General features: G+C 38.3%; 1 pseudogene; it reads left to right on the top strand.

Moving 5' to 3' along the window:
* The first annotated feature begins 20,928 nt into the window (after positions 1-20,928).
* On the top strand, positions 20,929-32,376 carry Ppid-ps3 (peptidylprolyl isomerase D, pseudogene 3; annotated as a pseudogene).
* The last annotated feature ends 39,713 nt before the right edge of the window (positions 32,377-72,089 follow it).

Raw genomic sequence — 72,089 nt, forward strand, 5'->3', positions numbered from 1 at the left:
GAAAGGGAACTGATGCTTATAATTGGTGAGCCTTCTCTTCAGCCACAGTTCTGTCCTTTCAAAATGATTAAATAAATCCTATCATTTGAATCTAGTTCTAATCATATATATACATATATATATATATGTATACATATACATATATATATGTATTAAAGACATAGTATTTTAGGCCTATCCTATCACTATTTCAGTAGTATGTCACCTTTTAATTTAAAAACATAGATTCTTGGGCTCATGTGGGTAGACCATGCCTGAGATACACACCTTACACACACCTAGTGCCATGCAGCCTGGGTAGGGAGCAAGCCTGAGACAACCCTTGCCTTTTGCCACATGGCACAGTTGGGGAATAGCATTCCTGAGACAACCTCAGACACCCAGAGGACCCAGATGGCACTAAGATGAGCAAGCAAGTGGTATAGAGGTGGAAGATAGAGAGAAATAGAAGGATGGGCACAGTGAAGAGAGGCAGAACTGGAGACTTAAGGGTAGTGAGAAACGTCCTGATATGAGCAGCTGGTGATACCTCCCAAGGCCGTGGTGAAGTCTAGGCCTGTGCTGCCACTGAGAGTCCTGTCTGGGTCAGTGGTCCTGCAGCACTGTGGATAGTTGTGGAGGGGGACATCTGTTATCACCAAAAGTCACACAGATATCTCTTTTCTGGGCTGCCACCTGGGGCCATATTGATGTCTTTGGGCTGGTATCTTGGGATAACTGGCCCAACCATATGAGAGGAGGAGAGGTGTCCCTACCCCTCATCAGCTTCAGCACTTGAGAAAGTGGCCTATACCTCACCTAGGAAGCACAGTATAGCTGGCCCTTGTGGTGGGAGTTGTGGGTAGGTGGACACTGAGGATGTGAGCATGGGAAAGCTGGCCCTGCTACTGGTCTGCTAGGTGGTAGCATGAATAAGGGAAAGATGACTAATGCCCCCCCAAACCTACCCCTCTGCACCTGATGTAAGTGTGAGAGCCGGCCATGGTCATGAGAGCAGGAGAGCTCACCTTTCCCCCTCCCCAGCTGCAGGGTTCAAGAGAGCTGGCCCTGTAACTCACCTGGGCAGCACAATAGAGCTAGCCCTGCTTTCATGGACTTGGGTAAGCCAGCCACAACACGAAAGCAAGAGAGCTGGCTCTGCCCCTTGCTGGAGGTAGCATTGGATGAGCTAGCTGGGAGAGTTCTGGAGATCTATCACTAGTGATTTGGTCTCAAGAGCTGTAGGGCTGAACAAATCAGTTACCACCCACACTCAGTTCTAGGGTTTTGAGTTAGCCCACCCCAACATTAACCCCATAGATGAACTGCTAGAACTCATGGAGGGGCCAGTCCTACAGATCCAAAGCTGCAGGATCACCATGACACAGGGCAGCAAGAGGATATCAGAAAGGAGTCCCAGTGAGGTTCTAGTACTGACAGTGTAGCCAAAGCCAGAGACCTCAAACCAGACCAATGATTCATTGCAGTGAATATTTGCAAGCAAAGCAGTGTGGACAGAAGGGTACACTGTGGACAGAAGGGTATACTACGTGACACACTGACATACTACAGCTTCCTTGATGAGGTTTTGTTTTATTTCTTTGGAGAGATTGCAAAGGAGGTGGGTGGGTGTGAGGGGGCAGGAAGATGCGTGGAATTGGTGTACAAAATGTAAAGTTCACGAAGAATCAATAAAAACTCAAATAAAAAGTAACCGTTCTCTTTGACATCCATTTTCTATCATAGTTCTTGACATAGTTTAGATAACAACAAACATTTGAGCAATGGCTGAATGTTTGAAAGAAATTGTTAGATGATAATTGATAGATATCTATTTAGAGGGATAGAGAAGGAAATATTCAAAAGAGAAAAAAACTGAATTCATTTCTATCCCAAAAAATGAGTAAGCAATATGTACATGGATGACAGAGGAGAAACAAGTTTAATCTTTTTTAAAAGTTTTATTAATCCAGAAAGAAACATTGAGTTTAGATGAGGTGTTTATTCTGTCATCTAGAATAATATTAAATGGGAGTATCTTCATATCTAAATCATAACACAGGGACAGTAAGTAAGGCAATCTGAAGTGTCTTAAAGGGCAAGTCTTGAAATTTTGTGCTGATGGAATGCTTATTCCCATTCCCCAAGGCAAAGGCAAATTGCTCTTTATCTCACCAGAGATTAAAGCTGAGCTTCTATTGAGGTAATTTAGCTCTGCCCAGTGAATAGAATGTACTCTCCCTAAGGCAATCTCAACCAATCTGTTCTCTGTTCAGAGTGAACAGCAGCTAGCCTGAAGCCAATCCCCTGAAGCTCATTCTAGAACACAGTGCCACGTGCATCCTGATTCATAAATTGCTTGCTAGGCATTTTTAAGACTGGGAGCCACCCAGAACTGTGCTTCAGATCCAGAGCTTTCTGAGTCCTCTTCTCAGAGTGTCTCCACTACTACCTGTCGATCCCTGTCACCACTATTATCCATCAGCCTGGCTTTGCCCACTCTAGACCTACTAGAGGGAAACAAGACATCTTTGCACTGGTGGTGGTGAAGTCCTAATGGCCTTTCTGCATGAAACAGCTCCCATGTCCTTAAATTAAGGGCACTGACAGAATCATGTTGTATGTAACTCCTGGATTCTGATGAGAAGAGGTACTGATATTAACTGGTTAAGTCCTGACTCAGAAAACCCAGCCCTCACTGTAAACCATTGCAGTCCCACTGCCACAGTTTTCTGTGCAGCAGAGCTCTCTAGGTCTGTATTGACAGAGGATGCATGGCCCCTCAGAATGTAGGTCCTCCATCCCTACCTCTCCTATCAAAGCTCAGCTTGTCTGGGGTGGGGAGGGTCTTACATATGTGTTTCTATTCATATAAACAGATCTGATGTTAACATTAAACCAGGGTCACTATAATGTTTTATGCGGTTTCAATGGGTGGATTCAAGCCTAGAGGAGCTGTGTTTTATAGCAGGAAAGCTATAAAACTTTCAAAAATACTGCATAGATATCTTCTTATGTTTCTTCCTGGAAGATTTGGTCCTGACTCAAAGGTAATCTTGTTATGGCTTACCTATTGCAATGCTTTAAAAAGTTTTCTCGAAATCCATGTCTCCTAACTGTGACATTTGTTGTTGTTGTTGTTATTATTCCTCCTCCTCCTCCTCCTCCTCTTCTTCTTCTACTTCCTGTTTGATTAATTCCATATAAAACTACCCAATAATATTACAAAGAATTAGGAGCATTGCTACAATGAAGAAGTAGAAGGCTGATCTAGCAGGGTAAGTGCCATGCCAAAAATAAAAAATAAATAAATAAATAAATAAAATGCCAAACTGATGAAGAAAATGTATGATAACATCAGGAGAAGGAGATTTCAATAGGACATTTGCTCAGCTCCATCAATTAGATCATTTATTTTCAGATTAAAACAGCCTCTTGGGAATGGGCTTGAAGTAATGCGTTTCAATCATTTACTTAGGAAACACATAAACAGACCCAGAGGGTCACAGGGGAGTAGAGTAAGAATGTCAGACTTTACAGTTCTTGGTGTAACTAAGTGTTTTATGCTGATTCTAAAGGAATACATAATATCCCCCAAATTTCACAATTCAATGTTGTTCTTCAGTTGTCTCTCCTAGCTGTTCTGGGAGATTAAAAAAAAAATCCCACTCTTCCTCTGTCAAGGCACCAGTGGACAGGCCGGCCTGGCCTGTTCTCAGCCTAGAAGACTCTCTGACCTGGAGCTCTGAAATCTCTTTGCCTGGCTATTAAGTTCTCATGGCGCCAGCCCCATGCTTCCAAATTTACACGGCTAGCTAGGGTAAACTTTTCGCAAACCCATGCTGAAAAATTTATTTAGCATACAGAATATGTACAGATTTTCATTCATTCGCCTTATTATAGGGGAATTTGCAATGAGATGAACAATAGATTCCATCTTGGATTTTTGTCCCTGAATACTTCCTAGAAATCTACATAATATGGTACCACATTTGCTACGTAATTTGCTACCATAGCTGTTTCTCTGAAACCAAGCTGAATCACCGTGTGAAGGAAAACATCATACAATCTTAGTTTGAAACCAACAGGTAACACAATTGCTGGGAGAAGCAACTAGCATCCTAATTTGTAAGCCATTCTAAGTTAAATCCTCCAGTAGCAGTCCTCCCCTACCTACATTTTGGCCTTCATGCTGTCTCCAGTCCAAAAGCCAGTCACCTTTTCCTGCCTCTTCTCTTCACCTCTTTGACCTGGAAGCTCCAACTACTCCTTGCCTAGTGATTGCTTCCTAGAAATCTTTATTCATTAGAGGAAGGTTCTCATGAAGTCACCTGAGTAAGTCCCAGGCTGCCCCTCTTGGGGAAGTGGAATTAGCAACAAAATACAAACAGCACCAGGGCTATCCACAATACCTAGCTAGAGGATTGATAAAGACTTAGCCAGGTGTATGAACCCTCTCAAGGCCCATCTGTAAAACTCTTGGTAACGTACGAGCAAAGAAACCTTCTGAGTCAGATTCAGAAGAACTATATATTCTGGTATTCACCAGATTCCTCATCCTACAGCTGGTGTCTGTCTCCCACCTGTATCCACCCAAAGGCCTGCTGGTCATTTAACCAGCACCTCCCTTTCTACTGAGGTTGACTCATAGTGAGCGTGTACCTGCTGACACTTATCCTACCCTCCAGCTGTAAGATCTACGTAGAGGATTTTTAATCCAGAAACATGGCTACTCCAGCAAAAGGTTACATCCAAAGACCTTCTGGGTCTATGTGATCCAGCTGGAATGCAGACATGCTCTGGATTACAGTATGATCTAGATGGAATATAGATGCATCCCAAATAGTAAAGGTAATATTAGTTTGTAGAAGGAAGCAGGCGTGTTTGAAAGTGATGTCTAATTGAAGGACTGACAGAGTGGCAGATCAGAGATTTGACAAAGATTTTTCACAGACAGGATGCACCTGACTCACATAAGAACAGCACGGGAAAGACAGGCTACTTTAGAGGAGTGTGGAAAAAGAGGTATGTTAGTGGGACAGGTTACAAAGACAGGTGGCAGAGAGAATAAGCTAGACATAGGTAAAGACAGAATGAGCCAGAGAATGAGAATGGTCCAGAAGATTAGAACAAAGTTAGTATGAGGCCAGGCAAAGCGATGCAGTGAGAATCCAAGAGAAGCCAGATTGAATCAGTCAGCTTGAAAGATTAGATTGTATGGAGGCTAGAAGCTTCTGGGCCTAGGCCTAGAGATAGTTAGAACAAAGAAAGAAATGCTCTGGGCTCAGCCCAATCTGTGCATTCACCACAACTTGGGTTCAGCTTGCACCTCATTCCTTCATCTGAGAAAAGAAAAGAAAAATTCGCAGCTCTATCTTCCCCCATGCTGTAGTTTGGGTTTAACCTAACCCCTCTCCTCTAGTGCAGAACTCTTTTTGTCCCACCTGGGTTAACTTACACATATGCATTCCACTTCATAGAAACAGATCTGATTTTAAAATGAAACCAAGGGATGTGCGAGAGAGAGAGAGAGAGAGAGAGAGAGAGAGAGAGAGAGAGAGAGAGTGTGTCTATTATAACATTCTCTGAGACATGCTATTTCAACAAGTGCCTTAACTCATGCCTAGAAGAGCTAGGTTTTATACTAAAAAAGTGTTTGTTGCCCCTCCAACAATACCATATGGATATTAAACTACTTTTCCCTCTAGAAATGCTGGCCCCTATACTTGTTCTTGGTTCTTACTCTGCTTTGACAAGTATTCCTGAATAATCTATTTAGCATATAGAATATGTACAGATTTTCATTCATTAGCCTTATTATAGGGGAATTTGAAATGAGATGAACATTAGGTTCCATTTTGGATTTTTGTCCCTGAATACTTCCTAGAAATCTCCTTTGAGAATCTAAGACAGGTTCCAGAGCAATTAAAAAAAAAGTCTGACCCAAAGAATAGTTGTATATTTTTGATAATCACAGAACTTCAAGGGAGAAAAGTCCTTTGCCTAGGGCAAATTATCCTTTATGTTGAACACTATACAGCAAGAATGTTCTGTAAAGAAAGCCAGTATTTATCAGGGACATTTTACATTAGATACAATATCTATGAAGCCATTAGCTGTGTTTGCAAACGTTCATATCTTAAGTTTTAAGTCATTCAAACTGGTAAGATGTTATGTATTTTCTCTCTAAATAACCATGAACTTGGAAAAATACTACATCAAGATAATATAAGTTAAAATAAATACTGTTTCCAAATTCATGTTCTTTGACCGTTTTCCTGGAATTTTTCTTATGAACAGTACTTTAATTGCTGTGTTCAAGAGATACATTTAAACTCAGTCACTCCCCCTTCTCCAGTCTGTTGTTCAGTAATTTCCATTGGATATATCTCCCATAAATATGCATCTTTCTTAACAGTACCTAAAATGTATATTCTCTCCATGTACAGTTGATTTTATGTGAATATATTTTCCTTATTCTTCCTTCTCTTTAATTGAGAAATTGATATGTAAGCCTGAGTATCCTAACAGACACAACAGTACTCTTTCAGATTTTTTTTTCTTTAGCAGCTGGTATCTATAGCCATCAGCAAATGTTTACAATTATTTTTGATTTGGAAGAATAACATGGTTTTAGATTTTTGATCACAATGACAAAATTTTAAAGCAACTAGTTCCAGAAAATCTTCAATTTATGTTTATGTTCAATGACCATTTTAGTACATTTTCAATTTTGGTCCTATCCTTTTATAAGAAAAGCAATACTTATGTTACTGCTCTATTGTGTAGGTCAATTCAATATTCTTATCAGCTGGGCTTGGTGTGACGTAACACTTCCACAGCCATGCTGCATCCTGGAAACCTCAACTCTCTTTAGCTTGTTCTTCAACTATACAATAAAACATTAAGTCCTGAGTGTTGTTCCACTTAAAATTGCCAAAGAATTTTTGACTAGGCTCTGCATAGATAAATGGTACTAAAAAATGTAAAAGAACATTGTTAACATTTGTCTGATTACATAAAGCCATTGACTGAAGCAGTTTTTTGATATAAGAAATGTTCTTGGAAAAATCACTTTGGTGTGGTGTATGTGAATAAGTGATTTGAACAGAGATTTCCGCAGGCATTCCTCTGGGAAAGCCAGCTAATATCAAAGATCTTCAGCTATTATAAGAGCTGACAGGAGCTTTGGATTTAATCCCATAGCTAAGAGGCTGGTGGAGATCACAGGACATTCCAACAAAGCAGTAAATTAGTCACACAATCCTCTTCGTATGTCACAATAAGCCATGGATTCTTTAGAGTACTTCCATGAGACCATTGAAAATCAAGATGTGCAAAGTACTATCTAGTAAAGACAAAGAATGTCTAATTTGTACAGAATAGACTTGACAAGAGCAATGGTCGTTTGTGCTTCTTTTTCCAGAGCTATGGTCAAAGCCACTTTGATCCAGGGTTAGGTAGAATAGGCATATACAAACAAAGGAGTAAATTATTTCCCCCATAGAAATTCTCTCAAATATTTAAGACATTTTCCAGCCCCACCCTCAAGCTGAAGTGTTCATTTGGAATATGGATATCAACATCCTATTATGAAGAATATTCAGCCAATTTTGAATTCACCCAGAAATAATCTTGCTTACTTGTGGAGGTTTGAGCTGGGTTTAGTCACACACTGAATGGTCAATGTTTATAAGCAGTGTGGTTTTAAGTCTTTGATCCCCACAGTTTGTATGGCCATTGGAGAGCATGGACTCTGTTCCTGCCATTATTTCTAATGACCCATGCCAAGCTTTAACTAAACAAATGCATTTCTGTTTAAAAGTTTTGTAAGTTTTGTAAGTTTTCCCCTTACACCTAAGATGAGAAACAGAATGTACTATGCTGTCCTGTACTTTGCAACCTAATTTTAACATGATGTCTCCAGCAGAAGGGCAGTCTGTGACTTCCTTGATTAGTCAAAGCACACCTCAGGCAACATCCACAAAACTGTAGAGTGGCACTATCAGTCATTGTGAGGATCCTATTGTGGGGATCCCATTGTGAGGATGAGAATCAGAGCCAGCCTAGACAGGTAGGAATCATCTGTATGTGGCTGTAACATGAGAAGGAAACCAAGTTCTTTTCACTCCTGAAATGCATGATATGAAGGAATTCCAAATGCTGCACACTGTAGAAACATTTCCTTTGAGAGCCATATTTGTTAGCTAAAACAGTGGCGAACTGTTGCATTATCTGCTGCTTTCCGTACCATTGTCATATGCTCTCATGTTTATGTAGTGACAGTGATATCACTTACAGCACATCAAAAGGCCTTCTATGTGCCCCACATCAGTTGCTTTTCCCACCAATAGTTTCTTTGAAAGCATCCTTGCCATTCAGTCAGCATAGCCCCCCATTGCCAAGATGCCAGTCTTTGTACAAAGTCCTGACCCCACACTTATCTTGGAAATATTACTCAAAGCCCAGTTACAAAGGTAAAGTGTTTGTATTGGCTAAGAGAAATATACTGTACAAGGCATCATAAGAAAGGATTAAGGAACTATGACATATACTCCAGGCCAAGTGCTTCTTTCTGTTTACAGTTGTTAACATGTTTCAGATATAACTCTGCCTAAATTCCTGTCAGACTTCATAGGTACTAAAGCTTTGAGCCATAAGACATTTATGTCCTTCGCATGTTTTTTATCTAATACAAAAACCCTGAGTGCATTATTTATTCTTAAACTGCCATTAAGATTTCAGCATCCCTATTTCATTGTCGATAAATAATTCATTAGGAAGCAAAACACCTCATTCTAGTAAATAAGCGATGCACTTACCATCTTCTTGTAACTATGCACATATGTAAAATATATGAAAAGAATGAAGACTTATTTGGTCCTTTCAGAGGTTTGAGCCCTTAAACACTTGGGCTGATTGCGCTTCGTCTATGGTGGCACAGCATATGCTATGAGAACATGATAAAGCAAAACTATTCATTGCACACAATGCAGAAAGCAGAGGGAGAAAAAGAAGATGAGGGTGCCAATGTTCCTGGCGTACTGTGTCTCCCATGGCCCTAACAGCATGAACTAGGCTCCACCGCTAAGTAATGCCACCAACTATGACAAGTCTTTTTAACTCGTAGACCTGGGAACACTCAAGATCATATAAGATCATAAGCACCAAACAAATGAAAGCCAAGATATCATTTATGTACTTTTATAATGATTATAAATATGTTATTTTCATTGATACTATTTAATCAAGACATCTGAGAATCATATGGCATTTCTTGAGATAAACACTAGAAAATAGTCTTTTGTGTCTTCCTTTGTATCTATCCATTAGGGACAGAGAAGTTGACCATATGTCCCAGTAAGCCTTCAAATATTCTTTTCTTCCCAACAAAGTCCTGATATAGATGGTAAGAAATAATAATGGCAAATATCCTAGAACTAAACAAAATACTGAGAATTAGTGTAATTGTGGGCATTTGAAATTGCTATCAAACCACATATTTTTAGGGATTACTCATGCTCCTCTTGGTGTATGCTTGCTCTGAACATAGAATTCAAGGAAAAGCCCATAAGTAGGCACTGCCCTATTGTCATTAGAAAGGGCTCTGTGTTATAAGAAAGTGGTCTCCTGAGAGGAGAGGATAAGGACTTGGCGGTAGATTACATCAGATCAGTTTAGCTAAAGACTTACACAAAGAAATCCCATTCCACCAGACCCGGTGAGAGAGAAACCCAACCGCCTGGTCAGGTGGGCAATCCTGAGGCTGCAGAGCGGAAGAGACCACAAACACTGCTCACCCCTGCCCACATCCCTGGCCCAAGAGGAAACTGTATAAGGCCTCTGGGCTCCCGTGGGGGAGGACCCAGGAGCGGCAGGACCCCGCCGGACCCTGAAGGAAACAGACCGGATAAACAGTTCTCTGCACCCAAATCCCGTGGGAGGGAGAGCTAAACCTTCAGAGAGGCGGACAAGCCTGGGAAACCAGAAGAGACTGCTCCCTGCACACACATCTAGGACGCCAGAGGAAAAAGCCAAAGACCATCTGGAACCCTGGTGCACTGAAGCTCCCGGAAGGGGCGGCACAGGTCTTCCTGGTTGCTGCCGCTGCAGAGAGCCCGTGGGCAGCACCCCACGAGCGAACTTGAGCCTCGGGACCACAGGTAAGACCAACTTTTCTGCTGCAAGAAAGCTGCCTGGTGAACTCAAGACAAAGGCCCACAGGAACAGCTGAAGACCTGTAGAGAGGAAAAACCACACGCCCGAAAGCAGAACACTCTGTCCCCATAACTGACTGAAAGAGAGGAAAACAGGTCTACAGCACTCCTGACACACAGGCTTATAGGACAGTCTAGCCACTGTCAGAAACAGCAGAACAAAGTAACACTAGAGATAATCTGATGGCGAGAGGCAAGCGCAGGAACCCAAGCAACAGAAACCAAGACTACATGCCATCATCGGAGCCCAATTCTCCCACCAAAACAAACATGGAATATCCAAACACACCAGAAAAGCAAGATCTAGTTTCAAAATCATATTTGATCATGATGCTGGAGGACTTCAAGAAAGACATGAACACACTTAGGGAAGCACAGGAAAACATTAATAAACAAGTAAAAGCCTACAGAGAGGAATCGCAAAAATCCCTGAAAGAATTCCAGGAAAACACAATCAAACAGTTGAAGGAATTAAAAATGGAAATAGAAGCAATCAAGAAAGAACACATGGAAACAACCCTGGATATAGAAAACCAAAAGAAGAGACAAGGAGCTGTAGATACAAGCTTCACCAACAGAATACAAGAGATGGAAGAGAGAATCTCAGGAGCAGAAGATTCCATAGAAATCATTGACTCAACTGTCAAAGATAATGTAAAGCGGAAAAAGCTACTGGTCCAAAACATACAGGAAATCCAGGACTCAATGAGAAGATCAAACCTAAGGATAATAGGTATAGAAGAGAGTGAAGACTCCCAGCTCAAAGGACCAGTAAATATCTTCAACAAAATCATAGAAGAAAACTTCCCTAACCTAAAAAAAGAGATACCCATAGACATACAGGAAGCCTACAGAACTCCAAATAGATTGGACCAGAAAAGAAACACCTCCCGTCACATAATTGTCAAAACACCAAACGCACAAAATAAAGAAAGAATATTAAAAGCAGTAAGGGAAAAAGGTCAAGTAACATATAAAGGGAGACCTATCAGAATCACACCAGACTTCTCGCCAGAAACTATGAAGGCCAGAAGATCCTGGACTGATGTCATACAGACCCTAAGAGAACACAAATGCCAGCCCAGGTTACTGTATCCAGCAAAACTCTCAATTAACATTGATGGAGAAACCAAGATATTCCATGACAAAACCAAATTTACACAATATCTTTCTACAAATCCAGCACTACAAAGGATAATAAATGGTAAAGCCCAACATAAGGAGGCAAGCTATACCCTAGAAGAAGCAAGAAACTAATCGTCTTGGCAACAAAACAAAGAGAATGAAAGCACACAAACATAACCTCACATCCAAATACGAATATAAAGGGAAACAATAATCACTATTCCTTAATATCTCTCAATATCAATGGCCTCAACTCCCCAATAAAAAGACATAGATTAACAAACTGGATACGCAACGAGGACCCTGCATTCTGCTGCCTACAGGAAACACACCTCAGAGACAAAGACAGACACTACCTCAGAGTGAAAGGCTGGAAAACAACTTTCCAAGCAAATGGTCAGAAGAAGCAAGCTGGAGTAGCCATTCTAATATCAAATAAAATCAATTTCCAACTAAAAGTAATCAAAAAAGATAAGGAAGGACACTTCATATTCATCAAAGGAAAAATCAACCAAGATGAACTCTCAATCCTAAATATCTATGCCCCAAATACAAGGGCACCTACATACGTAAAAGAAACCTTACTAAAGCTCAAAACACACATTGCACCTCACACAATAATAGTGGGAGATTTCAACACCCCACTCTCATCAATGGACAGATCATGGAAACAGAAATTAAACAGTGATGTAGACAGACTAAGAGAAGTCATGAGCCAAATGGACTTAACGGATATTTATAGAACATTCTATCCTAAAGCAAAAGGATATACCTTCTTCTCAGCTCCTCATGGTACTTTCTCCAAAATTGACCATATAATTGGTCAAAAAACGGGCCTCAACAGGTATAGAAAGATAGAAATAATCCCATGCGTGCTATCGGACCACCACGGCCTAAAACTGGTCTTCAATAACAATAAGGGAAGAATGCCCACATATACGTGGAAATTGAACAATGCTCTACTCAATGATAACCTGGTCAAGGAAGAAATAAAGAAAGAAATTAAAAACTTTTTAGAATTTAATGAAAATGAAGATACAACATACTCAAACTTATGGGACACAATGAAAGCTGTGCTAAGAGGAAAACTCATAGCGCTGAGTGCCTGCAGAAAGAAACAGGAAAGAGCATATGTCAGCAGCTTGACAGCACACCTAAAAGCTCTAGAACAAAAAGAAGCAAATACACCCAGGAGGAGTAGAAGGCAGGAAATAATCAAACTCAGAGCTGAAATCAACCAAGTAGAAACAAAAAGGACCATAGAAAGAATCAACAGAACCAAAAGTTGGTTCTTTGAGAAAATCAACAAGATAGATAAACCCTTAGCCAGACTAACGAGAGGACACAGAGAGTGTGTCCAAATTAACAAAATCAGAAATGAAAAGGGAGACATAACTACAGATTCGGAGGAAATTCAAAAAATCATCAGATCTTACTATAAAAACCTATATTCAACAAAATTTGAAAATCTTCAGGAAATGGACAATTTCCTAGACAGATACCAGGTATCGAAGTTAAATCAGGAACAGATAAACCAGTTAAACAACCCCATAACTCCTAAGGAAATAGAAGCAGTCATTAAAGGTCTCCCAACCAAAAAGAGCCCAGGTCCAGACGGGTTTAGTGCAGAATTCTATCAAACCTTCATAGAAGACCTCATACCAATATTATCCAAACTATTCCACAAAATTGAAACAGATGGAGCCCTACCAAATTCCTTCTACGAAGCCACAATTACTCTTATACCTAAACCACACAAAGACACAACAAAGAAAGAGAACTTCAGACCAATTTCCCTTATGAATATCGACGCAAAAATACTCAATAAAATTCTGGCAAACCGAATTCAAGAGCACATCAAAACAATCATCCATCATGATCAAGTAGGCTTCATCCCAGGCATGCAGGGATGGTTTAATATACGGAAAACCATCAACGTGATCCATTATATAAACAAACTGAAAGAACAGAACCACATGATCATTTCATTAGATGCTGAGAAAGCATTTGACAAAATTCAACACCCCTTCATGATAAAAGTCCTGGAAAGAATAGGAATTCAAGGCCCATACCTAAACATAGTAAAAGCCATATACAGCAAACCAGTTGCTAACATTAAACTAAATGGAGAGAAACTTGAAGCAATCCCACTAAAATCAGGGACTAGACAAGGCTGCCCACTCTCTCCCTACTTATTCAATATAGTTCTTGAAGTTCTAGCCAGAGCAATCAGACAACAAAAGGAGATCAAAGGGATACAGATCGGAAAAGAAGAAGTCAAAATATCACTATTTGCAGATGACATGATAGTATATTTAAGTGATCCCAAAAGTTCCACCAGAGAACTACTAAAGCTGATAAACAACTTCAGCAAAGTGGCTGGGTATAAAATTAACTCAAATAAATCAGTTGCCTTCCTCTATACAAAAGAGAAACAAGCCGAGAAAGAAATTAGGGAAACGACACCCTTCATAATAGACCTAAATAATATAAAGTACCTCGGTGTGACTTTAACCAAGCAAGTAAAAGATCTGTACAATAAGAACTTCAAGACACTGAGGAAAGAAATTGAAGAAGACCTCAGAAGATGGAAAGATCTCCCATGCTCATGGATTGGCAGGATTAATATGGTAAAAATGGCCATTTTACCAAAAGCAATCTACAGATTCAATGCAATCCCCATCAAAATACCAATCCAATTCTTCAAAGAGTTAGACAGAACAATTTGCAAATTCATCTGGAATAACAAAAAACCCAGGATAGCTAAAGCTATCCTCAACAATAAAAGGACTTCAGGGGGAATCACTATCCCTGAACTCAAGCAGTATTACAGAGCAATAGTGATAAAAACTGCATGGTATTGGTACAGAGACAGACAGATAGACCAATGGAATAGAATTGAAGACCCAGAAATGAACCCACACACCTATGGTCACTTGATTTTTGACAAAGGAGCCAAAACCATCCAATGGAAAAAAGATAGCATTTTCAGCAAATGGTGCTGGTTCAACTGGAGGGCAACATGTAGAAGAATGCAGATCGATCCATGCTTATCACCCTGTACAAAGCTTAAGTCCAAGTGGATCAAGGACCTCCACATCAAACCAGACACACTCAAACTAATAGAAGAAAAACTAGGGAAGCATCTGGAACACATGGGCACTGGAAAAAATTTCCTGAACAAAACACCAATGGCTTATGCTCTAAGATCAAGAATCGACAAATGGGATCTCATAAAACTGCAAAGCTTCTGTAAGGCAAAGGACACTGTGGTTAGGACAAAACGGCAACCAACAGATTGGGAAAAGATCTTTACCAATCCTACAACAGATAGAGGCCTTATATCCAAAATATACAAAGAACTCAAGAAGTTAGACCGCAGGGAAACAAATAACCCTATTAAAAAATGGGGTTCAGAGCTAAACAAAGAATTCACAGCTGAGGAATGCCGAATGGCTGAGAAACACCTAAAGAAATGTTCAACATCTTTAGTCATAAGGGAAATGCAAATCAAAACAACCCTGAGATTTCACCTCACACCAGTGCGATTGGCTAAGATCAAAAACTCAGGTGACAGCAGATGCTGGCGAGGATGTTGAGAAAGAGGAACACTCCTCCATTGTTGGTGGGATTGCAGACTGGTAAAACCATTCTGGAAATCAGTCTGGAGGTTCCTCAGAAAATTGGACATTGAACTGCCTGAGGATCCAGCTATACCTCTCTTGGGCATATACCCAAAAGATGCCTCAACATATAAAAGAGACACGTGCTCCACTATGTTCATCGCAGCCTTATTTATAATAGCCAGAAAATGGAAAGAACCCAGATGCCCTTCAACAGAGGAATGGATACAGAAAATGTGGTACATCTACACAATGGAATATTACTCAGCTATCAAAAACAACGAGTTTATGAAATTCGTAGGCAAATGGTTGGAACTGGAAAATATCATCCTGAGTGAGCTAACCCAATCACAGAAAGACATACATGGTATGCACTCATTGATAAGTGGCTATTAGCCCAAATGCTTGAATTACCCTAGATCCCTAGAACAAACGAAACTCAAGACGGATGATCAAAATGTGAATGCTTCACTCCTTCTTTAAATGAGGAAAAAGAATACCCTTGGCAGGGAAGGGAGAGGCAAAGATTAAAACAGAGACTGAAGGAACACCCATTCAGAGCCTGCCCCACATGTGGCCCATACATATACAGCCACCCAATTAGACAAGATGGATGAAGCAAAGAAGTGCAGACCGACAGGAGCCGGATGTAGATCGCTCCTGAGAGACACAGCCAGAATACAGCAAATATAGAGGCGAATGCCAGCAGCAAACCACTGAACTGAGAATAGGTCCCCTATTGAAGGAATCAGAGAAAGAACTGGAAGAGCTTGAAGGGACTCGAGACCCCAAAAGTACAAAAATGCCAACCAACCAGAGCTTCCAGGGACTAAGCCACTACCTAAAGACTATACATGGACTGACCCTGGACTCTGACCCCATAGGTAGCAATGAATATCCTAGTAAGAGCACCAGTGGAAGGGGAAGCCCTGGGTCCTGCTAAGACTGAACCCCCAGTGAACTAGTCTATGGGGGGAGGGCGGCAATGGGGGGAGGGTTGGGAGGGGAACACCCATAAGGAAGGGGAGGGGGGAGGGGGATGTTTGCCCGGAAACCGGGAAAGGGAATAACACTCGAAATGTGTATAAGAAATACTCAAGTTAATAAAAAAAATAAATAAAAAAAAAAAAAAAAAGAAATCCCATTCCAGACTTGGCAAAGCTCCACAGAGAAAGGCAACACTTTTTCAGTGTTCTGCTATGTTGAGTGTCTGGTTTTTCTCAAGCTACAAAATCAGCAAAACCAACCATCAGTGCATTTCTAAAGGAAATAGCCTACACACTGACAACATGGGCATTGTCTGAGCCCAAAGTTCATTTCAAATAAATACATGTGGTCAAACAGAATGATCTGACTTGAGCCAACAGACTGATAAGTTGTTCCACAAGAAAGTGAGAAGAAAGCACCAGTGAGTGGAAAGCCATGGCCTGAATTTTGCTAAGAGGGGTCCCTGTGCCAGCACACACAGACCCTATATGAGATCCAGAATACAGTACACCTAAGAAAAGGACACTGGCAGTAAATAACTCCAGGATAGTTCTGCAGTCCACTGAGGGAGCATTTTGCTAAACATAAATATTGAAAAATACAGACTTGGTTTATCATTAAATGTGCATCATATGAAAATAATTACAGCTAATGTTAGGCTTTGATATATTGTTTTCAAGTTTTATCTTTATGCTTATTTCTTCATTTGGTATAAGTGATATTAAGTGAAAAGGGTTATTTGAAAATTCCTATTTTATCATACAACTATTAGTTCAAAACTCTGAAATTAAGTGGAAGAAAGACAGTGAAGAAAGAAGAAAAGAAGAAAAGGAAGGGGAGAGGAGGAGAGGGAAAGCAAGAAGGGAGGAAAGAAACTCTAAGAAGAGTTGAAATATTAAAGAAATAGCCATGTGTTGTACAACTAGCTTCCCATTCCCAGACTGTTGAACCCCAAAATGCTAATGTTTTGTGGTTAGGAGAAATAATTCTATTATATCCTCACTACTTTCAGGAAGATTTAGAAATGTAACCTTTCCTACCAAATAATATCAGTTCCTTTCTCTTTTATCTTCTTGTGCAATATTGCAAATCCAGTTAGCAAGTCTGTTTTGTTAGTGTCCAAACAAAATCAACCTTTTAAAATTTTCCCTCAAAGCTTTCCCTTGGCTGTAGTACTAAGAAGGCACACCAGAGCTAGCATGAATCAGAACTTCATTTAGAAACTCAGTGACCAGACAGAGCACAGAATCAGACATTTCAAAAGAGAGTTCAATACTCAGCTTTTCACAGTATAATTTGCCTTGTTTTTCTTTTCTTTTCTTTTTTCTTTTTCTTTTTGATAATTTTTTACAGAGATATTACATTTATATCCTGAACCTCCACTCCCTCTCCCTCCGATTCCTCCTATATATTCCTACTTCTCAAATTCATGGGTCCTATGCTTTAATTAGTATTGTTACACACAGACACAGACACAGACACAGACACAGACACACACACACACACACACACACACACACACACACACACACCTTAAAACAAAACAACAAAAATCCCTACTGAATCTTTCATGTGTTTAGGGCTGACCTTTTGCCACTGAATTACTTACCAAGGGGGTTTCCATGGAGAAAACTGAGTATTCTTCTCTAAGCAACTAATTACCTGTAGCTCTTCATCTGGGTGTTGAGCATGTCCAGACTCCCCCCATGCACAATGGCATGTTGACTGATGACGTCATTGTCCAGGTCTTGTTTAGGTGATCATACACTTGAGATTTCCTGTGTGCAACTTCCCTGTCACATATAAAAGATACTGTCTCATAGCAGGATCTTGATGTTCTGGAACTTACATTGTTGTCACCCTCTCTTCCAAGATTTTCCTTGAACTGTAGATGAAAGAGTTGTGTTATAGATATACCAATTGAGTTTGGGGAAAACACCCGAATTCTCTGCATTGTGACTAATTGTGGCTTTCTGTAATGGCTTCCACAAAAAGAAGCTATTTGAAGAGTAAGAGCTACACTATCTATTAGTGTAAGGATAAGTATTCAGAATGCAGTTAGACATTACCCTGGTTTAAAGAAGTAGGAGTAATAGATCACTGCCTTTTATTTCAACCTAGTTTTCAAAACCAAGGGAGAACTGACCCATCCAAATCTTTGACTGGCATGGTGGTTAGAGATGGACGCTGTTTGGTAGGATGGATGGAGGGTATGTGTTCAGATGTATGCTCTCTGGAGAATTTGTACATGATCATTCACTCGCCTTCAGCAGTGACACACTAAGTTGCTTTTCCTCATGAAGGAAATGCCAGTGTTTCAGCTTAAGCCAAGAAGGTGGAATAAAAAATCAAATGGAGGGAAAGGAACAGAGATATGATCAAGGGAAGCCAAACCAGGAGTGGGGCATTAGTGTAGTTGAGAGAGTGGATAAGGAAGGAACATAACTGCCCAGCTAGGGAAATGGCTTGGAAATGGACAGAATTGAGAAGATGTAGACCAGTGCAGACACTGAAGCTCTATGCTGAATGGGTAAGCCTGCATGTAGTTTTACTTTTCACCCTGGCCTGTTCCATGTGCATTTAGCACAGAAAAAACCCTATCAATTCACTATAAATATTATTGTTTCACATGGAATGATGTAGGGAGGACTTGGAGATGAGAAGCAGAGATGGAAAAAAACAGACGGAGTGAAAACAAGTCCCCCCGGGGTCGCCATGCGTCCTGACATCTCCTGTCTGCTCCCTCTCTCTGGACTTCTTCCTGCAGAGGGCATTCAGCTTCAAAGCCGTCCACCTGTCTCATCTCAAGTCTTTGTGACACTTCCTTGACACATGTCCTTTTCACTGTTTGATAGTTAAATGTTATTTTAAATGTTGGTTCTAAAAAGACTCAGCAGGGGCTGGAAAGGTGGCTCAGTGACTAAGAATAACTGCAGCTCTTGTATAGGACTTTCATTCCGGTCTCCACACCTACATGATGACTAGGGGCTCACAGCCATCTGTTGCTCCAGTTCCATGGGATCTGATTTCCTCTTCTGACTTCTGTGATACACAGTATTCATACATACATACATATATACATGCATACATACATACATATATACATACAAGAAACATGCATACATTTAAAAATACATATTTTTAAAAACACCTTTTAAAAACCACAGCAAACAGTTCCTATTTTCATCTTGGACTGAGACTTTTCAGTCACTATTTCAATAGCTACAGACACTGTCCCAGGTTTTCCAGTCACTAGAGCACTGCTGAGCTCCTGACATGGTGTAGGATTGCAGTTGATATAGCTTTCCCTGGGACACTGATTTTCAGAGTCTTGTGTTCAAAATTTTGTATTGGAGCTGGCTCTTAGCACTGGAATGGTGAGCTTTCTGAAAACACTCAACATTGTTTTTGAGACTTCTGTTTTTAAAAAAAGAAAGAAAGAAAAAGAAACGAAAGATGCTGAACAGAGTACAGTGCTGAGAGGTTGAGGATGATGCAGGAAACCCTGGGGACCACATAAAGTCTGTGATCTGTGGGGAACACATGAAATCTACAATCTGAGAAGATGCTCTCAACTTGTCTGGTTTGCATGGAAACTTCTCTACTCACCTGGGTGAAGCACAAGTGTTTTTGAGCCACATCTGTAAAAAGAGGATCTGAAAAATACATTAATTAAAAGCACACACACACACACACACACACATACACACACACACACCCTCAAATGACACCATTATTCACTGTAAATTGAAGGAGAATATGAGGGAATGATTCATTGCCATTGAGTAAAGAAAATTAATAGATTAAGAAAAGAAAGAGAAAATATATTCATAATCAGAGTGTAAACTGTGTAAAATAAGGAGCTTAAAAAGCAGGGAGAAAGCCAAGGAGCAGAGATTCACCCCATGGTCTTTTGGGAGGTGTAGCTGCTTCCCCACAGAGGAGGAGCATGAGTTGCTGTTGTGTTTCTCCTTTTCAAAGTGGTGGCCTTGCATCTGTCTGTCATCAGACCTGGAGGTTTTTAATCCTATAATATATTTTTTCTCATGATTTACAATACAAATCAAAAGTAAGATGTCTTTGACTAAGTACATTATACTGACTCACTTAAATCTCTTTCTTAGAATCAAAAATTCTCATACTTTACCTGAGAAATGATCAGCAATAAATATTTGAAACCCAAATGGCAAAAATGACAATTTTGTTATAAAATAAGACTCACTGCAATTTCTTATTTTGGGTTCCTTCAAACAAAGCAAAACCGTGACTGCAGGCAGTTTATAAAATGATCCAGAAATTGTCTGTCAGTCCCTGAATGGGTGGAGAAAATGTAGTATTGGGCTTTACAGTGATATTTACAATGGGAATTTCCTGCATTGAAGAAAAAGGAAATCGTGACAATAATAACAAGGACCATCCACGAGGACTTATCCCAAAGTCACTCCCATTTGGGCATTATCTCATTTCTATGTGGAATCTACATATCTATTTATAGAAACAGAAAATTACACTAGCAAGTGTAGAAATGGGGCAATGTTCACCAAAGGACAAAAATTTGCAGTTACAAGAGTGTCTTACTTACGGTTTTACTGCTATGAACAGACACCATGACCAACACAAGTCTTATAAAGGGCAAATTTTAATTGGGGCTGGCTTACAGGTTCAGAGGTTCAGTTCATTATCATCAACGTAGGAATAGGGCAATATCTAGGCAGGCATAGTGCAGGCAGAGCTGAGAGTTCTACATCTTCATTGGAAGGCTACTAGTGTAAGATTTGTTTCCAGGCAGCCAGGTTGAGGGTATTTAAGCCCATCCCCACTGTGACACACCTACTGCAACAAGGCCACACCTCTTAATAGTGCCACTCCCTGGGACCAGCATATCCAAACCTGATACTCACACAAGAGTAATTTATAGCAAAGCCCTGCACAACATGGTAAGAGAAGCTAATCAGAACCTACAGGGCCATTGACATCAGCTAACATAAAAAGTCGTCATGCTCTTGCACTCAAGTACAAAGGTGATTATAGCAGGTGGTAAGTGGATTAATTTCCTTGATTACAGAATTGATTTTACGATATATGTGTGTAGCCAAACATTGCACTAAACACTTCAACTGAATGTAATTCTATATTAATACAATTGCATTTGCCAATTAAGCCTAATAAAGCTGGATGGAAAACAGGAAGCAAAGTGATGCTAAGGAAGGGAGAAAATTACAGGGAATTACAGGGAAGATGTGAGGATGCTACCCAGAGGGTACTTTTTTAAACCAATAAACACTACCAGCTGCCATCCCTTGCTGCCTGAAGGCTCACCCCAGGAGCATACCTTTCTGCACTTCTGAGCTGCCGGTAAATAGAAAGACTTCTGTTTCCTTCCCAGAAATGAAAAAGAAAGAAGTCCTGAGGCAGAAAAGCAAAAAGATCAAGGCCATGGCTGTAGCTAAAACCAGAGCCCATGAGAACAGGAAGAGCTACAGCAAGCACGTGATTTAGTATCTCTGACATGGATCAGATAAGCACAAGCCAATAAACTCTGCCCTTGATTCTTCTTGGTAGTAGCCAATACCATTCCTAGCAAGTTCACATTAAGTAGTAGAGCAGTCGAATGGCTAATCAGGGATCTGTTTCTGCCCTCAGTATTTCCAGGCTCCGTCAAGCACTTGGCTGGGACTCGAAGCTCTGAAGTTTAGCCAGGTGGGTGGGTTCCATAGAACCTGGGGGAGAAATAGCCTTCTCCAAGAGGCTTTTGGTGAAACAGATCTCCTTTCTTGTAAGTAACATGCGCTATATAAGACTTAGGGAGTGGGTAGGGGTTCACACAGTGAGTGTACAATATTGGTTAGTACTAAGGTGCTGGGAATGAATGGTGAATGGGTGAAATAATCCATTTTCACCACTGAGACCTGAGTAAGGATTTCACTTACTGTTTATTCAGTCTTCTTAAGTGCCACTCTTATTTGGACCCATGCTAATCTTTCAGTCTCTAGTCTCTGGTATTAGTGATGACACAAATACAGTGTTCAACAATTTTCTGATGTCCGAGGACTCTACTCTCCCTTTTTCACAGACTCTAAGTGACTAGAGTGTCCTTTTAATATCAAAAGTAGAATCATCAACTTCATGATTATGGAGTAAAGAATTTAAAACAGTGGAAGAGAGGTTTAGGCATGCTAGAAATTTTACTGAACAAGCAGATCTGGAGAAGGAGAATAACGTGGCTTAAATTATGGTTAAGAAGAAGATAAACAAAACAATTGTTCATTATTAATCTGTTAATAAAGAAATGTATATTCAGGGGTTGGTGAGGTGGCTCAGTGAAGAGGAGTGTCTGCCATGCAAGCATCAGGAACTGAGTATGAACTGGCAGCACCTATGTTAAAGCAGGGCTGGATTTACCCAGGTGGATCCAAGTTCAAACATGAGCACACTGGCCACAGCGCCTGCATCCTTCAGCTTTAATGGTAGCTAACAGCATGAGCTCTGCCTCTTTCCCTTCTCTCCAAGGATTGCTATGGAAACTGCTGCTGCAGTGAGGAAGAGATCCCCACTCTCCACCAGCCCCACATTGAGACACCCCACTTGTAGTTGCTGGTAGTAGCCACTCTGGATTCTGTTTATAGTTTTGCAAGGTCCTATTACCCCAACAAACTTGTTTTATTGATTCAGAAAAATATGTGAATAGATAAATAGAAACAATGTGAACATTAACAGGAAACAGAAAGGAACATGGGAAAATAAAACTAAACACTAAATTTGTTACAACTGATTAGAACAAACTGAATTCTTTTTTAAGACTATAGCATTCAGATTTGATAAGACACCAGCACTTTAAAATAATTAAAATAACATTTATAATAAGAAACATAAATAAATATATAATATATAATATATAATATATAATATATAATATATAATATATAATATATAATATATAATATAAATATATAACATTAATAAGAAAACCTTTAAAATAAAAGTAGGAGAGCATATACATATATTTATATTTATATAAAGTGCATCCCATGAAAAGCAGAGACTTGACACTAAAACAAAAGCAGGTCAATGTGAAAGACTGAAGCTGCTATGAATTGATGATACATACTGAAAACATTTAGAAATGTCAGAGAATTCTGTAGCATTAACATATGAGTACATTTAATATTTTTAGCTCAGAAATGAAAAATCAAATAAATGATAGAAAAATAACTAAAATCTAATTTCATGTAATTTGAATAGTCCATTTTGGTTACTTCTCTAACAGTTGTGATCAAATATGCAAGAAAAGCAGACTAAGGAAGAAAGAGTTTAGTTTGTTCACAGTTAGAGCTTCTTCAGTCTCGGGGAAGCAGGCACGGATAGCACAGAGTCAGGAGCAGGATGGAGGCTGAGGGTATTACATTCACATTCAGCAAACAGAGCAGATTGTTCATGCTCAGCTTGCTTTTTCCTACTTATCCACAAACCCTAGCCTGTTGACCTAATCCAAAAGATCCCTCCCAGTCATGCCCAGAGCTAGTCTCAAAGGATACTCTAGATTCTGTCACGTTGACAGCCAATGGAAACCATCACAAACCCTTCAACAAAAACTTACAAAAGGGTTCACATACTTTGCTTCAATGATTCTGAATTCCTAAATTTCATTACTTGGTAAATATTAAATATCCTGAAAGAATCATAAAAGGTATGTACAGTTTTATGATTTATATATGTATACATTGGGGTAAGAGCAGTCACCCTTTTGTTCACTCTGAGAAATGAGTTTGTCCAAATAATTTTTCTCATCTTTAAGTGGTCAGAGACACCTGATTCAGTTACTTCCACTCACTGAACAGCTTCAGTAGACAATGCAAGTAAAACCTGACCTGGTCTATATAAACGTAGTCCAAGATTTGCCTATAATAAGAAGCCCAATAAATAAGCATTGTCTTGGACCAGCCCTGAGAATGTAGTAGTTTGGAAGTTAGGGAAAATACTGTAACATTTGTGCTATATAAGGTATAACACATATATAATGACAGAATACATCCATTTTCTATGTAGACATAGCCTCCCACTCCCAGACACTTAGAGTGTCTTGAGGGATCTCATTGAAAGACTGGAGAGTGACCGTTCTTTATCTGCCAGCTGTGAATGTGAAATAGTAGAGACTTAGTGCCAGTTTGATTCTTTCTAAAGTGGTACAAATTGCCTTCCATGAGACAATTTTACTAACTGCGACCTGGTCAACCAGTTATTTGAAAAAGACTCAGTTTTACAGAAAACTTTCACATCTAAATGCTATTTTTCAATGCCAATTTCGATTTCATTATAAGTAGAGAAATACCTATCAGTTCTCCTATACAGTGGACAGTCCAACCTGACAGGTGGTATGTCAATTATATTACAATTTTGATTTAACATGCATTTTAAAAAGTGCTAGAGTTAGTTTTAACTGTCAACACAGTGGAGAATCCCCTGAGAAGATAGTCTCAAAGAGGAATTGTCTAGATCAGATGGAATTGTAGTCCCAGTTTTGGAGAATTACCTTGATTATGTTAATTGAAGTGGAAAGAACAGACCACTGTAGGTGGCATCATGCCCTAGGCAGGGTTTCCTCAACTGTGTAAGTATAGAGTGAGTACTAACTACTGGGAGCAGGCACACATTCTTTTCTCTGCCCTGAATATGGAGGTGATCTGAGTACCTGCATCAAGTCCCTGACTTGACTGTACAATAATAATGGATCACAACCTGGAGTCCTAAGCCAAACACCCTTATCATCTGAGTTCCTTTTTGCCAAGCTATTGTATCACAGCAGCAGAAATAAAAGTAGGTTATAGGTGTAAACATCCTCTACTTTAAATTCAGTTGCTCAAATTTAATGTTTTACCTATTTAAAAAATAGGTAAAATTTCCCACCTACTAAAAACAACTATGAAGTTTGCAAAGATCATGTAGCTGTCCTATCCATACTTCATTTTTGCATACGTGTAAAGCTCTACATCGTTTTTGCTGACTGAACTCTTCCCTTGGCTTCAGTCATATTGTAAAGTATTTCAAAGAGTGGGAGAATGGGAGAATGGGAGAATGGGAGAATGGGATTTCTAGAATTCAAATAGTGAAGCCAATTTCTGGACTCCATACTCAGCTTCCTTTTTACTGTGTTTTCTCATTATTGTAAATTTCTTTATTTAAAGATCTAGCAGTAATTTGCAGCCCGTTAATGTCACTACTTTGATTCCAATTACTGCATTGTCTTATAGAAATGGCTGTAGGACTGCCAATTACAGCTCTATAACGTGAGCACTGAGCACAGCTCCTCAGCTCAAAATTATGTCCCAACACTTTCTCTTTTGACAATAAATATTCAGAAAATTGTGTTCGGAGACGAGATAGAGATAATTAAAGGAAATGATAAGCCCAGTTTGACTGAATATATGTGAACCATAGAAGGATTTAATTAGCATCACACAGTAACATAAGCCAGCTGGTCAGAGGGGTAAAACAATTTGCTACAAAGAATCTGGAGGCCACAAGTGACCACTAGCTTTCACAAACCAATAGTTACACATTTCCCTGTAATTCGGTGTGAAAAAAGATTACAACAAAACTGAAATCTCGAGACTAATAATTTGAAAAGGAACTATCCTAAAATATTTTCCAGTTCCAGATGGTCAGAACCATCAAACCTCTAGAATTATAATATATCATTAATTCCGATGACCATGTGCTGCCCAATATAAGAAATGATCCAGAGCTCCCAACTTTCCTTTCTTCTCCCTTCTGCAAAAACAGCTGTAACTATGTTTGGTGCCTTTTGGAAGGAAATAAAGGAAAAACTTCACTGCTTTGCCTTAGGCAGGAAGTTACCTCTGGGAGGCTTGAAAGTTAGGGAGTGCAATTTGTAGATCAGAAATTCTTGGGGTTGGGGATTTAGCTCATTGGTAGAGCGCTTGCCTAGCAAGCACAAGGCCCTGGGTTCTGTCCCCAGCTCCAAAAAAAAAAAATTCTTGCCACCTGTCAAAGCCATACAAGAGAAAGAGATTCAAAGTGTAGTTACAGAGAAAAGGATCATAAACTTGGGGTTCTCAACTTGAAAATATTCTGAGATCCAAAGAAACATAGGAGTAGTAGATGAGGGATAGAGGGTATCTTGCCCATAGACTGTGCAGACCAGCACTGCAACCCTTCCAGAGTACCTAGTCCTCAGCATACATGGCAGGGAGAAACCATGTGTCTTATCTGTGGTTGGCTATTTGGCAGAATGGGGGTGGAAGACAGAATTAACATTGAAAGGAAATAAAAAGAGGACACATAAGGGTGGACTTGGGTTATGCCTATCACACTAGGGATGTAAGCCTAGTTACCTTGAAACCTGAACATGCATATAAATATAATTATGTTATATTGTAGAGTCAGGACTGATGAATCAATTTACATCAATTCCTATATTTAAGGAAGCTAACTAGGGAGGAAGGGGAAGCTAACCTGATTATCAAAAAAGTGCCAATAAAGCAATTTATAAAATTTAACTTATTTTTGTTAAAAGATAAATTTTATTACAATTAAAAATAATCACAATCATAATTTTATTAAAAACAATTACTACAAACATTTAATAGAATCAAGCTTCCATAAGAATTATATATCATTGATATTTGTCTGCAACATTTATCCAGTGGAAAACAGTGTGAATATACAGAATTCCTAACTGTTGAAAGGAGAAACAAATTATTATTTGTGAGTTATCAACATCACTTAGAGAAATCAAGGAAAATTAAACTTGAAAAACATTTATATTAATGAGAATTGGGTAGGTGGCTGGATATAATTTGGAAAAGTAGATTCAGTTTCATATAGTTAATATAGCAGTCAAGTATTGGGGAAAATCAGTAAGGATAATTAACTCATATCACACAAGTATCTGAAAGGCTTATACTAAAAGTATTACCTTATCAAGTCAAGAATAATGGAACAGAAGTTAAAAGGGTAAGAAGGTGATCTCAGACAATTAGATACAGGACTCTAGGGGTCACACACTCTCCACCATATCACAGTGACACCTGTCTGTTACAACTAGACCATGCAAATGCTTAGCTGATAGAAAAATATTAAAACAAAACAGGCAGATCCTGTAACAATTCAGACCTCAGCAATCCATTCTTAAAAGTTCCACAATTCTTAATAGGAATTTGAAAATTAGAAAGAAGAACTCATGGATGGTGCAGATTGAGCAAAAAAAGAGGGGTGGGTGATTTATAATAATCTCAAAAATTAAAATAAAAGTCAAAATGAACATGATCAGGTATTAGTGCAGGGTGGTGGTGGGGCTGCAGAACTGAAGCCCTGAAGGCCAGCAGAAAGAATGGAAATAGGCAACCTTGGGAAGTAGGAGATGGGGGGACCTTCTAAAATGTATCAGAGACCTGGAAGTGGGAGACTTTCAAAGGAAGGGACCTTAGATGAAATGACCTACAGTGGAGAGAGGGAACTTGTACAGTCCACCTCCAGTAGAAAGACAGAGCATCAACTGGACGAATGGGATTGCCATCCCACAGTCAAAAACTCTGACCCAGAATTGTTACTGTTTCTGAGACCTGCAGGGTCAAAAATAGAGAAGATCCTGAGGAAAGGCAGTTCAGTGCCTGGCGCAAATTGGGATTCAGCTCAAAAGGAGATTCCAAGGTCTGACACTATTACTGATACTGGGGTGTGCTTACAAACAGGAGCCTAGAATGACTGCCCTCCGACAGACCCAACAAGCAGCTGAGAAAGTCAGATGCAGATATTTACACCCAACCAATCAACAGAAGATGGAAACCTCTGTGGTTAAAGTAGGGAAAAGTTGGAAGAAGCTGAAGACAGGTGACCCTGTAGGAAGACAAGCAGTTTCAACTGACCTAGAACCCGAGGGATTGCTCAGACCCTGAGCCACTAACCAGTCAGCAACCCCCAGTACATATACAGCAGAGGATGGTGTGTCTTGACTCAGTGAGAGAAGATATACCTAACCCTCAAGGGAATGAGGCCCAGGGAGTGGTGAGGTCTGGTGGAGTGGGAGTAGGGGAGTGGGGACATCCTCTTGGAGATGGGATATGGGGTGGAGGAAGCAGGGAGGAGGTATGAGATGTCAAAGAGTCAGAGGGCACTCCAAGAAGAGGATAAAGACTGGAATGTAAAAAACGATTAAAGGATAAAAAAGAAATGAAATATTGTAACATTTATTTAATCTCAAATCTATTCCTGGTTTACATGATTCAGTTCCCAGAAAAAAAAGACATAAAATCTTCATATATATATATATATATATATATATATATACATATATATATATATGTGTGTGTGTGTGTGTGTATGTTCCCAAAACTGCATATATATATATGAAAATTATATATATGTACATATATATGTATATATATATAAATTATATATATATGTATATATATATATATATATATATATATATGTCTCCCAAACTCAAAACTGCGTGCATATGAGAGACGGAAAAAATGAGAGAAATGAGTAACCAAAAGATTTAAAATTGAGGTATGTTAAATTCTGAGGAGAAGACTACATAGTCTTGGAAAATACAATATGGAGAGTTTGAGCCCCTCTCGCACACGAGGCACTGATGTCCCACTTTCCAGCGCCTGCCATAAAGAAGTCTACTCCCTTCCTCAGCAGCCAAGTCCTCTAATTCCAAGAACCTGCATGAGTCTTCTTTGACATGGAAATCAGCAAGGAGCAAGTTGGACGAATTGGTTTAGAGTTGTTTACAGACATTGTTCCCAAAACTGCAGAAAATTTTCATGCATTGTGTACAGGAGAAAAAGGCACTGGATCCACAACTGGGAAACCTCTCCATTTTAAAGGATGTCCTTTCCACCGAACTATTAAGAAATTCATGATTCAGAGTGGAGACTTATCAAATCAGAATGGGACAGGTGGAAGAACTATTTATGGTTAAAAATTTAAAGTTGAGAATTTTCTTTGTAAGCATGATTGGGAGTGTTTGCTGAGCTTGGCAAATGCAGTCCCCAATCCAAATGGCTCTCAGTTCTTTGTCACAAGAGTTCCAACTTCTCATGTGGATGGGAAACATGGTATTCGGTCAAGTAATGAAAGGACTAGGTGTGGAAAGGATGCTTGAAAATGTAGAGGTGAATGGTGAAAAACCTGCCAAAATGTGTGTTATTGTAGAATGTGAAGAATTGAAAGAAGGGGATGACTGGGGAATATTCCCCAAAGATGGCTCTGGTGATAGTCAGATTTCCCCGAGGATGCAGAATAGATTTAAAAGATGTAGATAAAATTTTATTAATATATGAAGACTTAAAAAACATGGGAAATACTTTTTTCAAGTCTCAGAACTGGGAGATGGTTATTAAAAATATGGGAAGGTTCAAAGGCTGTTATTGAGAAAGCAGATGGTTTAATATATGGAAATCCATCAACATAATCCACTCTATAGACAAACTCAAAGATAAAACCCACATGACCATTTCATAAATGCTGAGAAAGCATTTTACAAAATTCAACACCCCTTCATGATAAAAGTCCTTGAAAGATATATGACAAACCAGTAGCTAACATCAAAATAAATGGAGAGAAACTTGAAGCAATCCCACTAAAATCAGGGACTAGTCAAGGTTGCCCACTCTCTCCCTACTTATTCAATATAGTACTCAAAGTCCTGCCAAGAGCAAGCAGACAACAAAAGGAGGTCAAAAGGGATACAAATTGGTAGGGAAGAAGTCAAAATAACACTCTTTGCAGATGATTTGATAATGTACTTAAGTGACCTCAAAAGTTCTACCAGAGAATGACTAAACCTGACAAACAACTGCAGCAAAGTGGCTGGGTTGAAAATTAACTCAAACAAATCAGTAGCCTTCCTCTACTCAAAGAATAAACAATAAATTTCTTTCTGAGAAAGAAATTAGGGAAATGACACTATTCACAATAGTCCCAGATAATATAAAATATTTTGGTATGTCTTTAACCAAGCAAGTGAAAGATCTGTATGGCAGATAAGTCTCTGAAGAAATGACTGAAGATCTCAGAAGATGGAAATATTGGCAGGATTAATATACTAAAAATAGCTATTTTGCAAAGAAATCTACAGATTCAATGCAATCCCCAACAACATTCCTACTCAATTCTTTATAGAAAAAGAAAGAGCAATTTGCAAATTCATTTGAAATAGCAAAGAACCCAGGATAGTGAAAAGCATACTCAACAATAAAAAAACTTCTGGGGGAATCACCATCTGTGACTTCAAGCCATATTACAGAGCAATAATCATAAAAAGTGTACAATATTGGTACAGAGACAGGCAGATAGAACAGTGGAACAGAATTGAAGACCTAGAAAGGAACCCACACATTTGATCTTTGACAAAGGAGCTAAATCCATCCAGTGGAAAAAAGATGGCATTTTCAGCAAATGGTGCTGGTTCAACTGGAGGTCAACATGTAGAAGAATGCAGATCGATCCATCCTTATCACCCTGTACAAAGCTCAAGTCCAAGTGGATCAAGGATCTCCACATCAAATCAGATACACTCAAACTAATAAAAAAATAAAAACTAGGGAAGCATCTGGAACACATGGGCACTGGAAAAAATTTCCTGAACAGAACACCAATGGCTTATGCTCTAAGATCAAGAATAAACAAATGGGACCTCATAAAACTGCAATGCTTCTGTAAGGCAAAGGACACTGTCATTACGACAAAATGGCAACCAACAGATTGAGAAAGGATCTTTACCAATCCTACATCTGATAGAGGGTTAATATCCAAAATATACAAAGAACTCAAGAAGTTAGACTCTAGAAAGCCAAACAACCCTATTAAAAATGGGGTACAGAGCTAAACAAAGAATTCTCAGATGTGGAATATCAAATAGCCAAGAAGCACCTAAAGGAATGTTCAATATCCTTAGTCATCAGGGAAATGCAAATCAAAACAACCCTGAGATTCCACCTCACACCAGTCAGAATGACTAAGATGGAAATCTCATGTGACACCAGATACTGGCAAGGATGTGGAGAAAGAGGAACACTCCTCCATTGTTAGTGAGACTGCAAACTGGCACAACCACTCTGGAAATCATTCTGGAGGTTCCTTAGAAAATTGGACATTCTATTACCTGACGACCCAGCTATACCTCTCCTGGGTATATACCGAAAAAATGCTCCAACAGACAACATACAACAAAGACACATGCTCCACTATGTTCATAGCAGCCTTATTTATAATAGCCAGAAGCTGGAAAGAATCCAGATACCCTTCCATAGAGGAATGGATTGAAAAAATGTGGTACATCTAAACAATGGAGTACTACTCAGCAATCAAAAACAATGACTTCATGAAATTCATAGGCAAATGTAATGAATTTGACTATATCATCCTGAATGAGGTAACTCAATCACAGAAAAACACACATGGTATGCACTCATTGATAATTGGATATTAGCTTAAAAGCTTGAATTACCCAACATAAAATCCACAGACCACAGGAAGCTCAAGAAGAAGGATGACCAAAATGCGGATGTTCCCACTCCCTTTTAAAAGGGGAAGCAAAAATATCCATATGAAGGGATATGGAGGCAATGTTTAGAGCAGAGACTGAAAGGATAGCCATTCAGGGCCTGCCCCACATGTGGCCCATATATATATACAGTCACCAAAACTAGATGAGATTGATGAAGCTAAAAAGTGTATGCTGGAAGGGACTGGATATAGATCTCTCCTAAGAGATACAACCAGAGCATGTCAAATACAGAGGAAAATGCTAGCAACAAACCACTGAACTGAGAACAGGACCCCCTTTGGGGTAATTAGAGGAAGCATTGAAAGAGCTGAAGGGACATGCAACCCCATAAGAGCAACAGTGTCGACCAACCAGAGCTTCCAGGGACTAAACCACTACCCAAAAGTATACATGGACTGAGCCATGGCTCCAACTGCATATGTAGCAGAGAACAGCCTTGTTAGGGCACCAGTGGAAGGGGAAGACCTTGGTCCTGCCAAGGTTGCACCCCCAGTGCAGGGAAATGTCAGGTGGACGGTAAGTGGGGATGGATGGGGGAAACACCCTTATGGTGAAGTGGGGGGGTATGAGGGTTTAGGGACAGGAAACAGGGAAGGGAATAACATTTGAAATGTAAATAAAGAAATATATCCAATTAAAAAGAAAAATATATTCGATATAGAAGAAAGGAAGAAAGAAAGAAAGAAAGAAAGAAAGAAAGAAAGAAAGAAAGAAAGCACATATATCCAGACTACAACCTATAGCCTTAAGTTGTGTGCTGAATATTGATGCTTGTAAATTGAAGATGTCAAATTGGCAGGGGGTGATTGACAGTAGCTTGGAGGCTCTTGAAATGGACCCTTCAAATACTAAAGCACTATGCCAAAAAGTGCAAGGATGGCAAGGATTAAAAAAGTATTATTAGGGGTTGGAGATTTAGCTCAGTGGTAGAGCGCTTGCCTAGGAAGCGCAAGGCCCTGGGTTCGGTCCCCAGCTCCGAAAAAAAAAAAAAAAAAAAAAAAAAAAGAACAAAAAAAAAAAGTATTATTAAGCATTGGCTGATCTCAAGAAGACTCAGGAGATGCCCCAGGAGATAAAGTTCTCCAGGCAAGGCAGTGTAGGCAAAAAAATGTTTGCTTAATAAGGATTAAAGTTTCTTTAACTATTATATGTTGATTATATAAAGGACAATGTATATTGCTGTCTATATGATCCCTGATGTGTTTCCCTTGATCTTTGTCATTGTTTACATAGTAGTGCTGACACAGGTTCCTTCTCAATAAAGTGTTACCAAATACAAAAAATGAAAAGAAAACATGGTTTGTGCTTCCTTATTCATTCTTACCAGAAATACTGGCACTTCAGGAACAATTAAAGGCTCTAGAAACAAAGCCAAACCTATGCACACAGAATACACAGCTTATGTATATATCATAAATTAAAAGTTATGTTCTCCAAAGAAACAGAGAAATTATTCAATAAGGAGAATTGGAAATCCCAGCTAATTGTGGAAAATATAATAAATTTCTACTTAATACCTATAGCAAAGCTTAATTCCAGATAGTTGGTTACCTATTTAGGTGGCTTAGTGATATGAAGATAAATCAGCATGAGGAGGGGATAAAGAAAGTTCATAAAAAATACAAAAACAATGCCAAGAACAGAACAGCAAACAACAATAAACTTTTCTACAGGAAATAAACACTTACAAGCAAAAATGCATGTAATTTTTTACTTTAGCCACAGCAGCAAGCAGCTGAAAAATCCAGTCTGTCTTCAGAGACAGGTACTGTGAACAGGCTTTTGAGTTGGCAGCAACAGGGAAACATGTTACTATACCCAGTACTACTGTTTAGGGAGTGGTTTGTGTAGTAATTCAGATTGAACTTTATCCTCACAAATACTGGAAGAGCCAGTCTCATTCCCACCTCATTCCTTTTTATTTTGAGACAAAGGCCTCACTAGGTGCCCTGTACTGTTCTTGAATTTTCAACCCACCTGCTTCTACAGAGTTACAGACCTGCACCAAGCCCGAATCACTTATCTCAAAGAAATACTCATCAGAGTGGGCAAAAACAGCACTACATCTAAAAAATCAAAACTGGGCATTTTCTGCATCACTTAGTGGAGACTAAGGCTTCCCTGGAATATATTTAGTGATGCTATTTTTTCTTCTAAAGTTTTACATAGAAACTATATTCTCCTTTCTTTTATCTGAAGGTGTATTTAGTGTCTTTTACATATAGAATTCTACCATCTGTAAATAAGAATTTGATGTTTTTACTGTTCCTGTAAATACTTCGAGTACTATAATGAACAGTAGCTGGAAGAATGGACATTTTTTTTCCTTATTTGTGATTTTCATAGAAATATTTGAATTTTTCTCAATTTGAAAAAGATTAGCTGTGAATTTGGTATATGTTGCCTTTAGTATGTTGACACATGTTTTCAGAATGCCTCCAAGACTTTTATCATGAAAAATGTTGGATTTTCCAAGAACACATGAAAAACACCATCCCCTATGATCAAGTAAGCTTTAATCCAGGGATGGGGAGATGCTTCAACAAAGGAAAATCTGACAATGAAATCTACCATATGAATAAACTGGAAGAAAAAATAAAAACCACCATGATCATCTCATTAGATACTAAAAAGTTCCTTGACAAAAATCCAACCCCCCTTAATATGAATAATCTCAAAGAGATCAGAGATACAGGACACAAATCTAAATATAATAAAGACACATATCTAAATATAATAATAAAGTTGAGAACTTGAAAGAAAAATTCTCAACTTCCTATGGAAAAAATAAAAAAATAAAATAACCCTGTAAAATAAAAGGACTTCTGGATATATCACCATCTCTGATCTAAAGATGTACTACAGAAACATAGGGATAAAAAACACATGTTAGTGGCTTATAATCACAGGTTGATAAATGAAACAGAATCAAGGACCCCAAAGTAAGCTCATATACCTATGTACACTTGATTAGTGACAAAGAAATCAAAGTTATACAGTGGGGAAAAAAAGCATCTTCAACAATTGGTGCTGATCAAACTGGATGTCTGAATGTAGAAGAAAGCAAATAGATCAATATTTATCACCCTGCTCAAAATCAAGTCCAAGTAGATCAAAAACCTCAGCATAAAACTGCATATATTGACCATGATAGAAAAGAAAGTGAAGAATAGCCTTGAATGCATAAGCACAGGAAAAAAACTTCCTGAACAGAACAACAACTCAGGCCCCAGGATCAACAATTAATAAATGGGACCTCATGAAACTGAAAATCTTCTGTAAGGCAAAGGACATTGTCATTGGGAAGAAATCTTCACCAGCCCTACATCCATTAGAGGGCTGATATCCAAAATATACAAAGAACTCCAAAAATTAGACATCAACAAACCAAATAACCCAATTTAAAAATGAGATACAGAGCTAAACAGTGAAGACTCAACAAATGAATCTCTAATAGCTAGGAAGCACTTAAAGAAATGTTCAAGGCCCTTAGTCATCAGGGAAATGCAAATAAAAACAACTCTGAAATTCTGAAATCTTACACACATCAGAATGGCTAAGATAAAAAGTTCAAGGTTTAACTCATGCTGGTGAGGATGTGGAGGAGGGGAAATACTCTTCCACTGCAGGTAGGATTGAAAATTTGTATGACCAGTTTGAAAATCAATTTGGTGGAAATAGTTTTAACTCAAGACCCAGCTATATCAATCCTGGGCATATACCTAAGAGATTCCTTACCATACCACAAGGTACTACCTCAACTATATTCATAACAGCCTTATTTTAACAGCCAGAAACCAGAAACAACCCAGATATCCCACAACTAAATAATAGAGTAAATTTACACAATAGAATACTACTCAGCTATTAACAAAAATCACATGATGAACTTTGCAGGCAAATGAATAGATCTAAGAAAAGATCTTTCCGAGTGGAGTAGCCCAGATCCAAAAAAGAAAACAACATATGTAATTATACATGGATATTAGTCATAAAGTATAGGATAACCATACCACAATCCAGGGACACCAGAAAACTAAATAGCAAGGAGGGTCAAAGGGAGAGTGCATGAATCTCAACAAGAAGAGGAAATAAAATAGACATTAGTGATATATGGAGGGAGTGTATAGGGTGGGAAAGGGGATGGGGAGGAAACTAGAGGTTTCAAGTCTGGGAGGACAGAGGGAGAGAGAACTGGGATAGGGGAGTATATCAGGTATTCACTCATTAGAAACCTAGAAAAATGGAAATTCCCAGGAATCTATGAGGGTTACCCTAGCAATAGGGGATATATCAGTAACCTCTCCAACCCAAATATGCCCGTGCAAAGAAAACACAACTCGATTAATATGAGTACAAGCTAGCACCTAGATTGGGCAGTTCTACCAGTACACTATCCTATTCCCCAGCTCTGAAATCCCTCATAACTTGCGGTTTTCCCATGTCACTTCTTCAGCTCCTTTCTCCTCCTTCTCCTCCTCCAACTTCTCTCTCCTCTTCCCCTTCCCAAATCATGTGCTCTTGCCTTTATTTTACAAATTAAATGGGAGTCCTGAGTAAGTGACTAGGCAGCCATCCCTGGGGCAGCAGAATTAGCATCAAAATATAAATAACCCCAGGGCCGACCACAACATATATCAACAACAACAAGAGTCATGAGCTAATTGCTTCTGAGATAGCTGGCAAGCACCTACCTCTAAAAGCACATTCCAACAGGTTGTAAAATGATTAACTAGAGGCTAGAGAGATGGCTCAGTGGTTAAGAGCACTGATTGTTCTTCCAGAGGTCCCAAGTTCAAGTCCCAGCAACCAGATGGTGTCTCACAACCATCTGCAATGGGATCGATGCCCTCTTCTGATGTTCTCATATAAATAAAATAAATACATCTTTAAAAAAAAACCATTAACCAAGGGTCATAAAAAGGGAACTGAGGATTTATGCTAGGTGCAAAGACAGAAGACAACATATTGATTGGGTCTATTATACAAAACCTCACTAATAACTTAGTTATGATTTTTAACTCTCCATGAACCTGTAAATCTGGTGACAGATAATATATATCCAGATAATTAGTCCTAATTAATATGCATGTAAACATTCTCTTTTGTAAACTTCTTATTCGATTTATGGTTTGAATTTATGTGTAAACTTGTGATGAACATTTTACCATGTGATCATGTATTCTGAAAGATATATAAATGCTGAGGACAAAGAGAGGAGAGGATCCTTATCCCCCTTTTCTTTTAAAAACCTTTACCATTTAGAGCACTTTCACGGGAAACTTCTTAAAACTTAGAAATAAAAGCTAAAACCACTTTTCAAAGAGCCCCTTTTTCTTCCTGCAACTTCAACTAGCAGACTGGAAGTGAGATCCTGGCTGTTCCTTTGGAAATGGAACAAAGGCTACTTTACATAATCCCATGCTGTTTTAAGATGAGGTGCTAAAAAGATGAGGTGCTGAACAGTTTCCTGCCTCAGAAGAACTCAGAAGGCAGGGCAGCTACTAAAGCAAAGTAACTTAGACTTAAGATAAGTAAACGCCTTATTATTATCCAGCAAACCTAAATATCTCATAATACCAAGTCTTAGTTCTCCCACTGATGCTTTTCTCCATCTGCTGCTACAATAAGAACCAACAAGAAAGAAGACCCTGGTGTTATTGCAATTTGATATGCAAAGGTGAGTTGATATCCATGGGAGTTCTTTCCTTCTCTGGAGGGGAAGCAAGGAGGAATGGGGAAATGGAAGTGAGATCATAGGACTAGGAAGAAAAACAGAAAGAGAAGTTGCCATCAGGATGTGAAATAAATTAATTAATCAATGAAAAAAGTTAGATTTTTATCAGGGGTCTTTTTTGTATCTACTGAAATGATCATTTGGTTTCTACCCTTTATTTTTTGTGTTAGATTACAGTTATTGATTTATGTATTCTGAACCTCCCTAAACTGAAGCTAACTTGATATCGGTAGATAATCTTTTTGATGTATTCATCTTCAGTTCTGTTACAAGTATTATGTTGATAATTTTTATGTCCACACTCATCAGAGACATTGTTTATGTTTTTTCAATAATTTACTTTTATTCACTTTATATCCTGAATGTATCCCCACCCACCTCCCCTTCCAGTCCCACCCTTAAACCTCTACTCCAAATAGCCTCTCCTCTTCTCTTCAGAGAAAGGAAGCCCCCTATGAGTACAATCACACCCTGGGAAATCAAATCCCAACAGAACTAGGCACATTCTCTCCAGCTGAGGCCCAACCAGGCAGTCCAAATAGGGAAATGGAATCAAGGACAGACAAAAGAGTCCTAGACAGCCCCCTTTCTAACTGTCAGGCGAGTCACATGAAAATCAAGAGGCACATCTGCTACAAATGTGTAAAGGGCCTAGGTCCAGCCCTTGCACACTCTTTGGTTGGTGGTTCAGTCTCTGTGAACCTCCATTGACCCAGGTCTCTATAGGTCTTCTTTCAGTATCCTAGATCCCTCCTAACCATCATTAGTTCACAAGACGTCCAAAGCTCTGCCTGATGTGTCCCTATGGGTCTCTGCATCTGTTTCTATCCACCTCTCAGGAGACAGCTATGCTAGGTTCCTCTCTATCCATGAGCATGGGAGGTTTATAATTATGTTTTGTTCACTGAGTTGTTGTTTTGTTTTGGTGTCAGAGTATCACTGGATTCGGTGTGTGTGTGTGTGTGTGTGTGTGTGTGTGTGTGTGTGTGTGTGTGTGTATGTTTTATGTAATATATTCATATATATATACTAATGTTCATTACATTTTGTTTAGGGAATACATTGAGGAGTATTGTGGTATTAGTCCTTCAAAAATCTGGGAGAAGTCTGTGTTGAAAGAATCTGACCCTGGGCTTTTTTCAAATGAAAAAAATTTTCATTTGTATGTATCTCATTTTCATTCTGTTTGTATCTCATTTAATATAAAGGACAAAAATAAATATTTTTAAAGTATGTCTTATGAATTCTCTTAATTTCCTCAGTGTTTGTTAAAATCTCTCCCTTTTCTCTATTTACTTCTAGATATTAGTCTGGATCGTGTTTATTTTTCTTTTGGTTAATTTAACATTAATATTTTAATCTCCTTGACTTCTTACATGACCAAATTATCATTCTTTTGTGCTGTTTCATTTTCATGGTTTTTTTTTTGTAGTTTCTACTGCTTTTGTGGCTGTTGATATTCAGCTTTAGTCAATTGTGATCCATTAGAATTCAGGTTGTTATTTCAATAATCTATTTACTGAGTTTCATTTGATTTCTAATATGTGGTGGACTTTTTGAGAAAGTTCCATGGATTTTTAAGAAAAATGTTTGGGGTTGGGGATTTAGCTCAGTGGTAGAGCGCTTGCCTAGGAAGCTCAAAGCCCTGGGTTTGGTCCCCAGCTCCGAAAAAAAAAAGAACCAAAAAAAAATGTTTATTTTTTGGTGTTTTGGTGGGGCAATCTGCAGGCATCTTTTATGTCCACTTGGTGTTGGTGTCATTTAACCCCAGTTTCTTTGTTAGGTTTTCTTTCTTTCTTTCTTTCTTTCTTTCTTTCTTTCTTTCTTCCTTTCTTTCTTTCTTTCTTTTCCATTATCACTGTATTGTGGCTATTTTGTGGTTTTTAGAAGTAATAGAATTTTCTTTATTAAATTAAGTGTCCCTCTTTTGGTATACATATGTTTTATGATCATAATACCCTTTAGATGCTATAGATATTTTTAAGAGTACAGGGTGTCCTCCTTGTCTTTCCAGACTAGTTTTGCTTTGAACTCTATATCAGATTGTTTCTTTATTCTGTCTGTTTGGAATGACTTTTTCCATCCTTTATCTCTATAAAGGAATCCATCATTGATGGTAAAGCAAGTTTCTGAGAGGCATCCAAAAGATGGATCCTATCTCTAAACCCATCTAACACTCTGTCTTTTTGCTACTAATCCTATAATTTTGTTGATTTTGATTAGCTCTTATATAGTTCGTGATTGCATCTCCTGGCTATTATTTTTGTTCTTTATGGTTTCTTTTTTTTTTATTAACTTGAGTTAATACATTTACATTTACATTTCGAATTATTTTTTACATTATATTTGAATTATTATTTACATTTCGAATGTTATTCCCTTTCCCGGTTTCTGGGCAAACATCCCCCTAATCCCTCCCCCTCCCCTTCTTTATGGGTGTTCCCCTCCCCACTCTCCCCCCATTGCTGCCCTCCCCCCAACAATCACATTCACTGGGCGTTCAGTCTTAGCAGGACCAAGGGCTTCCCCTTCCACTGATGCTCTTACTAGACTATTCATTGCTACCTATGAGGTCAGAGTCCAGGGTCAGTCCATGTATAGTCTTTAGGTAGTGGCTTAGTCCCTGGAAGCTCTGGTTGATTGGCATTGTTGTTCATATGGGGTCTCGAGCCCCTTCAAGCTTTCCAGTTCTTTCTCTGATTCCTTCAACGGGGGTCCTATTCTCAGTTCAGTGGTTTGCTGCTGGCTCTCGCCTCTGTATTTGCTGTATTCTGGCTGTGTCTCTCAGGAGAGATCTACATCTGGCTCCTGTCGGCCTGCACTTCTTTGCTTCATCCATCTTGTCTAATTGGATGGCTGTATATGTATGGGCCACATGTGGGGCAGGCTCTGAATGGGTGTTCCTTCTGTGTCTGTTTTAATCTTTGCCTCTCTATTCCCTGCCAAGGGTATTCTTGTTCCCCTTTTAAAGAAGGAGTGAAGCATTCACATTTTGATCATCCGTCTTGAGTTTCATGTGTTCTAGGCATCTAGGGTAATTCAAGCATTTGGGCTAATAGTCACTTATCAATGAGTGCATACCATGTGTGTTTTTCTGTGATTGGGTTACCTCACTCAGGATGATGTTTTCCAGTTCCAACGAATTTCATAAAGTCATTGTTTTTGATATCTGAGTAATATTCCATTGTGTAGATGTACCACATTTTCTGTATCCATTCCTCTGTTGAAGGGCATCTGGGTTCTTTCCAGCTTCTGGCTCTTCTAAATAAGGCTGCTATGAACATAGTGGAGTGTCTTTTTTATATGTTGGGGCATCTTTTGGGTATATGCCCAATTATGGTTTCTTGATATTTCTATCCTTCTCTTCATATTGAAGTATACCTTCTAGAATCCTCTGTAGAACTGGCTTAGTAGTCATAAGGTCCTTTCATCTCTTTTGTCACAATAAGTTCTCATTTCTCCTTTTATTTTAATGGGTAGTTTTGCTGAGAATAATGGTCTTATTTGACAATTATGATCTTTCAGAACTCAGAATGCACATTTCCAGGTTCTGATGGCCTTGAAGTTTTCTGGCAAATGATCAGGTCTTATTTTAAGGAGTTTGGCTTTATAGCTGAGTGTACTTAATGTTCTGTTTGACTCTTATAATTAATGGGAATTTTTCAAGATTTGGAGAATTTTTTTCTGCTTTATTGGAAATATTCTGCATGCCTTTGCTATGGTGTTCTTGTATGATCTTTGTTCCAAGGTTTTATTTTTTTCATGGTGTCTTCCAATTCAGTCATGTCCTATTCTTTCTTTATTTTTGTTTAGTTTTGTTTTCTGTTTTCACTTACTTTTACTGAGGAATGCATTCCCTTTGCTTTATCTTCCATCCTTATTCAGTCTTTAATATGTTTCATTCTGTTGTCAAAGTTATCCACTGAGGTTTGGTAGGCTTACTGTGTTCTTTTTTAACATCAGTTTGGGTTTCCTTGAGTAATTTGAACTCTATTTTTATCACCAGGATTGAATTCCTTATTTTATTATTTTTTTTCTTCTTTGAGTTATTTGATGATAGTTATGATCATTCTTTTAAATTCTATGCCTGGAAGTTCTTCCAGGTCATTTTTACTAAGGATAATTACTGTGTGATTTGTTTTCTGGGGAGGGAGATATAATACTTCATGTTTTCATATTATTTTTATTTCTTTTCTTGAATTTGCACATCTGGAGTTAATTTGTTGGTTTAGTTTTTCTTCTTTTTTTTTCAGGTCAACTTTTTTTCTTTCAGCAGATCTTTAAAGTATCTAGGAGGGGGCTAATTCATATCAGGCATGGGATGTCTATTTGCTTTGTCTGGTTTATGGTGCTATAGCTTCTATCCAAAATCTTCTACTTGTCACCTATATTCTGTTACTTGCAACAGTGCAGTCATAGAGTTTAGAACACATTTCTCCTGGCAGTGTAGTCTGGGCTTGAACCTCAAAATTGGATAGTGCACCATGAAGTTCTAAGTAGGCAGTTACTGTTGAGGCAAAAGCCCTCTATGTGGGAAGAGGTAGTGGCAGCCAAGAAATTTTAAGACAGCCTTAATAGAAAGGAACTAGTCAAAAGCACACAGTTAGCCTACCTGAGTCCCCAAACCATGGGGAAAAGCTAGAAGGTCACAATTAGATGGTGATAAGTAAGCTGGAATCTGGCAAAACCTAGAGGATGGAAGAAAAGCTAAAAGCAACTAGAGTTCCTGAGCAAGCAGTCATGGAGCTTTGAAGAAATCCAAATGAAGGGGTCCAGGGAAGAATGTACAGATAATCCTCTAAGTTTCTCATCTCACATGGGATGTCTGGAAAGATCTCAATAAAGATTGGACTATCTAAAAGGAGAGTAAGTGTGCTAGGAGAGGTTGGTGTTTCTGATATACAGCCAACCAGGTTGAGATCACCTGAATAGAGGGGGTCAAGAAAGGAAATATAGGTATACAAAAAGCATATCTGAGTCTTAAGGCTAAGTAGGATAACCAGAGCATTACGTATTTTAATTTTAAAAATTTCAAAATTCTCTGTTTAGCAAAGTAAACATATTTCATCTTTAGTTTTCTGTTATATTGAGTTTTTTAATTTTCCATTTCCTCTTTCTTTTCTTTTATTGGATATTTTGCTTATTTCCATTTAAAATGTTAGACCCTTTCCCAGTTTTCCCTTCAAAAACCCCATATCCCAACTCCCTTCTTGCTGCTTCTATGAGGGTTCTCGCCCAAACACCCACTCCCTTCCACCACTCTGCCCTGGCATTCCCCTACAATGGGGAATCAAGCTTTGACAGGACAGCCTCTCCTCCCATTGATGCCCTATAAAATTCTCTGCTACATCTGTAGTTGGAACCATGAATCATTCTGTGTGTTCTCTTTGGTTGGTGATCTAGTCCCTGGGACTTCTGAGAAGTCAGCTTGGTTGAATTGTCTTTTTTTTTCCTATGGGGTTGCAAACCAATTCAGTTCCTTCAATCCTTCCTCCAACTCCACCACTGGGGCCCCTTCTCATTCCAATAGTTGACTGCTAGCATCAGCCTCTGTATTTGTCAGGCTTTGGCAGAGCCTCTCAGGAGACAGCTCTATCAGGCTTCTGTCAGCATGCACTTCTTGGCATACACAATAGTGTCTGAGTTTGGTAACTGTATATGGAATGGATCCCCGGGTGGGACAGTCACTGAGTTGTCTTTCCTTCAGTCTCTATTCCATACTTTGCTCTATATTTTGTCCGGTGAGTATTTTATTTCCTTTTCTAAGGATTGAAGCATCCACACTTTAATCATCCTTCTTCCTGAGCTCCATGTGGTCTGTGAAGTGTATTGTAATTATCCCAAGCTTTTTGGCTAACATCCATTTATCTCAGTGAGTGGATACCATGTGTCTTTTGTGCTTAATTTACCTCACTCAGGATGATATTTTCCATCCATTTGCCTGTGAATTTCATGAAATCATTGCTTTTAATAACTGAGTAGTACCCTATTGTGTAAATGTACCACATATTCTGTATCCATTCCTCTGTTGAAGGACATCTAGGTTATTTGCAGCTTCTGGCTATTATAATTGACGCTGCTATGAATGTAGTGTGGCATGTGTCCTTGTTGTAGGTTGGATCATCTTTTGGGTGTATGCCCAGGAATGGTATAGTTGGGTCCTCAGGTAGTATTATGTGAACTTACTGAGGATACGTCTGATTGATTTCCAGAGTGGTTATACAAGCTTGCAATACCACCAACAATGGAGGAGTGGTCCTCTTTCTCCACACCTTCATCAGCATCTTCTGTCATCTGAGTTTTTTGTCTTAGCCATTCTGACTGGTATGAGGTTGAATCTCAGGGTTGTTTTGATTTTCGCATCCCTAATGACTAAGAATGTTCAACATTTTTTGGGTGCTTCTTGGCCATTTGATATTCCTCAGTTGAGAATTCTTTGTTCAGCTCTGTACAACATTTTTAGTAGGGTTATTTAATTCTCTGGAGTCTAACTTCTTCAGTTCTTTGTATTTATTGGATATTAGCTCTGTACCAGATGTAGGATTGGTAAAAATCTTTTCCCAATCTGTTGGTTGACTTTTTGTCCTATCTACAGGTGTCCTCTGCCTTACAGAAGCTTTACAATTTTATGAGGTCCCATTTGTCTATTGTTGATCTTAGAGCATAAGTCACTGGTGTCCAAATTCAAGAACACATCAAAATGATCATCCATCATGATGTAGGCTGCATCTCGGGGATGAAGACATTGTTCAATATATGGAAATCTAACAACATAATTGACTATATAAACAAACTTAATGAAAAAACACATGATCATCTCATCAGATCCTGAGAAAACACTTGACAAAATTCAGCACCCCTTCTTGTTAAAAGTCTTGGAAAGATCAGGAAATTAAGGCCAACCCCAAACATAGGAAAATCAATATACGGAAAATCAGTAGCCAACATCAAACTAAATGGAGAGCAACTTGAAGCAATTCCACTAAAATCAGGAAATAGACGAGGATGCCCACTCTCTCTCTCTCTACATATTCAGTATAGTACTTGATGTCCTCGCAAGAGTAATTAGACAATAAAAAGAGGTCGAAACGATACAAATTGGAAAGGAAGAGGTCAAAACACCACTATTTGCAGATGATATGATAGTATACCTATGTAACCCCAAAAAATTCATCAGAAAACTCCTAAACCTAATAAAGAACTTCAGCAAAGTGACTGGATATAAAATTAACTCAAAAAAATCAGTAGCTCTCCTCTGCTCAAAGAATAGATAGGGTAAGAAAGAAATTAGGGAAATGACATCCTTCACAATAGTCACAAATAACATGAAATACCTCGGTGTGACTCTAACCAAGCAAGTAAAAGATCTCTATGGCAAGAACTTCAAGTCTCTAAAGAAAGAAATTGAAGAAGATCTCAGAATATGGAAAGATCTCTCATGCTCATGGATTGGCAGGATTAATATAGTAAAAATAGCCATCTTGCCAAATGCAATCAACAGATTCAATGTAATCTCCATCAAAATTTCAACTCAATTCTTCATAGACTTAGAAAGAACAATTGGCAAATTCATTTAGAATAACAAAAAACTCAGGATAGTACAAACTATTATCAACAATAAAAGAACTGGGGGAATCACCATTCCTGACCTCATGCTGTATTAAAAAGCACGGTATTGGTACAGAGACGGGCAGGTAGATTAATGGAACAGAACTGAAGACCCAGAAATGAACCCACACACCTATGATCACTTGATCTTTGACAAAGAAGCTAAAACTATCCAACTGAAGAAAAGACAGCATTTTCAACAAATGGTGTTGGTGCAACTGGAGGTCAGCCTTTAGAAGAATACAAATCTACCCACTCTTATCTCCTTGTATGAAGCTCAAGTCCCAGTGCATCAAGGACCTCCACATAAAACAGATTCACTGAAACTAATAGAGGAGAAAGTGGAGAGGCGCCTTGAATACATGGGCCAAGAGAAAAATTTCCACTTCTGATTCTGATTGCTTGGAGGCAGCATAATCCTTGGAGTATGTACACACTTAAAGGTAAAACAGGATGCTAATGTTAGGGTGGTTTGTTTTGTTTTTGTTCTGCTGTTTAATATTCTAGTAAGATCTGTTTCTTCATAAGGTTTCTGTCATTGTGAAGTGTCTGGAGTTCTGGGTATTAGATAGTATATCTTTTTAAGATTTACTATAAAGCACATGTGGTAAGGTAGATGATACCCATGGGAATAAGGAAGGAAAGCATAGGGAATAATTTACTAACCTGGACTCTGCTTGGTTTGGATTACATGCATCTTGCCTAATTTTTTATCCTTTATTTTTGCCTTTTATTAAACATAGATTCTTTTCTCATACAATATAATCTAAATACAGTTATCTTACCCTCTACTCCACCTAGAGTCTTCATCAACTCTTCTCACATCTGGATCTACTCCCTTTCTGTCTCCCATTAGAAGAGCAGGCTAAAAGATAACATGACATAGCAAAATAAAACATCATAAGATAAAAACAAAAACCAACATGTCAAAATCTGACAAGTCAATAGAAAAATAAAAGACCCCCAAGGGAAGGAAAAATAATCAGACACAGACTTGTTTACACATTCAGGAGTCTCATGAAAGAACTAGACTGAATGTGAGGTATTTATTCAGGAGGCCTGGTACATTCTGTGCTTGCTGCTTCAATCTCTGAGAGCTCATCTAAGCTTTGCTCAGTTGTTCTAGAGAAACTTGTTCTCCTGGTGTCCTCCATCCCCTCTCTTTCCATGACTCTATCTGCCTCCTCTTCCACAGGGTTCCCTATGTTCTGAGGGGAGAGATTTGATGGAGACATCTCATTTAGATCTGTGTGTTCAATGATCTCTCTTTCTCTCTGTGGTCTCGGTATTTGTTCCCATCTGTTGTAGGAGGAGTCCTCTGTGATGATAGATGAATAAGACACTGATCTATAAGTATAGCAGAATATCATTAATGGTAAATTTATTGTTCTTTTTTTAGACTGGCAGTAGTTGATTTTTACCCTGTTCTCTGGTCTATCTAGTCTTTACTTCTTGGTCATCCAAGCAATGTCAGGTATGTGTTCCATCTCATGAAGTGGGCCTTAAGTCAAATCCATCATTGTATAGGTACCATCACAAGGCTTTTGCCACCAGTGTTCTAGAATATTTTGCAGGACAGATTATAAATTAAAGGTTTTGTGATTGAGTTGGTGTTTACATGTTTGTTTGGGTAGCCTGCAGAGTATCTTTCTCATGTCATAGACACTAGAACATGGGCATGAAGGCACTATGAAGCACTAATTTGACCTCTTCAGGTTCAATGTGTTGTGTGGGTGTTGTCTTCAGCAATCAGCCTTTGCTGTCATTTTGTAAATAGGAAGCTAACAGCTTGGCAACAGCCTGGGTTGTCTGGAGATTTCCATGGGACCCATTACACCAACAACTCAGTTGTAAGAAATCCAGTCCCAGCATTGGAAGTTTCATTTGTTGACAAGAGATGACCAGTTGGGGCATTATCTCCCTCATTATGTGGATACCTCTTTAGGATCAGCTTCATATATTATAAGAGGTTTCCACTGTAGTAGATTTCCATAATGCCCCTCATATGCCTTCTAAATCTAGCTGAATATTCCTTCATTCCCTCTCTCAATCCCATCTCCCCTACTGCTTCCCACCTGACCCTCCCTTTCTTAGTCTCCATAAAATTTATTCAATTTTCCCCTCCCAGGGAGAGTCCTATGTCCATTTAATTAATAATGCACTTGGCATCTGAGCTCCTTTATCTAAATGCAGTATACATTGATACCCCGTATAAAAATATAACTGCAATGTCAGACCCTCTCCTACATGAGGGTCTTCTCTGTCTAAATACTTCTCTGTCTAAAGTAGGATAAATTTTTCCTCAACAAACAATTGTCTTGTTTCTCTTCAAACATCATCTCAATACATCCAAATGTGAATAATCAAATGGCCAATCCCACTTGAACTCTGTCATCAAATAACTTCAGGAAGAATATCCTATTTACTATCTTAGCACTTTGCATAATTGAATATGCATATGATTAAAATAAGGTACAGTGTGTAAAATGAGACATGAAATAGAAAAATGATGACATAATCTACCAATCAAAAACAGAACCATCAGGAAGAGGGAAGGAGGAGGGAATTGGGGTGGGGAATAAGGGGTTCAGGATTAGGTATGCAGAAAGACAGGTGTGTTGGCTAGATGACCATAAAATATAATGGAAATCTGCAACTGAAAAGGGCAAAGAGGTGGGTGGGACAACTCCAGGATAAGACGGAGATCTGGGATAAGGAAGGCACCCACAAATCAATAAGGGTGACCTTAGCTATAACCCACTATATTGGGGATATGGAACTGGAACAGACCACCTCCTATAGCCAGACAGGAACCCCAGTATAATGATAGAGACACCAGCCCATCCACAAGATTTTTAACACAAAATTTATCCTGTCTGCAAAAACTGCAAGGATGGGGAATGGAGCAGAGACTGAGAGAATGGCAAACAATAACCAGCCCAACTTGAGACCCATCCTATATGCAAGCACCAATCCCTAACACTATTAATGATACTCTGTTATGCTTGCAGACAGGAGCAAGTTGTCCTATGAGAGGCTCTACCCAGCAGCTGACTCAAACAGAGAACAGACAGCCACAGCCAAACAGCAGATGGAGCTGGGGACTCTTGTGGAAGAATAGGAGAAATCATTTCAGGCCTGAAGGCCATAGGAACTCCACAGGAAGACCAACACAGTCAACTAACTTGGACCCCTGGGCTCTCAGAGTCTAAACCATCAAACTAAGAACCATCATTGCCTGAACCTAGGCCTCCAAGACATATGTAACAGATGTGCAGCTTGGTCTTCATGTGAGTCCCGAACAACTAGAATGGGAACTCTTCCAAAAGTTATTGCCTGTACATGGCATATTTTCTTGTAGCTGGGCTGCTTTGTCTGGTCTCAGTGGGAGAGGAAGTGCCTAGCCTAGCCTCTCAGAGAATTAAAGCACTATGATGTAGGGATAAGGGGCACCGGCTGAGTGAAGAAACAGAGGGAAGATGGGAGAAGAATTGAGCAAAGGGGAGACCAAAAGGGGGGCAGTGATCAAGATGTAAAATGAATAAGTAAAAAAAGAAAACAAAACTGCTCCCCCCTTACATGCCTAAGTAACTAAACTCATCTCCAAATCCCCAAGTGGGAGGTCCTAGCAATAATTTGGGCCCTGCGTAACTTCACTCATTTGAATCAGTGCTTTCTTGCCATGTATTTTGATTCTTTCTCCTGATTTTCCTTAAAGAAAGTTTCCTCACTGCTTTTGCAATTCTCTATTGTGTTTTATTTTATTTCTCTAAAGGAAGAGACAAAAACCATCAAGTACTCTATTCTGACATCAACTACTAGTAATAATATGGTCATCAGTCCCTCAAATAGTTTTACTCTAGAGTTAATGAAATTTTCAGTGACCTCCCTGCTTCCTCACATTCCAACTCTGTAGGTTCAACTATCAGTGGACTGAAGCTACTAAAAAAATACATGCACTGAAGATGTGAAGGCATTTGTAATCATCATTTCCTAAACAAGATTCTATATACATTTACATTGCTTCAAGTATCATAGACAGTATAGAGATAAATTAAAGTATATAAGATAATACATGTAGCTTATATTCTAACATTTAAGGGACTAAAGTATGTATAATTTTTGGTATCTGCAAAGGGCCTCAACCAACTCCCAGCAGCTTTGAAACAAACGTACCTTTATTTCTTCATTTATAAACATAAAATGGAAATTCTTCATCTTCCAAGAAAACAAGGTTAAGTGCTTAGCTCTTTTACTTTTCATCATTGTTTGCAAACTCACTGGTTCTGTTTTCTTGCTCCCCACTGCCTTCATGATGGTCTTCTCTCTATCAGACTCCGGATGGAGTCCTGATAGCCTTAGTTTTTCACATCCCATCCTTGGTATAAAATTTTCCTCTCCAGAATGAAACCAACAAAAGAATGAATTGGATTTAGGCCAATTTTACAACACTCCATGCTAGAAGATACTCTTGCTTCATCTTCCCTGCTACATTTTAATTTTAACCAAGTTTCTGAAATGAACATCTCAGTGCAAGTTGTACCTGGATGTATGAAAATATTTGATGAATTTTAAAATCTTACCACGATTTGTAAACTGCATTTGAGAGGCTTAAGATTGAAAATAATATGAGTGAGGAATTTTGAGTGTTTTTAAAATGCAGAAAATTAGTTATGCAAGCTGAGTATCAGAAACACTCTGGGGATTTTACTGGTTTTGTTAAAGAATTCTAGATTCTGAATTCAAATAGTTTACTAAACAGCTTCATGGTGTCACCAACAAGAAGATTCTCTATATTTATCATCTCTGCCAACCTCAGGCATACCTTCACAACCAAGACAGCTACCCCATAGGGCAGTGAGGCTTGCATGTTACAGAAGAATATACGATGTTGCATGCTGTATGGAGAAAGGGAGCTGCTTCATAGTCAATGCTGAGAATGGTTAGACAGTCAGCAGCCTGCACCGGAGCTAGTGTCTGACTCTATCCCAGGACCACAGAGTTGCAGAAGAAAATGAACATCTCACAGTAGGTGAAGAGTGAGTACAGGGACAAAGAGGTTGAAGAAGAATTGAGGAGGATACCAGACATACTTATCTAACTTCCTCTTTATGAACTTTCAAAGACAGCTCACAGGAGCTACCATGAGAAAATCATTAATCCTCATAATAGATTACATTGCCTCCTAAGTAGTCTCTTAAAGTTCCCACCATCTCCTAATTTAACCTCACTTGAAACCAAGCTTTTAGTGCATGAATCTTTGAGGGACACCTTTAAATCAGACAAACCACAGAATCTACAGACATAGTCATAGAAATAACATGGTTCTTTCCCTATGTCTTATGGAATAAGATGCCATTCTAAAGATTTCCCAATCATGACGCTCTTTCCTCATTAGTAAACAGCAGGTCACATGAGTATCTAAGCCCTCTGTTGACAAAGAGAATGAAATTAGAATGAATGATTTAGATTATTCAGAATTTCTGAGCCATGGGGTGGGGCAATGGGTGCATGAAGACATGAAATAAATTATTTGACTGCTGCAGGAAAGAATAGAGAAATGGCATAGAGACACTATGCAGCTAGTAATGTCATCACTTGAACCACGTGGGGTCTTAAGGTACCATAAGCTTAGAACTGGATATGAGAAGAAAATAAGAATGCAACAAGCAAATGAGAGATAGAGATATTGTTCATAAATTATTCATCAGATTGAGAGGACATTAAGGAGAATCCTTCATTTATGAAATAAAATTTCTCTTGTCTTTTCTTTCATTTTCTGGTGAATTTCAATTTGTCTTCTTATGCTATGAAGACTATTGCTTCTGACATTTTTTGAGTCCAGCATACCCTCTGGTGTCAATGTAAATCTCTCTAACTTCATCAGGTTTAAAGCACTCACCAACTGTCCAAGTCAAGTGCCATTTGATAAAGGCTGCCAAGGAGACAGGTAACAGTTCAAAAGAGTTGCTAACAGTCCGTTTAAAAGCTTCACATCCTCAAGAAAGGCTAGGAAAAGCAAGGCAGCTGGAGTAAGTAAGCTTTAAGAAAGACTTCCTGCCCTCCCAACAGGGGTGCCCCAATTAACCCTGCTTGTAATGGTATTAACATGATGATAGATATTATAATCTGCATCCAACTAAGGGTTACATTAACAGGTACAAAAAAAGTGCATGATTCTACCCCATGAAGTAGACACATGCCTTGTGTCAATCAGCCAATATACAATGAGAGAAAAGGCACTTGGGGCTATGTGACAAAATGAAGTGAGATCTAGTTTGTCTCCAGAACCCCTTCATATATAAACCAGTTTACCACTGAAATGTTTCCCTTTCCAACCCCACTAGTGAGCAAATCCAGTATTGGTCTCAGATTCTGCCTGAGTTCTACCTGCTATAAGAAATTGGTTTTTTTTATTTTTATTGGATACTTTATGTATTTATATTTCAAATGTTATCCTCTATCCCAGTCCCCACCCTCCCACTCCTAACTCAACACACTGTCATTCCCCTATACTGGGGAAAAGAGCCTTCATAGGACAAAGGGCTCCTCCTCCTATTGGTGCCAGACAATGCCATCCTCTGCTGTATATGCAGCTGGAGACATGGGTCCGCCTATGTGTACTCTTTGATTGGTGGTTTAGTTGTTTTAGGGTGTCTGGTTGGTTGACATTGTTATCCATCCTATGGGATTGCAAATCCCTTCAGCTCCTTCAGTCCTTTCTCTAACTTCTTCATAGGGGTCCCCATGCTCAAGCTGAGAGGTAGCTGCAAGCATATTAATCTGTATCAATAAGGCTCTGGCAGAGCCTCTCAGGAGACATCTATACCAGGCTACTGTCAGCAAGCACTTCTTGGCATTACCAATAGTGACTGGGTTTGGTGACTGCAAATGGGATGGATCTGCAAGTGGGACAGTCAGTGGATGGCCTTTCCTTCAACCAATTCTCCACTCATTATCCCTTTATTTCCTCCCATGAGTATTGTGTTCCCCCTTCTAAGAAGGACTAAAACGTGGTCGTCCTTCTTCTTGAGCTTCATGTGATCTGTGGATTGTATCTTGGGCAATCCGAGATTTGGGGCTAATATCCACTTATCAGTGAGTGCATACCATGTGTGTATTTTTGTGATTGGGTTACTTCACTCAGGATGATATTTCCTAGTTCCATCCATTTGCCTATGAATTTCATTAAGTCATTGTTTTTAATAGTTGAGTAGTACTCCGTTGTGTAAATGTACCATATTTTCTTTAGCCATTCCTCTGTTGAAGGACATCTGGGTTCTGACCAGCTTCTGGCTATTATAAAGAAGGTTGCTATAAACATATTGGAGAATGTGTCCTTATTATATGTTGAAGGATATTTTGGGTGTATGCCCAGGAGTAATATAGCTAGGTCCTCAGGTAGTACTGTGTCCAATATTCTGAGGAATTGAGAGACTGATTTCCAGTGGTTGTATCAACTTGCAATCCACCAAAAATGGAGGAGTGTTCCTGTTTCTTCACACCCTCTTCAGCATCTTCTGTCACCTGAGTTTTTGGTCGTAGTTATTCTGACTGGTGTGAGGTTGAATCTCAGGGTTGTTTTGATTTGCATTTCCCTGATGACTAAGGATGTTGAACATTCCCTTAGGTGATTCTTGGCCATTCAATATTCCTCAGTTGAGAATTCTTTGTTTAGCTCTGTGCCCCATTTTTAATAGGGATATTTGATTCTCTGGAGTTTAACTTCTTAACTTCTTTGTTTACATTAGATAATAGCCATATATCATATATAGGATTCGTAAAGCTGTCTTCCTAATCTGTTGATTTCTGTTTTGTCCTAATGACAGTGCCCTATGCCTTACAGAAACTTTGCAATTTTATGAGGTCCATTTGTCAATTCTTGATCTTAGAGCATGCGCCATTGGTGTTCTGGTCAGGAAATGTTCCCCTGTACCTATGTGTTCAAGGATCTTCCCCACTTTCTCTTCTATTAGTTTCAGTGTATCTGCTTTTATATGGAGGTCTTTGATCCACTTGAACTTGAGCTTTGTACAAGGAGATAAGAGTGGGTAAATTTGCATTCTTCTACATGCTGACCTCCAGTTGACCAGCACCATTTGTTGAAAATGCTCTTTTTTCAATGGATGGTTTTAGTTGCTTTGTGAAAGATCAAGTGACCATAGTTGTGTAGTTTCATTTATGATTATTCAGTTCTATTCCACTGATCTACCTGTTTGTCTCTGTAACAATACCATGCAGTTTTTATCATGATTGTTCTGTAATACAGCTTGAGGTCAGGGATGGTGATACCCAGAAGTTGTTTTATTGTTGATAATAGTTTTCACTATCCTGGGCATTTAGTTATTCCAAATGAATTTGCAAATTGTTCTTTCTAACTCTATGAAGAATTGAGTTAGAAATTTGATGAGAATTACTTTGAATCTGCAGATTGCTTTCAGCAAGATGGCCATTTTTATTATACTAACCCTGACATCCATGAGCATGAATATTTCCATCTTCTATGTTCATCTTCAATTTCTTTCTTCAGAGCATGAAGCTCTGCTCATAAAGATCTTTCACTTGCTTGGTTAGAGTCACACAAAGGTACATTATATTATTTGTGACTATTGTGAAGGGTGTTCCCTAATTTCTTTCTCAGCCTGTTTAACCTTTAATAGAGGAAGGCTACTGAGTTGTTTGAGTTAAATTTATATCAAGCCACCTTGCTAAAGTTGTATATCAGGTTTAGTTCTTTGGTGAAATTTTTGGGTTCACTTAAATATATAATCATATCATCTGCAAATAGTGATATTTTGACTTCTCCCTTTCTAATTTGTATCATTTTGACCACCTTTTGTTGTCTAATTGGTCTGGCTAGGACTTCAAATACTGTATTAAATAGGTAGGGAAAGAGTGGGCAGCCTTGTCTACTCCCTGATTTTAGTGGAATTGCTTCAAGTTTCTCTCTATTTAGTTTGATGTTGGTTACTGGTTTCCTGCATATTGCTTTTACTATGATTAGTTACGGGCCTGGAATTCCTGATCTTTCCAAGACTTTTAACATGAAGGGGTGTTGAATTTTGTCAAAGACTTTCTCAGCATTTAATGAGATGATCATGTGTTTTTTTTCCTTAGAGTTTGTTTATATAGTGGATTACATTGATGGATTTCCATAAATTGAACAATATCTGCATCTCTGGGATGAAGCCTTCTTAATTATGGTGAAAGAACATTTAATGGATTCTTGGATTCAGTTTGTGAGAATTTTATTGAGTATTTTTTGCATTGATATTCATGAGGAAAATTGGTCTGAAGTTTTCTTTCTTTGTAGGGTCTTTGTGTGGTTTAGGTATAAGGGTAATTGTGGCTTCAAAGAACAACTAGGTAGTGTTCCTTCTCTTTTTATTTTGTGGAATAGTTTGAAAAGTATTGGTATTAGGTCTTCTTGGAAGGTCTGATAGAATTCTGCACCAAATACATCTGACCCTGTGCTTTTTTCTTTTCTTTCTTTCTTTCTTTTTTTTTTTTGATTGGGAGATTTTAAATGACTACTTCTATATTTTTAGGGGTCATCTGATCTTGATTTAACTTTGGTATGTGGTATATGTCTAAATAATTGTCCATTTCATCCAGATTTTCCAATTTCGATGAGTATAGGCTTTTGTAGTAGGAAGTGATTTTGTTAATTTTAATAATGTCTCTGTGTCCTCTGTTTAGGCTGTCTAAAAGTTTATCTTTCTTGTCGATTTTCTCAAAGAACCACCCTGGTTTTGTTGATTCTTTACATAATTTGTTTTCTTTCTACTTGGTTGATTTCAACTCTGAGTTTGATTATTTCCTGCCATTTACTCCTCTTGTGTGTATTTGCCTTTTTGTTCTAGAGTTTTCAAGTATGATGTCAAGAATGTTAGTGTATTTTCTCTCCAGTTTCTTTTTGGAGGCACTCAGAGCTATGAGCAATGCTTTCATTATATTCCATAAGTTTGGGTATGTTATGCATTCATTTTAATTAAATTCTTAAAAGTCTTTTATTTTTTTTTTTATTTCTTCCTTGAGCATTGTTCAGCTTCCATATGTGGGCTTTCTGCTGTTTTTGTTGTCATTGACGACCAGCCTTAATCGATGGTGATTTGATAGAATGCATGGGATTATTTCAATTTTCTTGTATCTGTTAAGATCTGTTTTGTGACAGATCATATAGTCAATTTTGGAGAAAGTGTCATGAGGTGCTGCAAAGAAGATATATACTTTTGCTTTAGGATGAAATGTTCTATAGTTATCTGTTAAATTCACTGAGTTCATAACTTCTGTTAATTTTACTGTGTCTCTGTTTAGTTTCTGTTTCCATGATCTGTCTAGAAGTGGAGTGTGATGTCTTCCACTATTATTGTGTGAGGTGCAGTGTATACTTTGAGCTTTAGTAAGGTTTCTTTATGAATGTGAATGTCCTTGCATTTGGAGCATAGATATTCAGAATTGAGTGCTCATCTTGGTGGGTCTTTGGTTGATGAGTATGAAGTGTCCTACCTTACCCTTTTTGATAACTTTTGGATGAAAATTGATTTTAATTGATATTGAATGGCTACTCAAGTCTGTTTCTTAGGACCGTATGCATGGAAAATTGTTTTCCAGGCTTTTACTCTGAAGTAGTGTCTCTCTTAGTCACTGAGGTGTGTTTCCTGTATGCAGCAAAATGCTGGGTCCTCTTTCTATATCCAGTCTGTTAGTCTATGTCTTTTTATTGGGAAATTGAGTCCATTGATGATGATAGATATTAGAGGCCAATGATCGCTGTTTCCTGTTATTTTTGTTGTTAGAAATGGTATTATATTTGTGTAGCTATCTTCTTTTGGGTTCCTTAAAATCAAATCACTTTCTTGCTTTTCCAGGGTGTAGTTTCCCTCTTTGTGTTGGAGTTTTCTACTTATTATCTTTTGGAGATTTGTGGAAAGATATTGTGTAAGTTTGGTTTTGTCATGGAATATCTTGGTTTCTCCATCTATGTTGAGAGTTCTGCTGGATATAGTAGCCTGGGCTGGCATTTTTGTTCTCTTAGGGTCTGTATGACAGCTGCCCAGGAACTTCTAGCTTTCATATTCTTTGGTGAGAAAACTAATGTAATTCTGATAGGTCTGACTTTAGTTTTTCCCTTACTGCTTTTAATATTCTTCTTTGTTTTGTGCATTTGGTGTTTTGATTATTATGTGACAGGAAGAATTTCTTTTCTAGTCAATCTATTTGGATTTCTGTAGACATCTTCTATGTTCATGGGCATCTTTTTCTTTAGGTTAGGGGAGTTTTCTTCTATAATTTTGTTGAAGATATTTACTGCCCCTTTAAGTTGGGAATCTTTGCTCTCTTCTCTACCTATTATCCTTAGGTTTGATCTTCTCCTTGTGCCCTAGATTTCCTGGATGTTTTGGGTTAAGAGCTTTTTGAATTTTAAATTTTCTTTGACTACTGTGTCAATCTTTTCTATGTTACATTCTTTCCCTGGTATTCTCTCTTCAATCACTTGTGTTCTGTTGGTGATGCTTGCATCTATGACTCCTGATCTTTTTCCTAGGTTTCTTATCTCCAGGGTTGTCTCTCTTTGTTATATCTTTATTGTTTCTATTTCCATTTTTAGATCCTGAATTGTTTTGTTCAATTCCTTCACCTGTTCGGTTGTGTAAGAAATTGATTTTTATGTTCTTACCTTTTTCAGCAGCTCTTTTGTATTTTCTATGTATGGTGAATCTACTACAGACTATGAGAAAGGGCTCTCTATATTACATAATTAATATTAAAAGTAAGTAGACAAATATAAGAAACTTTGCTTTCCCTTTTTTGTTTGTTTGTTTTGATTTTGTTTTTAACCAAGGAACTTAACTCTTTACATAGTATGACTTAATCCTAACTATATTTTGCAATTTTTTTAAAAAAGATTTATTTATTTATTTAATTTATATAAGTACACTGTAGCTGTCCTCAGACAAACCAGAAGTGGGAATTGAATTCTATAATTGAAGCTTGTGAGCCACTATGTGGTTGCTGGCAATTGAACTCAAGACCTCTTGAAGAACAGTCAGTGCTCTCAACCACTGAGCTACCTCTCCAGCACCACAATTATTTTCTTTTTCATTCTTTGAGCTTAAAAACGTTGCAGATGCCAAGAAGTGCATGCTGACAGGAACCTGATATAGCTTTCTCCTGAGAGGTTCTGCCAGAGCCTGACAAATATAGAGACTGATGCTCACAGCCAATCTTTGGACTGAGAATGGGGGCCCTAGTGGAGGAGTTTGCGAAAGGACTGAAGGGGCTGAAGGGGTTTGCAACCCCATAGGAAGAACAACGATATCAACCAACCAGACACCCCATGGCTCCCAGGGACTAAACCATCCACCAAAGAATACACATGAAGAAACCCATCTCTCCACCTGTATGTGTAGCAGGGGATGGCCTTGTAGGGTGTCAATGGATGGAGAAGCCCTTGGTCCTGTGAAGGCTCAATGCCACAGTGTAGGGAAATGCCAGGGCAGGGAGGCAGGAAAAAGTGGGTGAGGGAAAACCCTCATAGAGGCAGGGGAAGGGGATATGAGATGGGGTGGGGGGCTTTGGAGGAGAAACCAAGAAAAAGAATCACATTAGAAATGTAAATAAAGAAAAAAAGTAAAATTATTAGTCTGATATTTTTCTCAATTTTTTAATGGATAATACATTTTACATTTAAATATCTGTGAGTATTGGATCTAAGATCATGAAATGATTTTATCCTTACTATGAACCAACAAATGACTTAGTTCCTTGGAAAACCAGGGATTTCAGGAGCCGTCTTAGACCAAGTGCATGTGTTTAGGTCTCCTGAATTCTCTTGAAATGTCAGGACTCATTTCTCTGAAATGAGTCTGTGGACACTTGCTGTTTGCCTTAGGAAACATTTACTAGGTAAATGCTGGACTCCATGTTGATCACAATGAATTTATAACTTCAAATTGTAAACAAAATTCCTCTTGTTTGGGAAATTTTTAAAGAATCAACACTACATTTTGGAAATTATTCTCCTGTTGACCAAGTTTCTGACTCTCAAAAGCAATTTTCTCACAAACAAATATAACCTTTAAGTAAAGATGAAATTTTAAAGATGAAACTGCACCAGCTTTTGTAATGTTTTGTTTTCAGAAGGATTAATACTTCCACTTCTAAAGTACTTTATAACCAAAGGAAAGAAAACTTACCAAGCTATAACTAATCATACCACAACATTTTACATTGTAGTGTGTGTGTGTGTGTGTGTGTGTGTGTGTGTGTGTGTGTGTGTGTGTAATACAGACACACATATGGAATCATAGAGCAACTGTTTCTCTTCCATTGCCTTTTCTTCCATCATGTAACTTCCAAGGATCAAAGACCTATCATTGGGTTTGTTTACAAATTCCTTATTTTAGATACCTAACAATCTGTTATTTTCTCTCCAGTCTGGTTGTGCAGGTGTTTGTGTCTGTATTCTATCTTCCTTTGGCTAAAACTACCTGTCATTATATTTATGTTTACTTGCTTAGTACATGTTTCAACAAACAAAATGTTCCGTTTAATCAGATGTAGTTTGACTATCTTATTTCAAGAATGTACAGCATTACTAAACTCAGTGATTTCTGCTGTATTAATTTAATATCTATATAAATAATAATAATGTTTGTGGTCCATGCTATTTTGATTCCTATTACGGCAGTGAAATCACTAAACTTTTAGTGACATATTTTTAATCTGATATTGTTTAAAATCACTTGTACTGATACAGACTGTAGATTTCATACAAACACAGTATAAGGCCACATATCTTATTCAAAGATAGTGATTGAAAGGATATACACACAACAAGGCTGGCATATAATTAAAAGGTGAATGCTTGAAATCAGTATTAAGTGTGGTGGGCATGTTCACAGATTTTTGGCTTAGATTCATACTCCATCCACCTTGAATTTACTATGTCAAAACTTAAAGACTGTATCTCAGAATATAACGGTATTTACAGAACAGGGCTTTTGAAGACCTGATTTATAACCATGTTATTATATGACTTGGCTTTAATGTTATCAGTGATATCCTTCACAGGGGAGAAAATTAGGATATGGCCTTGCACAGAGAAGAGCACGGAAGACTTCCTGAACCTTGGATAGATCTGTCATTAAGCGCTGGTATGTCATGCTTTGCTTTGGCACCTCTAGCAAACAATGAGTTTGGTAGCAAGAAGTGTAGTGTCACTGCAGTAACTTAAAAATAGAAATGGCATTAGAACCAAACAATTAGAGGCTGGAGAGGTTTTGAAGCACATATTTTCAAAATGAGGGCTTCTCAGATTTAGCGGGCCTTGTTTCTTTGGTTTCTTCCATCCCCTCTGGCTCTCACACTCTTTCTACCTCCTCTTCTTCAGGGTTCTTTGAGCTCTGAGAGGAAGGATTTGATGGTGACATCCCATTTAGAGTTGTGTGTACTAAGGTCTACTCCAAATGTATTATGCCTGACTGTGGGTTTCTACATCTGTTCTTATCTGCTGCATGGGAAGCTTCTCTGATGATGACTGAAAGAGGCACTGATCATTCAATATAGTAGGATATCTTTTGGACTCATTTTATTACTCTTATTATTAGACCAGCAATACTTGGCTGTCTAGTATGGCAAGTTACCCGAGCAGTGTCAGGTGTAGGATCGTTCTCATAGAGTGGACCTATTGACAAATCACACATTGCTTGTTTACTCTTATAAATTCTATACCATCATCACCATAGCACGTATCTTACAGAGAGGATAGATTGTAGGTCAAAGGTTTTATGACTGGGTCAGTGTTTGTGTTTCTCAAAGTTTAATTTATTGACCTGTAGTTATCTTTTTTTATTTTATCTTTCTTGGATATTTTGTGTATTTACATTTCAAATGTTATCCCCTTTCCCCCTCTGTAGTTATCTTTTCTCTTTCTCCCTGTAAGGTATTCTAGTAAGAAATTCTGCACAGTTGGTTTTGTTATCATGAACTGCCTTAATTTATGTTTGCCTTGAAATACTTTTATTTTTTTCATCAATTTGAAAGATAGCTTTGTAGGCATGCTAAAGGTAAATTGTTGCTTCTAAAACTGTGAAGGCCAAGATCCCAGACAAGCAGGCACAAACGTAACTCTGGGGAGTCCAATTGAGTTCTTCAGTATCCTCATAGTGAGTCTGTTAACACAGCATGGAACCAAACAAGATTAGATGAGCCTTAAATATAATGAACTTTTCCTTGCTTTGACACTTCTTGACAACATTGTCTGTTTAATGTCTGTTTTCTTTCCTTTATGAACATAGTAATTGCACTTCATCATTCCATTTTGGAAGCACATAAATTATCTGGTTTTACCAGTTCTTAACTGGAGAGGAGTTATTCCTGATAATAAATCATACATGCAGAATACCTGTAAATATTTATGTGGCATTTAGGCTTGATGTTAAAGTTGGTCTTGATATTGGAATTGGTCAAATATTTCTGAACTGTTGGAATGAAGAAAATATATTAGTATATAAAAATAATATGAATTTGAAGCACAGAATTATATAAATTCAGTTGTGTCCCTCATAAAATTCATAGTTTCAGTTGCAATTGCTACCCCAGAGTAGCATAATATTTGGAGACAGACACTTTAGAGGTTTTTAAGTGAAAATGAACTTGTCTATAGATCTAACCTAACACAACAGATGCCCTTGCAGCAAAAGCATATAAGAGACAGGGGCACAGTATAAGAAGCATGTGGAGACACAGAAAAAAGTGGAGAGGGGGAAATTTATAAGCCATGGAAGGATCCTTGGTAGAGACAATCTCCTGTCACCTAGGTCTTGAATTTCCTTTTTTTTTCTTTTTTCTTTCTTTCACTTGTTTGTTGGTGGTGTTTGGTTGGTTGATTTGGACTGGGATTTTGGGTTTTTTTTGTTGTTGTTGTTTGGGGGAGTTTTTGTTCTTTGAGACATGGTTTCTCCACATAATAGCCCTGGATGTTCTGGAGCTTGCTCTGTAGACCAGCTATCTTTGAACTCACAGAGACCTGCCTGTCTTCTTGGATTTTTAACATCCAGAATAAATGTTACAAATGTTGGGATAAAATTCATTTCTGTTGGGGGCTGGGGATTTAGCTCAGTGGTAGAGCGCTTACCTAGGAAGCACAAGGCCCTGGGTTCGGTCCCCAACTCCGAAAAAAAAGAACAAAAAAAAAAATTCATTTCTGTTATTAGGTCTACCATGATATAGTTGTTTCTGGTGGCTGCTATAGGAAACTAACTTTTGTGCATCAGAGGACCTATCACAGCAGTGAGATGAGTAACTGTTAAACAGAGGTTTAATTTCTTCATTATGTTTTAATCTGAAGATTTTGTTGTCATGAAACCACAATGTGCTTTGTTGTATTTCCAGGAGATGATCCCGATCTTAATCTGATGTTTTCCTTTTCTAATTAAAGGCATCTGGGGACCAAGCCCTTTCTTATCGCTCCCAAATGAGATGGCAATGGCACAGTTTCATTTCACATACATCTGTTTTAATAAACAATAGCATGGCCAAAAAAAAAAAAAAACTTTGAAAAGATAAAAGCATTAGAAAGGCAGCTTCGCCCTGGGTCCTGCTAAGACTGAACCCCCAGTGAACATGATTGTTGGGGGGAGGGCGGCAATGGGGGGAGGATGGGGAGGGGAACAACCATAAAGAAGAGGAAGGGGAGGGGTTAGGGAGATGTTGGCCCGTAAACCGGGAAAGGGAATAACACTCGAAATGTAAATAAGAAATACTCAAGTTAATAAAAAAAAAAAAGGCAGCTTCAATTCTCAGCATTCAAAAAGTTTACACCTGTTAGTGTTTAATGCATGCAGAAACAAAACAAAACAAAAATATAGCATGACCAGCCCATAAAAACACTGGAAAGCTTGAAGCTTGTAGTAAAGAACAGCAGTCTTGCCTCACATTGTCAGATCTGATCAACAAAGCTGAATCTTAATGTCTAAAATCTTTGAAAGTATTTATTCTAGAAGCCAAATCTACATCTGCAAACAATGTGCTCTAGAAATAATGGAAACTCCTGCTGTTTCAGCTTGGAGAAACTATCTGCTCTGTGCTTCCTTTTTATAGTCTTCATTACCTACTTCTGAATATGTTAAAGATGAGATAGATGAGTGGTGCTACAAAAATTTTCATTTTTAAGACTCATTTATTCTGATTTATGTGTATGTACCTGCTTATCTGCAAGTATATCATGTGTGTAGTGGCCACAGAGGCCAGAGAAGTGAATCAAATTCACTGGCAGTGGAGTTAAAGGCAGCTATGAACCACCGAATGTGTGTGTATGTTAGCATCTGAGGCAAGGATCCCTGCAAATGCCTTCTCTTAACTGCTGAGCACCTCTTCATCCCCCAGGTCATATCCCTCTCTCTTATCCACTGTTCTCAGCATAGTTTGCTCTAAATTAGAGATGACTGTTTTAACATGATTGAAGATTATTTTGTTATTATTGGTTTGGGCTAGCATGTTTTCAATTTTCAAGAGCTGCTCCTTGCTACTGGCTTTTTATTTCATTTTGTTTTTCCAAATTAAAGCAAGATGCAATTTGGACAGCTGATTGTCTCCCCACAGTTCAGGGTTTGAGAAAACTGCCCCATTGGCCTCTGGAAGTCCCTCTTTTTAAAATTACTTTATTTATTCCAAATGTGACCTACCCCCCTCCCAGAATTCTTTACCCCACCTCTCCCTTCCCTTGTGGGAGTCATAAGATATTCAAGGAGGCCAGGGGGTTGGCAGTTATACATTATTAAAAGGATACAATGAAAGGGGGAGGAGTACACTGGAAAAAAAGGCAATGATATACACAAGTGAATGAAGGTAACTGCAGTTTATATCAGACAAGGAACTTACTCTTGACTACAAATAGAAGATTTAGTTAACAAGGACTTCACACTTGACAAACAGGGACTTATCTCTTAGCTAGGACTTAGCACATAAGAAAAATAACTTATTCATGTGAATATATCATATATGAGAAAATAAATTAGTAATACATACATGTATTATTAATTAATTCCATCGTATATTCATCACTACTCCTGTTTCCCCTTCCTCCTCGCCTTCCTGTCTATCTCCCCACTCTTTTTTTTCTCTTCAGAAAAGGGAGGTTTTTCAGGGATAGTAGCCAAACAACTTATATCAAATTGCAGTAAGACTAGGCACAAACTCTTATATTAAGGCTGAACAAGGCAACGCAGTAGGAGGGCAGGGGTCAGAAACAAGACCCCCTCACAAAAACACCAAACTACACAGCTAAAACATATATGCAGAGGGCCTGTTAGACCTATGCAGGCACCCTGATTGTTCAGTTTCAGTGAGCTCCTCTGGCTACAGGTTTGTTGGTTCTGTGGGTTTTCTAGTGGTATCCTTGACTCTTCTGGCTCTTACAATCCTCCTCCCCAGCCCCTTCTTCCCAGGATGCACTGAATTCTGTCTAGTGTTTGGCCATGGGTCTCTATCTGTTTTCATCAGTTGCTGGATAGAGCCTCTGATGGTGATTATGCCAGACTCCTGTTTATAAGTATAGCAAAATATCATTAGGAATCATTTCTTTATTTTTTCCAAATCTGTTTAGTCTATCCTTGTTTTCTGGGTAATCCACTTTTGCTTTCTGGTCCTCCCAGCAATATCAGGATTGAGCTCCCCCCATGGCATAGGCATCAGTCATCAATTGGACACTCTCACAATTCTGTGCCAGTTTTACCCCACTACATCATATTGGTAGGACAAATTGAAGGTTGAAGGTTTTGTGGCTGGGTTGGAATCCCAATCCCTCGACTGGAAGTCTTGCCTGGTTATAGGAGATGGTTGGGTCAGACTTTGTGTCCCCCCCATTACTAACAGTCTTAGCTAGGATTACCCTCATAGATTCCTGGGAGTTTCCATTGCACTGGGTTTCTACTTTGCCCCAAATTGTCCCTGTGATTACAGTTGTCTCTCCCAGTATTCTTTCCCTCCAGCATCCCCATACCTAATCTCCTCTATTCCCATCCCCACCTGCTCTCAGTCCATATGTAATATCCTATTTTTCTATCCCCAGGAAATCTATCTATAACAAACTCAGAACTAACATGGGAAGACAACAGGCCTAGACATCATTACAAAAGTAACAACAAAATGAAAGGCCATGCCAGTATTTTCTCTCCAAAACCTACCAATCCTGTAGAAGTGCTTACCAATGAGATATCACAAATGAACTCTAAGATACACAATTTAAAAGAACAATCATTAAAGAATCCCAGGAGTTTAAAGAAGGTACAAAAAAACTGCTCAATGAAATCAAGAAGGAAGAGCTTAAGGAAAATAAAGTCTTGAGTGAAGCCCAAGAAAATACAAACAAAAAGCTTATGGAAATTATGGACACATTCCACAACTTGATAACAGAATTCAATCAGGAGATAGAAGCATCGAAGAGAATTTAAGCTAAAATGAAGATGGAATTGAAAGATGTAAGAGTGCAACTATAAAACTCAAAGGAAAGTCTTTCAAGTAGACTGAGTCAAGCAGAAGACAGAATATCATGTCTTAAAGTATCTAGAACAAATGAGCAAGGAACATGTAACATTTTCTTTCAAACATAGGAAAGGAACACACAAAAAATGTAGAATACCATAAAAAAACAACTGTTTTTTAATTATAGTGACAGAAAAAAAAAAATAGAAGAATCCTGAGCAAAGATATAAACAAGATCTTCAACAAGATCATAAAAAAAAATTCCCAAATTAAGGAAAGGTATCCCTATACTAGAAGCACACCGAACATCAAGTAGACAAGACCAGGAAAAAATCCCCACAGTACATCAAAGTTAAAACACTCAAAATACACAACAAAGAACACATATTTAAAGGTTCAAAAGAAAAAACAAACAAAACAAAACAAAAACAAGGCCATTAAAAAAAAAGTCCATCAGAATAACAGAAGGGTTCCCAAGGAAATCTTGAAAGCCAGAAGGTCCTGAGGCAAAGTTACAAGTCCTGAAATACAACTGAGAGCCACCCTAAATTAATTTGCCCAGCAAAATGAAAGAGAAAGACAATGCAAACCTAAAGATAATAAAAGAAGAATTATTTTGAGCTGAATAAATGAATAAACAAAACAGAAAGACTGTGACAAGAAATAAGAAGACATAATTATTAAAACACAAAGTACTACTGAGAACACACAAAAAAAGAAACCACGAACAATTGATGGCATAATGACAACAATTATCATACTCATATCAATACTAATGTTAAATATCAATGGCCTCAAGTATCGTATTTAAGGGCATATACCAACTGAATGGATTAAAAAAAAAAATCTGTTGCCTCCAAAAAGTACACCTTAAGTGCCTTTTATGATAGGTATTGCCTTAGAATAAATCAATGAATCAAGGAGGACTAAAAAGTGAGTAGGGGTCACTATCATAACTGACAAAATAGACATGGAGCTAAAACTAATCAGAATAGATAAGGAGAGATCCTATATTCTAATCAAGGGAACAGTCAGCCAAGAAGACATTATTATCATAAACATGCATGCCAAAACTCTGTTACCTAATTTTTATGTATATAAAAATCTACTTCTGCACTTAAATACACAGATTAACATCAGTATATTAATAGTACGTGATTTTAGTACCCTACTTTCTCTAAAATGACAAAAAATTAACAGATAAACACCAGAACTAATTGACATCATACACCAAATATCCATAGACTATTCTATCTAAACACCAAAAAATTTACATTCCACTTAGCAGCACATGGAAGCTTTTCTAAAATAAGCCATACATCCTGGGACACAACAAATATTTGCAAATTCAAAGAGATTGAAATCACGCTTACTATTCTATCTGACCGAAATGCAATAAAAATTAAAGTTGACAGGAAAAAGAAATCCTACAGTAAATATGCAAACTTCTGGACAACAAACAATTCATTACTGAATGGCAAATGGGTCAAAGAAGGAATCAAGAAAGAAAGAAAAACTTCTTGGAAATAAATGAAAATAAAAACGTAATATATCAAAACCTCTGGGACACTGTTTTGTCCTGTGGGGGAAATCTATAGCTCAAAGTGGCTATATTAAAAGATCAGGGAGAGCACAAATGAATGGCTTCATGATACAACTCCCAAATTTTGAAAACAAAAAACAAACCAAATACAGACCAGCCCACGAGCACTGAACTCAGCAAAACTGAGACAAAAAAAAAATCTAAGAAATTGTTCTTTAAGAAGATGAAACTGAAAGATCCTAACTAACCAAAGGAGAGAAAGAGGACCTAAATGAAAAAATCAGAAGTGAATGTGGAAACATTTCAACAAACACCTAAGAAATTCAGGATATTATAGGGGACTGCTTTAATTCCTGCACTCTATTAAGCTGGAAAACCTAAAATAAATGGATGAAGTTCTAGAATCCGCCAAACCAAAATTAAACTAAAAGAAAGTCAACAACTTAAACAGAGCCATAATAAAAGAAGAATTGAAATAATAATAAACCTTCCAGCTTAAAAAAAAAGTCCTAGATCAGATGAATCCTCAGCAAAATTCTTCCAGACATTCAAAGAGCTACAGCCAATCCTCCTCCAACTATGCAAAAGAGAAAGAAAAGAAAAAAAGAAAAAAAAAGGAAACAGAAAAAGTACTCCCAATCTTCTTCTTCAAAGCCATAATCACTCTAATTTCCAAACCAGTAAAAGACACAACAAAAACAATTAGAGCTACAAATCAGGATTCCTGAGAAACAAAGACTAAAAAATAATAAAATTCTTGCAAACAAAATATAGGTACAAAAATAGATGCGTAGATTAGCAGAACAAAATTTATAACCCAAACTTGAGCTTAAGTTATTGGAGGCCAATTTAGCTTAAGAGACCCCATCTTCTATGTAGTTTTCATCTTGTGCTAAGGTGAATTTTAAGAAACAGCTAAATTCCCAGAAATGGCTTCTGGTCTCAGGTACCTAGTATGAATTCAGATCAACCTATGCTTTGTCAGTCATCAGTTAGGACTGAAACCCAGTAGTCGCTAAAGTGATTCTAATTGTCTGGATCCAGGCCATGTTATCAAGAAAAGCCACCAGAGATACTTGATGGGTAATAACGCATTCAAGATGATGCCAGGTGTGAAAAATGTTGGAAACATACAACGTACATATGCCTGATTGGTTCTCCCTATCCTTGCCCCAACCTTATGCTTTAAAAGGTTGCTCTGTCCTGCCCTCATCAATATTGTTTTGATCCCAAACTCAGCTGAATCCCTGATATATCAGTTCCTGAATAAAGACATTTTTGCGGGCTCAGATTCATTTTCACAGTAGATTTTTTCCCAAATTCTCAGACTCTAATAATGTAACCTCAGCCACTATTTGACAAAGACACATGCAAATGTACCCACGCAGACTCACACATGCACACATGCACACCATATTATGAACAGAAAAAAATAAAAAATAAAAAATAAGCATCTTCAACAAATATTGCTGGGAAAAGTGAATGTCAACAATGTAAAAGAATAAAATCTGACTGTTCCTGTTACCATACAGAAAGTAACTCCAAATCTTTCAAAGACCTGAATATAAAACCTGAAACACTAAAACTGCTAGAAGAAAATTAAGCAGTGCCTGCATGATTATTTGTAGGAAGGGATTTTCTGAATAGGACTTCATTTGCCTAAGAATTAAGGCCAACAATTGACAAGTAGGATTTCATGAAACTACAAAGCTAAGGAACCAATCAATCTGGTGAATCAAAGCCCAGAGAAGAAATTTTTTCCAGCTGTACATACAATAGAAGATTAATATACATAATATAAAACTCAAAAGCCATAGTGAAAAAAGTGAACACTTGAAAACTGTGTCTTGGACCAATGATCTTTTCTTCTCTGAGTTGATAACATTTCCTCCAAGGACCATTAACAAAAATCCCAATACCGGGTTTTTTCTTTGTTTGTTTTTTGTTTGTTTGTTTGTTTGTTTGTTTTTGAGGTTGTTAGCCAGTGTTGTGCAAGAGTCTCCCAAAACATACACCCTATTATTGTTGCCCTTGGTAACCTCCAAAGGGGAAAGGTAAGTCCATATTTCTGAAGACATTTCTACTCGAGAAGTGGGAACTCAGAGTCTTCCTAAACTGGAACTCACCTGAATGCCCCCTTTCTGAGGATTACCAAAGGAGGGAAGCTACCAACAGTCCTACACAGCTATGATGCCTATGAAGTTCATCAATAAACACCTTGGCACAATAACTCTAAGGGTGCTGTAGCGGCACCCATATCTAACCACAACTCTCTAACTGAACTTCAGACCTGATCAGAAAGAAGGAAATTTTGTCTGGTATTAGAATCCACCTTACTACTCATTGCTAGTGAAAGTGTGGATATTAGAGAACTTAACCACTATTTAACTAACCCAGCACAACCCTCAAAACAGTGTATAAACATTTGTCTTTGCACCCACAGATGAGTGTAGTCCTCACCCATCATGAAGAAAGCTTATTTTTAGAACAGATGAAAACTACTTCAGAAACATCAACCAATCAATTTGCAGAATTACTGAGCCCAGTCCCAGTGGATATATTTATAGTATATCTAAGGCTTGGGGAACATTGTCAAAGAGGGGACAGAAAGATTTTTTTTAAAACCAAAGGATTGGGAAACTTTCTGTAAGTTTTTTGATAGTATTAGAAGAAGCTATACCACATTAAAGTCTCACCAACATTATAGTTAAATGTGAGGGGATAAAAGACAGCACTAGCAGACATGCCAAAGTAGACAAGGAAAAATCCAGGATATCTCAGTCCTACACAAAGAACTATAGGCAACTGGACACTGTTAAGATCTTCTCCAGGAGAGAGTACACCTGAAAACATACATATGAGTAAAATTATACAGATTGAATAGATTATATTAAATTATATGTATATTCTTATAATGCACATAATAGTGTCAAATGAGGCCGGAAGGGAAGAAAAGAGGAGTGTATGGGAGAACTTAAAGGGAGAAAAGGGAAGGGACAAATGTTCTAGTTTAATTTCAATCAATCAATCAATCTATCCATCAATAAATATAGTGATAGGGCCATGCTATTTTCAGTGACTCTTGTATGTCAAGCTCTTCAAGAATTAGCTTCATGGATTAGAACCTCACTTTTTAGTCTTTGTCAGAATAATTTCTCAGTGACTATTTCCATAGTCTGCCCTCTTCTGCAGATATGCTCTCTTCTGTTACTTGTATGAAAGCATTCTTCTGTATTTTGTTAACATTTCTTTAGCTACAAAAATATTTTCAGATAAAAGAATCACAATGATATTTTTAAACATATGCATGATAAAGAATATGTACTTGGTCTCAGTAAGTGCAAGTTTCTTAACGAGGTAAGCATCTTCATGGATTCTTATAGAGTGTTAGTAGGGAAGATATTTCCAACTTCTTTCAACCATGCAGTAGAAAACTCGTTTCCTTAAAACATGTCATACCATTGCCAATCTGATTATCTTTTCATTATCCATAAGTCAAACATTGCTCAGCCATGAACATCTCCAACTTTTAGTCTGTTTTTGCCAATTATGTTGCCTGTTTTCCACTAGAGATTTCACCTCACTCCTCCCATTCTGTGTAAGCATTACTACCTCAGTGTGATGAACTCCTTGGCAGAAAGATATTTTCTCACCTCCTTCTTTACCAGTCTTTGAAATGTCAAAAATATTAGTCTTCATAATCACCATATAATCTCTTCCACTCATTTTAAATATTGATGTTATTCTTTCCTAGAATTACTTTATTTCCTCTACAAGAAACTAGTTAAAACTATTGTATCTTACAGAGATTATCAATCAATATTAGCATTTTAAAAATACCATCATTTTTAGAATATGCATCATTTCCCATGTATCATTCTGTATGAAATTAATGGCAGTTGATTGTATAAGGAGCTATGTATAAATGAAAAAAATTAGTTTCCTTTTTCCTGCTTGGTTTGGCTGTTACATTGTTTTTATTTTCATGGTTATTGTGATTATAACTTAATAGTATATTTACTGACTGGAAAGTTACTTAAGTTAATTCAAATTTTTATTTTCTCTAAAATATTTTAAAAGCATTTTTGTTAGTTAAAAAAAAATCTGCTTCCTAGTTGCTGCCGCCGCAGAGAGCCCTGGGGCAGCACCCCGCGAGCAAACTTGAGCCTCGGGACCACAGGTAAGACCAACTTGTCTGCTGCAAGAGAGCTGCCTGGTGAGATCGGGACACACAGAGGCAGAGTTCATCTAGGACCGGGCACGTCCTGTGTTTGCCGGAGGTCCCACGCCCGCGGATCCCGGCCCGCAGCAGCTCTCTGCTCCCAGACCCCTTGGGAAAGAGACCTCACCGCCTGGTCAGGTGGGCACTCCTGAGGCTGCAGAGCGGAAGAGACCACCAACACTGCCCACCCCTGCCCACATCCCTGGCCCAAGAGGAAACTGTATAAGGCCTCTGGGCTCCCGTGGGGGAGGGCCCAGGAGCGGCAGGACCCCTGCCTGAGACACCGCCGGAACCTGAAGGAAACAGACCGGATAAACAGTTCTCTGCACCCAAATCCCGTGGGAGGGAGAGCTAAACCTTCAGAGAGGCAGAAAAGCCTGGGAAACCAGAAGAGACTGCTCTCCTAGGTTACTGTATCCTGCAAAACTCTCAATTAACATAGATGGAGAAACCAAGATATTCCATGACAAAACCAAATTTACACAATATCTTTCTACAAATCCAGCACTACAAAGGATAATAAATGGTAAAGCCCAACATAAGGAGGCAAGCTATACCCTAGAAGAAGCAAGAAACTAATCGTCTTGGCAACAAAACAAAGAGAATGAAAGCACACAAACATAACCTCACATCCAAATATGAATAAAACGGGAAGCAATAATCACTATTCCTTAATATCTCTCAACATCAATGTCCTCAACTCCGCAATAAAAAGACATAGATTAACAAACTGGATACACAACGAGGACCCTGCATTCTGCTGCCTACAGGAAACACACCTCAGAGACAAGGCCAGACATTACCTCAGAGTGAAAGGCTGGAAAACAATTTTCCAAGCAAATGGTCAGAAGAATCAAGCTGGAGTAGCCATTCTAATATCAAGTAAAATGAATTTTCAACTAAAAGTCATCAAAAAAGATAAGGAAGGACACTTCATATTCATCAAAGGAAAAATCCACCAAGATGAACTCTCAATCCTAAATATCTATGCCCCAAATACAAGGGCACCTACATATGTAAAAGAAACCTTACTAAAGCTCAAAACACACATTGCACCTCACACAATAATAGTGGGAGATTTCAACATCTCACTCTCATCAATGGACAGATCATGGAAACAGAAATTAAACAGAGATGTAGACAGACTAAGAGAAGTCATGAGCCAAATGGACTTAACGGATATTTATAGAACATTCTATCCTAAAGCAAAAGGATATAACTTCTTCTCAGCTCCTCATGGTACTTTCTCCAAAATTGACCATATAGTTGGTCAAAAAACGGGCCTCAACAGGTACAGAAAGATAGAAATAATCCCATGCGTGCTATCGGACCACCACGGCCTAAAACAGGTCTTCAATAACAATCAAGGAAGAATGCCCACATATACTTGGAAATTGAACAATGCTCTACTCAATGATAACCTGGTCAAGGAAGAAATAAAGAAAGAAATGAAAGACTTTTTAGAATTTAATGAAAATGAAGGTACAACATACCCAAACTTATGGGACACAATGAAAGCTGTGCTAAGAGGAAAACTCATAGCGCCGAGTACCTGCAGAAAGAAACAGGAAAGAGCATATGTCAGCAGCTTGACAGCACACCTAAAAGATCTAGAACAAAAAGAAGAAAATACACCCAGGAGGAGTAGAAGGCAGGAAATAATCAAACTCAGAGCTGAAATCAACCAAGTAGAAACAAAAAGGACCATAGAAGGAATCAACAGAACCAAAAGTTGGTTCTTTGAGAAAATCAACAAGATAGATAAACCCTTAGCCAGACTAATGAGAGGACACAGAGAGTGTGTCCAAATTAACAAAATCAGAAATGAAAAGGGAGACATAACAACAGATTCAGAGGAAATTCAAAAAATCATCAGATCTTACTATAAAAACCTATATTCAACAAAACTTGAAAATCTTCAGGAAATGGACAATTTCCTAGACAGATACCAGTTACCGAAGTTAAATCAGGAACAGATAAACCAGTTAAACAACCCCATAACTCCTAAGGAAATAGAAG

Source organism: Rattus norvegicus, chromosome 5, assembly GCF_021556685.1.
Source record: "Rattus norvegicus strain SHRSP/BbbUtx chromosome 5, alternate assembly SHRSP_T2T, whole genome shotgun sequence".
Lineage (NCBI taxonomy): Eukaryota > Metazoa > Chordata > Mammalia > Rodentia > Muridae > Rattus > Rattus norvegicus.